Source organism: Taudactylus pleione, unplaced genomic scaffold (assembly GCF_031769625.1).
Source record: "Taudactylus pleione unplaced genomic scaffold, aTauple2 ptg000200l, whole genome shotgun sequence".
Lineage (NCBI taxonomy): Eukaryota > Metazoa > Chordata > Amphibia > Anura > Myobatrachidae > Taudactylus > Taudactylus pleione.
Window position 1 is genome coordinate 3,928 of NW_028284602.1, and position 72,089 is coordinate 76,016.

General features: G+C 45.7%; 2 protein-coding genes across 2 annotated transcripts in view; one reads left to right on the forward strand and one right to left on the reverse strand.

The window, feature by feature from the left end:
- The first annotated feature begins 9,648 nt into the window (after positions 1-9,648).
- On the forward strand, positions 9,649-41,379 carry LOC148518678 (kinesin-like protein KIF9). Its single transcript, XM_088477196.1, has 6 exons — positions 9,649-9,839; positions 11,314-11,522; positions 17,972-18,151; positions 36,394-36,509; positions 38,350-38,454; positions 41,197-41,379. The coding sequence occupies exons 1-6, from the start codon at positions 9,670-9,672 to the stop codon at positions 41,302-41,304; spliced, it is 888 nt and encodes a 295-aa protein (XP_088333322.1). The 5' UTR covers positions 9,649-9,669; the 3' UTR covers positions 41,305-41,379.
- A 9,653-nt stretch (positions 41,380-51,032) lies between these two features.
- LOC148518679 (tubulin delta chain-like) overlaps positions 51,033-72,089 on the reverse strand; it is a 56,697-nt gene continuing 35,640 nt past the window's right edge. Inside the window, exons 4-11 of the mRNA XM_088477195.1 lie at positions 69,264-69,325; positions 67,534-67,671; positions 67,227-67,368; positions 59,423-59,608; positions 58,735-58,830; positions 57,742-57,817; positions 51,919-52,060; positions 51,033-51,711 (exon numbers count right to left, since the gene is read on the reverse strand). Of these exons, the coding sequence (XP_088333321.1) occupies positions 51,476-51,711; positions 51,919-52,060; positions 57,742-57,817; positions 58,735-58,830; positions 59,423-59,608; positions 67,227-67,368; positions 67,534-67,671; positions 69,264-69,325 (1,078 nt within the window). The 3' untranslated portion in view covers positions 51,033-51,475. The remainder of the gene's footprint in view (positions 51,712-51,918; positions 52,061-57,741; positions 57,818-58,734; positions 58,831-59,422; positions 59,609-67,226; positions 67,369-67,533; positions 67,672-69,263; positions 69,326-72,089) is intronic.

Consider the following 72,089-nt stretch of genomic DNA (forward strand, 5'->3'; position numbering starts at 1 on the left):
AGAGATTAGTATACTGCCCCCATACATTAGGCAGGATGTAATACTCAGCTACAGATACTATTATGTTACTTACTAAGGTGCCAGTGTTATACTCTAATCCCCACTAGTAGGAGAGATTAGTATACTGCCCCCATACATTAGGCAGGATGTAATACTCATCTACAGATACTATTATGTTACTTACTAAGGTGCCAGTGTTATACTCTAATCCGCACTAGTAGGAGAGATTAGTATACTGCCCCCATACATTAGGCAGGATGTAATACTCAGCTACAGATACTATTATGTTACTTACTAAGATGCCAGTGTTATACTCTAATCCCCACTAGTAGGAGAGATTAGTATACTGCCCCCATACATTAGGCAGGATGTAATACTCAGCTACAGATACTATTATGTTACTTACTAAGGTGCCAGTGTTATACTCTAATCCCCACTAGTAGGAGAGATTAGTATACTGCCCCCATACATTAGGCAGGATGTAATACTCAGCTACAGATACTATTATGTTACTTACTAAGGTACCAGTGTTATACTCTAATCCCCACTAGTAGGAGAGATTAGTATACTGCCCCCATACATTAGGCAGGATGTAATACTCAGCTACAGATACTATTATGTTACTTACTAAGGTGCCAGTGTTATACTCTAATCCCCACTAGTAGGAGATATTAGTATACTGCCCCCCATACATTAGGCAGGATGTAATACTCAGCTACAGATACTATTATGTTACTTACTAAGGTGCCAGTGTTATACTCTAATCCCCACTAGTAGGAGAGATTAGTATACTGCCCCCATACATTAGGCAGGATGTAATACTCAGCTACAGATACTATTATGTTACTTACTAAGGTGCCAGTGTTATACTCTAATCCCCACTAGTAGGAGAGATTAGTATACTGCCCCCATACATTAGGCAGGATGTAATACTCAGCTACAGATACTATTATGTTACTTACTAAGGTGCCAGTGTTATACTCTAATCCCCACTAGTAGGAGAGATTAGTATACTGCCCCCATACATTAGGCAGGATGTAATACTCATCTACAGATACTATTATGTTACTTACTAAGGTGCCAGTGTTATACTCTAATCCCCACTACTAGGAGAGATTAGTATACTGCCCCCATACATTAGGCAGGATATAATACTCAGCTACAGCTACTATTATGTTACTTACTAAGGTGCCAGTGTTATACTCTAATCCCCACTAGTAGGAGATATTAGTATACTGCCCCCCATACATTAGGCAGGATGTAATACTCAGCTACAGATACTATTATGTTACTTACTAAGGTGCCAGTGTTATACTCTAATCCCCACTACTAGGAGAGATTAGTATACTGCCCCCATACATTAGGCAGGATGTAATACTCATCTACAGTTACTATTATGTTACTTACTAAGGTGCCAGTGTTATACTCTAATCCCCACTACTAGGAGAGATTAGTATACTGCCCCCATACATTAGGCAGGATGTAATACTCAGCTACAGATACTATTATGTTACTTACTAAGGTGCCAGTGTTATACTCTAATCCCCACTAGTAGGAGAGATTAGTATACTGCCCCCATACATTAGGCAGGATGTAATACTCAGCTACAGATACTATTATGTTACTTACTAAGGTGCCAGTGTTATACTCTGATCCCCACTAGTAGGAGATATTAGTATACTGCCCCCATACATTAGCAGGATGTAATACTCAGCTACAGATACTATTATGTTACTTACTAAGGTGCCAGTGTTATACTCTAATCCCCACTACTAGGAGAGATTAGTATACTGCCCCCATACATTAGGCAGGATGTAATACTCAGCTACAGATACTATTAATGTTACTTACTAAGGTGCCAGTGTTATACTCTAATCCCCACTAGTAGGAGAGATTAGTATACTGCCCCCATACATTAGGCAGGATGTAATACTCAGCTACAGATACTATTATGTTACTTACTAAGGTGCCAGTGTTATACTCTTATCCCCACTAGTAGGAGAGATTAGTATACTGCCCCCATACATTAGACAGGATGTAATACTCAGCTACAGATACTATTATGTTACTTACTAAGGTGCCAGTGTTATACTCTAATCCCCACTAGTAGGAGAGATTAGTATACTGCCCCCCATACATTAGGCAGGATGTAATACTCATCTACAGATACTATTATGTTACTTACTAAGGTGCCAGTGTTATACTCTAATCCCCACTAGTAGGAGATATTAGTATACTGCCCCCATACATTAGACAGGATGTAATACTCATCTACAGATACTATTATGTTACTTACTAAGGTGCCAGTGTTATACTCTAATCCCCACTAGTAGGAGATATTAGTATACTGCCCCCATACATTAGGCAGGATGTAATACTCAGCTACAGATACTATTATGTTACTTACTAAGGTGCCAGTGTTATACTCTAATCCCCACTAGTAGGAGAGATTAGTGTACTGTCCCCATACATTAGGCAGGATGTAATACTCATCTACAGATACTAGTATGTTACTTACTAAGGTGCCAGTGTTATACTCTAATCCCCACTAGTAGGAGATATTAGTATACTGCCCCCATACATTAGGCAGGATGTAATACTCAGCTACAGATACTATTATGTTACTTACTAAGGTGCCAGTGTTATACTCTAATCCCCACTAGTAGGAGATATTAGTATACTGCCCCCCTATACATTAGGCAGGATGTAATACTCAGCTACAGATACTATTATGTTACTTACTAAGGTGCCAGTGTTATACTCTAATCCCCACTAGTAGGAGAGATTAGTGTACTGTCCCCATACATTAGGCAGGATGTAATACTCAGCTACAGATACTACTATGTTACTTACTAAGGTGCCAGTGTTATACTCTAATCCCCACTAGTAGGAGAGATTAGTATACTGCCCCCCATACATTAGGCAGGATGTAATACTCAGCTACAGATACTATTATGTTACTTACTAAGGTGCCAGTGTTATACTCTAATCCCCACTAGTAGGAGAGATTAGTATACTGTCCCCCATACATTAGGCAGGATGTAATACTCAGCTACAGATACTATTATGTTACTTACTAAGGTGCCAGTGTTATACTCTAATCCCCACTAGTAGGAGAGATTAGTATACTGCCCCCATACATTAGGCAGGATGTAATACTCAGCTACAGATACTATTATGTTACTTACTAAGGTGCCGGTGTTATACTCTAATCCCCACTAGTAGGAGAGATTAGTATACTGCCCCCATACATTAGGCAGGATGTAATACTCAGCTACAGATACTATTATGTTACTTACTAAGGTGCCAGTGTTATACTCTAATCCCCACTAGTAGGAGAGATTAGTATACTGCCCCCTTACATTAGGCAGGATGTAATACTCAGCTACAGCTACTATTATGTTACTTACTAAGGTGCCAGTGTTATACTCTAATCCCCACTAGTAGGAGAGATTAGTATACTGCCCCCATACATTAGGCAGGATGTAATACTCAGCTACAGATACTATTATGTTACTTACTAAGGTGCCAGTGTTATACTCTAATCCCCACTAGTAGGAGAGATTAGTATACTGCCCCCATACATTAGGCAGGATGTAATACTCAGCTACAGATACTATTATGTTACTTACTAAGGTGCCAGTGTTATACTCTAATCCCCACTAGTAGGAAAGATTAGTATACTGCCCCCATACATTAGGCTGGATGTAATACTCAGCTACAGATACTATTATGTTACTTACTAAGGTGCCAGTGTTATACTCTAATCCCCACTACTAGGAGAGATTAGTATACTGCCCCCATACATTAGGCAGGATGTAATACTCAGCTACAGATACTATTATGTTACTTACTAAGGTGCCAGTGTTATACTCTAATCCCCACTAGTAGGAGAGATTAGTATACTGCCCCCATACATTAGGCAGGATGTAATACTCAGCTACAGATACTATTATGTTACTTACTAAGGTGCCAGTGTTATACTCTAATCCCCACTAGTAGGAGAGATTAGTATACTGCCCCCATACATTAGGCAGGATGTAATACTCAGCTACAGATACTATTATGTTACTTACTAAGGTGCCAGTGTTATACTCTAATCCCCACTAGTAGGAGAGATTAGTATACTGCCCCCATACATTAGGCAGGATGTAATACTCAGCTACAGATACTATTATGTTACTTACTAAGGTGCCAGTGTTATACTCTAATCCCCACTAGTAGGAGAGATTAGTATACTGCCCCCATACATTAGGCAGGATGTAATACTCAGCTACAGATACTATTATGTTACTTACTAAGGTGCCAGTGTTATACTCTAATCCCCACTAGTAGGAGAGATTAGTATACTGCCCCCATACATTAGGCAGGATGTAATACTCAGCTACAGATACTATTATGTTACTTACTAAGGTGCCAGTGTTATACTCTAATCCCCACTAGTAGGAGAGATTAGTATACTGCCCCCATACATTAGGCAGGATGTAATACTCAGATACAGCTACTATTATGTTACTTACTAAGGTGCCAGTGTTATACTCTAATCCCCACTACTAGGAGAGATTAGTATACTGCCCCCTTACATTAGGCAGGATGTAATACTCAGCTACAGATACTATTATGTTACTTACTAAGGTGCCAGTGTTATACTCTAATCCCCACTAGTAGGAGAGATTAGTATACTGCCCCCATACATTAGGCAGGATGTAATACTCAGCTACAGATACTATTATGTTACTTACTAAGGTACCAGTGTTATACTCTAATCCCCACTAGTAGGAGAGATTAGTATACTGCCCCCACACATTAGGCAGGATGTAATACTCAGCTACAGATACTATTATGTTACTTACTAAGGTGCCAGTGTTATACTCTAATCCCCACTAGTAGGAGAGATTAGTATACTGCCCCCATACATTAGGCAGGATGTAATACTCAGCTACAGATACTATTATGTTACTTACTAAGGTACCAGTGTTATACTCTAATCCCCACTAGTAGGAGAGATTAGTATACTGCCCCCCCATACATTAGGCAGGATGTAATACTCAGCTACAGCTACTATTATGTTACTTACTAAGGTGCCAGTGTTATACTCTAATCCCCACTAGTAGGAGAGATTAGTATACTGCCCCCATACATTAGGCAGGATGTAATACTCAGCTACAGAAACTATTATGTTACTTACTAAGGTGCCAGTGTTATACTCTAATCCCCACTAGTAGGAGAGATTAGTATACTGCCCCCATACATTAGGCAGGATGTAATACTCAGCTACAGATACTATTATGTTACTTACTAAGGTGCCAGTGTTATACTCTAATCCCCACTAGTAGGAGATATTAGTATACTGCCCCCATACATTAGGCAGGATGTAATACTCAGCTACAGCTACTATTATGTTACTTACTAAGGTGCCAGTGTTATACTCTGATCCCCACTAGTAGGAGAGATTAGTATACTGCCCCCATACATTAGGCAGGATGTAATACTCAGCTACAGATACTACTATGTTACTTACTAAGGTGCCAGTGTTATACTCTAATCCCCACTAGTAGGAGAGATTAGTATACTGCCCCCATACATTAGGCAGGATGTAATACTCAGCTACAGATACTATTATGTTACTTACTAAGGTGCCAGTGTTATACTCTAATCCCCACTAGTAGGAGAGATTAGTATACTGCCCCCATACATTAGGCAGGATGTAATACTCAGCTACAGATACTATTATGTTACTTACTAAGGTGCCAGTGTTATACTCTAATCCCCACTACTAGGAGAGATTAGTATACTGCCCCCATACATTAGGCAGGATGTAATACTCAGCTACAGATACTACTATGTTACTTACTAAGGTGCCAGTGTTATACTCTAATCCCCACTAGTAGGAGAGATTAGTATACTGCCCCCCCATACATTAGGCAGGATGTAATACTCAGCTACAGATACTATTATGTTACTTACTAAGGTGCCAGTGTTATACTCTAATCCCCACTAGTAGGAGAGATTAGTATACTGCCCCCATACATTAGGCAGGATGTAATACTCAGCTACAGATACTATTATGTTACTTACTAAGGTGCCAGTGTTATACTCTAATCCCCACTAGTAGGAGAGATTAGTATACTGCCCCCATACATTAGGCAGGATGTAATACTCATCTACAGATACTATTATGTTACTTACTAAGGTGCCAGTGTTATACTCTAATCCCCACTAGTAGGAGAGATTAGTATACTGCCCCCATACATTAGGCAGGATGTAATACTCAGCTACAGATACTATTATGTTACTTACTAAGGTGCCAGTGTTATACTCTAATCCCCACTAGTAGGAGAGATTAGTATACTGCCCCCCCATACATTAGGCAGGATGTAATACTCAGCTACAGATACTATTATGTTACTTACTAAGGTGCCAGTGTTATACTCTAATCCCCACTAGTAGGAGATATTAGTATACTGCCCCCATACATTAGGCAGGATGTAATACTCAGCTACAGATACTATTATGTTACTTACTAAGGTGCCAGTGTTATACTCTAATCCCCACTACTAGGAGAGATTAGTATACTGCCCCCATACATTTGGCAGGATGTAATACTCAGCTACAGATACTATTATGTTACTTACTAAGGTGCCAGTGTTATACTCTAATCCCCACTAGTAGGAGAGATTAGTATACTGCCCCCATACATTAGGCAGGATGTAATACTCAGCTACAGATACTATTTTGTTACTTACTAAGATGCCAGTGTTATACTCTAATCCCCACTAGTAGGAGAGATTAGTATACTGCCCCCATACATTAGGCAGGATGTAATACTCAGCTACAGATACTATTATGTTACTTACTAAGGTGCCAGTGTTATACTCTAATCCCCACTAGTAGGAGAGATTAGTATACTGCCCCCATACATTAGGCAGGATGTAATACTCAGCTACAGATACTATTATGTTACTTACTAAGGTGCCAGTGTTATACTCTGATCCCCACTAGTAGGAGAGATTAGTATACTGCCCCCATACATTAGGCAGGATGTAATACTCAGCTACAGATACTATTATGTTACTTACTAAGGTGCCAGTGTTATACTCTAATCCCCACTAGTAGGAGAGATTAGTATACTGCCCCCATACATTAGGCAGGATGTAATACTCAGCTACAGATACTATTATGTTACTTACTAAGGTGCCAGTGTTATACTCTAATCCCCACTAGTAGGAGAGATTAGTATACTGCCCCCCCATACATTAGGCAGGATGTAATACTCAGCTACAGCTACTATTATGTTACTTACTAAGGTGCCAGTGTTATACTCTAATCCCCACTAGTAGGAGAGATTAGTATACTGCCCCCCCATACATTAGGCAGGATGTAATACTCAGCTACAGATACTATTATGTTACTTACTAAGGTGCCAGTGTTATACTCTAATCCCCACTAGTAGGAGAGATTAGTATACTGCCCCCATACATTAGGCAGGATGTCATACTCATCTACAGATACTATTAAGTTACTTACTAAGGTGCCAGTGTTATACTCTAATCCCCACTAGTAGGAGAGATTAGTATACTGCCCCCATACATTAGGCAGGATGTAATACTCAGCTACAGATACTATTATGTTACTTACTAAGGTGCCAGTGTTATACTCTAATCCCCACTACTAGGAGAGATTAGTATACTGCCCCCATACATTAGGCAGGATGTAATACTCAGCTACAGATACTATTATGTTACTTACTAAGGTGCCAGTGTTATACTCTAATCCCCACTAGTAGGAGAGATTAGTATACTGCCCCCATACATTAGGCAGGATGTAATACTCAGCTACAGATACTATTATGTTACTTACTAAGATGCCAGTGTTATACTCTAATCCCCACTAGTAGGAGAGATTAGTATACTGCCCCCATACATTAGGCAGGATGTAATACTCAGCTACAGATACTATTATGTTACTTACTAAGGTGCCAGTGTTATACTCTAATCCCCACTAGTAGGAGAGATTAGTATACTGCCCCCATACATTAGGCAGGATGTAATACTCAGCTACAGATACTATTATGTTACTTACTAAGGTGCCAGTGTTATACTCTAATCCCCACTAGTAGGAGATATTAGTATACTGCCCCCATACATTAGGCAGGATGTAATACTCAGCTACAGCTACTATTATGTTACTTACTAAGGTGCCAGTGTTATACTCTAATCCCCACTAGTAGGAGATATTAGTATACTGCCCCCATACATTAGGCAGGATGTAATACTCAGCTACAGATACTATTATGTTACTTACTAAGGTTATACTCTAATCCCCACTAGTAGGAGAGATTAGTATACTGCCCCCATACATTAGGCAGGATGTAATACTCAGCTACAGATACTATTAAGTTACTTACTAAGGTGCCAGTGTTATACTCTAATCCCCACTAGTAGGAGAGATTAGTATACTGCCCCCATACATTAGGCAGGATGTAATACTCAGCTACAGATACTATTATGTTACTTACTAAGATGCCAGTGTTATACTCTAATCCCCACTAGTAGGAGAGATTAGTATACTGCCCCCATACATTAGGCAGGATGTAATACTCAGCTACAGATACTATTATGTTACTTACTAAGGTGCCAGTGTTATACTCTAATCCCCACTACTAGGAGAGATTAGTATACTGCCCCCATACATTAGGCGGGATGTAATACTCAGCTACAGATACTATTATGTTACTTACTAAGGTGCCAGTGTTATACTCTAATCCCCACTAGTAGGAGAGATTAGTATACTGCCCCCATACATTAGGCAGGATGTAATACTCAGCTACAGATACTATTATGTTACTTACTAAGGTGCCAGTGTTATACTCTAATCCCCACTAGTAGGAGAGATTAGTATACTGCCCCCATACATTAGGCAGGATGTAATACTCAGCTACAGATACTATTATGTTACTTACTAAGGTGCCAGTGTTATACTCTAATCCCCACTACTAGGAGAGATTAGTATACTGCCCCCATACATTAGGCAGGATGTAATACTCAGCTACAGATACTATTATGTTACTTACTAAGGTGCCAGTGTTATACTCTAATCCCCACTAGTAGGAGAGATTAGTATACTGCCCCATACATTAGGCAGGATGTAATACTCAGCTACAGATACTATTATGTTACTTACTAAGGTGCCAGTGTTATACTCTAATCCCCACTAGTAGGAGAGATTAGTATACTGCCCCCATACATTAGGCAGGATGTAATACTCAGCTACAGATACTATTATGTTACTTACTAAGGTGCCAGTGTTATACTCTAATCCCCACTAGTAGGAGAGATTAGTATACTGCCCCCATACATTAGGCAGGATGTAATACTCAGCTACAGATACTATTATGTTACTTACTAAGGTGCCAGTGTTATACTCTAATCCCCACTAGTAGGAGAGATTAGTATACTGCCCCCATACATTAGGCAGGATGTAATACTCAGCTACAGCTACTATTATGTTACTTACTAAGGTGCCAGTGTTATACTCTAATCCCCACTAGTAGGAGATATTAGTATACTGCCCCCATACATTAGGCAGGATGTAATACTCAGCTACAGATACTATTATGTTACTTACTAAGGTTATACTCTAAGCCCCACTAGTAGGAGAGAAGTCACCATGAGTCCGGCCCCGGAACTGGAATCCTCTTCCCAAACAAAACCAGCGATGTCCGTGTCGTCCCGGGAGCTGGATGTGAAGGAGACGGCAGGGAAAGACCATCAGGAATCTCCAGTTACTGACACCCAGCATTCTGCGCGGTCGGGGAGAGAGGAGAGGAGCCGTCCCGGGTGAGAACTGTGTGTGTTTCAGGGGCTATTGCCTCTGTGCCATGGTCAGGTGAGATAGTAAAATAACATCGATGTGGTTTAATGATCCTTAAGCAGTGCCCTAAATAACCCCCTAGAGCTTCCCTCCCTCTCCTCCCAGTGTGTGGTGCTAGTAATTCATAACAGCTGGAGCCCACCATTGGCTGACTAACTTGGACAGCTCGTCCCTGCTCTGTTGTAGATTGCATCTAATGCCAGCTGCACACTTGGGCGATGCCACCAGATGAGACCTGCAATGTACAGGCCGAGGAGGACTCGGCTTCATTACCTGGCCAGCCCAATGTGCACAGATACGGGTTACCCTGCTGGACAACCAATGCTCCTCCAGCAGAGCGTCTCCCTGAAGCCCTGCACAACTATTAGAAAGGGGCACTATGGGTATAGTTGTTTAAACCCTAATTTAGTATATTACTGTAGTCTTTCAAAGCATTAGAATATTCACAGGGCTGTACCAACATCTGGCCAATCAGCATTAGAATATTCACAGGGCTGTACCAACATCTGGCCAATCAGCATTAGAATATTCACAGGGCTGTACCAACATCTGGCCAATCAGCATTAGAATATTCACAGGGCTGTACCAACATCTGGCCAATCAGTATTAGAATATTCACAGGGCTGTACCAACATCTGGCCAATCAGAATTATAGTAGTCACAGGGCCGTACCAACGTCTGGCCAATCAGCATTAGAATATTCACAGGGCTGTACCAACATCTGGCCAATCAGTATTAGAATATTCACAGGGCTGTACCAACATCTGGCCAATCAGTATTAGAATATTCACAGGGCTGTACCAACATCTGGCCAATCAGCATTAGAATATTCACAGGGCTGTACCAACGTCTGGCCAATCAGCATTATAGTAGTCACAGGGCTGTACCAACATCTGGCCAATCAGCATTATTGTAGTCACAGGGCTGTACCAACGTCTGGCCAATCAGCATTATAATAGTCACAGGATTGTACCATTATCTGGCCAATCAGCATTATAGTAGTCCCAGGGCTGTACCAACATCTGGCCAATCAGCATTAGAATATTCACACGGCTGTACCAACATCTGGCCAATCAGTATTAGAATATTCACAGGGCTGTACCAACATCTGGCCAATCAGCATTAGAATTTTCACAGGGCAGTACCAACATCTGGCCAATCAGAATTAGAATATTCACAGGACTGTACCATTATCTGGCCAATCAGCATTATAGTAGTCACAGGGCTGTACCAACATCTGGCCAATCAGCATTAGAATATTCACAGGACTGTACCATTATCTGGCCAATCAGCATTATAGTAGTCACAGGGCTGTACCAACATCTGGCCAATCAGCATTAGAATATTCACAGGGCTGTACTAACTAATAGCCAATCAAGCATTACAATATTCCCAGCAGCACCCACTAACTCTGTGAAATCTCCGCTGTTCCCCACTCAGAACTCCTCCCCCCAAAACATCAGCATTTGAAGAATTTAAAGTGGACAGGGGGAGCGAATTGAACAGAATATTTAAGGAGAACAAATCCATCCTGGCCGACAGGAGAAGGAAACTGAAGGAGGTCACTCAGCGAATAAATATCATCAAGAATGAAATAGATACAACAACCCGGAATCTGAACGTGACCAAGCTGGAGCGGGAGAAGCAAGGTATGAGTGTGAGGCTTCATCAGGAAGAGCTAAGATTCAGAACCAACAGCAGACCATGGCAATCTGTGTCTCGTCAGCTACATATCCCATTAACTATTGTTACTGTAAAAGTACTGCTGCGGAATTACTATATAATAAGGATAAAAGGTACAGTTTCCACCTATATTAATTCTAATATATTCAGAGGAAGGAGAAACAACATTCCCCCATGGGTCACATAGGGTGTTATTCTTCCGTCTCCTCAATGTCTCACATAGGGTGTTATTCTCCCGTCTCCCCCATGGGTCACATAGGGTGTTATTCTCCCGTCTCCTCCATGTATCACATAGGGTGTTATTCTCCCGTCTCCTCCATGTATCACATAGGGTGTTATTCTCCCGTCTCCCCCATGTATCACATATGTTGTTATTCTCCCGTCTCCCCCAGGTCTCACATAGGGTGTTATTCTCCCGTCTCCCCCATGTCTCACATAGGGTGTTATTCTCCCGTCTCCTCCATGTCTCACAGAGGGTGTTATTCTCCCGTCTCCTCCAGGTCTCACATAGGGTGTTATTCTCCCGTCTCCCCCATGGGTCACATAGGGTGTTATTCTCCCGTCTCCCCCATGTATCACATATGTTGTTATTCTCCCGTCTCCCCCAGGTCTCACATAGGGTGTTATTCTCCCGTCTCCTCCATGTCTCACATAGGGTGTTATTCTCCCGTCTCCTCCAGGTCTCACATAGGGTGTTATTCTCCCGTCTCCTCCAGGTCTCACATAGGGTGTTATTCTCCCGTCTCTCCCAGGTCTCACATAGGGTGCTATTCTCCCGTCACCTCCAGGTCTCACATAGGGTGTTATTCTCCCGTCTCCCCCATGTCTCACATAGGGTGTTATTATCCCGTCTCCCCCATGTCTCACATAGGGTGTTATTCTCCCGTCTCCTCCATGTATCACATAGGGTGTTATTCTCCCGTCTCCCTCATGTCTCACATAGGGTGTTATTCTCCCGTCTCCCCCATGTCTCACATACAGTGTTATTCTCCCGTCTCCCCCATGTATCACATAGGGTGTTATTCTCCCGTCTCCCCCAGGTCTCACATAGGGTGTTATTCTCCCGTCTCCTCCATGTCTCACATAGGGTGTTATTCTCCCGTCTCCTCCATGTCTCACATAGGGTGTTATTCTCCCGTCTCCCCCATGTATCACATAGGGTGTTATTCTCCCGTCTCCCCCATGTCTCACATAGGGTGTTATTCTCCCCTCTCCTCCAGGTCTCACATAGGGTGTTATTCTCCCGTCTTATTCTCCCGTCTCCTCCAGGTCACACATAGGGTGTTATTCTCCCGTCTCCTCCATGTCACACATAGGGTGTTATTCTCCCGTCTCCCCCAGGTCTCACATAGGGTGTTATTCTCCCGTCTCCTCCATGTATCACATAGGGTGTTATTCTTCCGTCTCCTCCATGTATCACATAGGGTGTTATTCTCCCGTCTCCTCCATGTCTCACATAGGGTGTTATTCTCCCGTCTCCTCCATATCTCACATAGGGTGTTATTCTCCCGTCTCCTCCATGTATCACATATGGTGTTATTCTCCCGTCTCCTCCAGGTCTCACATAGGGTGTTATTCTCCCGTCTCCTCCAGGTCTCACATAGGGTGTTATTCTCCCGTCTCCCCCAGGGGGACGTTACTCCCCATAGGGTGTTAGTCTCCCGTCTCCCCCAGGGGGACGTTACTCCCCATAGGGTGTTAGTCTCCCGTCTCCCCCATGTCTCACATAGGGTGTTATTCTCCCGTCTCCCCCATGTATCACATAGGGTGTTATTCTCCCGTCTCCTCCATGTCTCACATAGGGTGTTATTCTCCCGTCTCCCCCATGTATCACATAGGGTGTTATTCTCCCGTCTCCCCCATGTATCACATATGTTGTTATTCTCCCGTCCCCCCCAGGTCTCACATAGGGTATTATTCTCCCGTCTCCCCCATGTATCTCATAGGGTGTTATTCTCCCGTCTCCTCCATGTCTCACATAGGGTGTTATTCTCCCGTCTCCTCCAGGTCTCACATAGGGTGTTATTCTCCCGTCTCCCCCATGTCTCACATAGGGTGTTATTCTCTCGTCTCCCCCATGTATCACATAGGGTGTTATTCTCCTGTCTCCCCCATGTCTCACATACGGTGTTATTCTCCCGTCTCCCCCATGTATCACATAGGGTGTTATTCTCCCGTCTCCCCCAGGTCTCACATAGGGTGTTATTCTCCCGTCTCCTCCAGGTCTCACATAGGGTGTTATTCTCCCGTCTCCCCCAGGTCTCACATAGGGTGTTATTCTCCCGTCTCCCCCAGGTCTCACATAGGGTGTTATTCTCCCGTCTCCTCCATGTGTCACATAGGGTGTTATTCTCCCGTCTCCTCCATGTCTCACATAGGGTGTTATTCTCCCGTCTCCCCCAGGTCTCACATAGGGTGTTATTCTCCCGTCTCCCCCAGGTCTCACATAGGGTGTTATTCTCCCGTCTCCTCCATGTCTCACATAGGGTGTTATTCTCCCGTCTCCTCCATGTCTCACATAGGGTGTTATTCTCCCGTCTCCCCCATGTATCACATATGGTGTTATTCTCCCGTCTCCCCCATGTATCACATAGGGTGTTATTCTCCCCTCTCCTCCAGGTTTCACATAGGGTGTTATTCTCCCGTCTCCTCCAGGTCACACATAGGGTGTTATTCTCCCGTCTCCCCCAGGTCTCACATAGGGTGTTATTCTCCCGTCTCCTCCATGTATCACATAGGGTGTTATTCTCCCGTCTCCTCCATGTATCACATAGGGTGTTATTCTCCCGTCTCCTCCATGTCTCACATAGGGTGTTATTCTCCCGTCTCCTCCATGTCTCACATAGGGTGTTATTCTCCCGTCTCCTCCATGTATCACATATGGTGTTATTCTCCCGTCTCCTCCAGGTCTCACATAGGGTGTTATTCTCCCATCTCCTCCAGGTCTCACATAGGGTGTTATTCTCCCGTCTCCCCCAGGGGGACGTTACTCCCCATAGGGTGTTAGTCTCCCGTCTCCCCCAGGGGGACGTTACTCCCCATAGGGTGTTAGTCTCCCGTCTCCCCCATGTCTCACATAGGGTGTTATTCTCCTGTCTCCCCCATGGGTCACATAGGGTGATATTCTCCCGTCTCCTCCATGTATCACATAGGGTGTTATTCTCCCGTCTCCCCCATGTATCACATAGGGTGTTATTCTCCCGTCTCCCCCATGTATCACATAGGGTGTTATTCTCCCGTCTCCTTCATGTATCACATAGGGTGTTATTCTCCCGTCTCCCCCAGGTCTCACATAGGGTGTTATTCTCCCGTCTCCCCCAGGTCTCACATAGGGTGTTATTCTCCCGTCTCCCCCAGGTCTCACATAGGGTGTTATTCTCCCGTCTCCTCCATGTCTCACATAGGGTGTTATTCTCCCGTCTCCTCCATGTCTCACATAGGGTGTTATTCTCCCGTCTCCCCCATGTATCACATAGGGTGTTATTCTCCCGTCTCCCCCATGTATCACATAGGGTGTTATTCTCCCCTCTCCTCCATGTCTCACATAGGGTGTTATTCTCCCGTCTCCTCCATGTATCACATAGGGTGTTATTCTCCCGTCTCCTCCAGGTCTCACATAGGGTGTTATTCTCCCGTCTCCTCCATGTCTCACATAGGGTGTTATTCTCCCGTCTCCCCCATGGGTCACATAGGGTGTTATTCTCCCGTCTCCTCCATGTCTCACATTTGGTGTTATTCTCCCGTCTCCTCCATGTATCACATAGGGTGTTATTCTGCCATCTCCCCCATGTGTCACATAGGTGTTATTCTCCCGTCTCCTCCATGTCTCACATAGGGTGTTATTCTCCCGTCTCCCCCATGGGTCACATAGGGTGTTATTCTCCCGTCTCCTCCATGTCTCACATTTGGTGTTATTCTCCCGTCTCCTCCATGTATCACATAGGGTGTTATTCTGCCATCTCCCCCATGTGTCACATAGGTGTTATTCTCCCGTCTCCTCCATGTCTCACATAGGGTGTTATTCTCCCGTCTCCCCCATGGGTCACATAGGGTGATATTCTCCCGTCTCCTCCATGTATCACATAGGGTGTTATTCTCCCGTCTACTCCATGTCTCACATAGGGTGTTATTCTCCCGTCTCCTCCATGTATCACATAGGGTGTTATTCTCCCGTCTCCCCCATGTATCACATAGGGTGTTATTCTCCCGTCTCCCCCATGTATCACATAGGGTGTTATTCTCCCGTCTCCTTCATGTATCACATAGGGTGTTATTCTCCCGTCTCCCCCAGGTCTCACATAGGGTGTTATTCTCCCGTCTCCCCCAGGTCTCACATAGGGTGTTATTCTCCCGTCTCCCCCAGGTCTCACATAGGGTGTTATTCTCCCGTCTCCTCCATGTCTCACATAGGGTGTTATTCTCCCGTCTCCTCCATGTCTCACATAGGGTGTTATTCTCCCGTCTCCCCCATGTATCACATAGGGTGTTATTCTCCCGTCTCCCCCATGTATCACATAGGGTGTTATTCTCCCCTCTCCTCCATGTCTCACATAGGGTGTTATTCTCCCGTCTCCTCCATGTATCACATAGGGTGTTATTCTCCCGTCTCCTCCAGGTCTCACATAGGGTGTTATTCTCCCGTCTCCTCCAGGTCTCACATAGGGTGTTATTCTCCCGTCTCCTCCAGGTCTCACATAGGGTGTTATTCTCCCGTCTCCCCCATGGGTCACATAGGGTGTTATTCTCCCGTCTCCTCCATGTCTCACATTTGGTGTTATTCTCCCGTCTCCTCCATGTATCACATAGGGTGTTATTCTGCCATCTCCCCCATGTGTCACATAGGTGTTATTCTCCCGTCTCCTCCATGTCTCACATAGGGTGTTATTCTCCCGTCTCCCCCATGGGTCACATAGGGTGTTATTCTCCCATCTCCTCCATGTCTCACATTTGGTGTTATTCTCCCGTCTCCTCCATGTATCACATAGGGTGTTATTCTGCCATCTCCCCCATGTGTCACATAGGTGTTATTCTCCCGTCTCCTCCATGTCTCACATAGGGTGTTATTCTCCCGTCTCCCCCATGGGTCACATAGGGTGATATTCTCCCGTCTCCTCCATGTATCACATAGGGTGTTATTCTCCCGTCTACTCCATGTCTCACATAGGGTGTTATTCTCCCGTCTCCTCCATGTATCACATAGGGTGTTATTCTCCCGTCTCCCCCAGGTCTCACATAGGGTGTTATTCTCCCGTCTCCTCCATGTATCAAATAGGGTGTTATTCTCCCGTCTCCTCCATGTATCACATAGGGTGTTATTCTCCCGTCTCCTCCATGTCTCACATAGGGTGTTATTCTACCGTCTCCTCCATGTCTCACATAGGGTGTTATTCTCCCGTCTCCCCCAGGTCTCACATAGGGTGTTATTCTCCTGCTCCTCCATGTCTCACATAGGGTGTTATTCTCCCGTCTCCTCCATGTCTCACATAGGATATTGCCTACAGCATTGCTACATGTTAATGCTCAGGAAAATTTAACAGAGTTATATGGGAATCCCCATATACACAGCAGCATGACACATTGTTAATTGTTTTAATGTATAGTTTTCCACACTTTGGGGCTGACTGTAAGTCGTGCGCAAAGTGGCTTTATTTACGATGGTTAGCGCACATCTCCGATGGTGGGCAGGAGGTGTAGTTCGCTCGCAGTGTCTCCCAGCCGCAGCCTGAAAGACAGGCTGCGGTGTTTGGGAGGCGGAGTGGGGACATTCCCTGGCAGCATTCCTAGAAACAAAGGCGCATTGCCCCTGTTTTTCGGGATGGGTGAGGCCAGGGTCTGCGTGGGTGCATGTAGAATTCCTGGCCTCGTAAGATGCCAGGACCCGGCCAGGCTGCGGGAAGCTTTAGCTCCTGGCAGCCTGGCCGAAGGGACAACAATTGCGACCGATGGTTGAGATCGTTCCGATGGTAACTCCAGTCCGCGACCTTGTTCTCAGCACTGGGATCACGCAGATGCAGCAAGGAGGTGTCTGATTTGCATTTTAAATGGACGGAATTGTTCAGCCGCTTGTGTGCGGCTGCAGAATTCCGTCCATCGCTGAATCAGGCCCGTAGTGTGCTATACAGAGGGGGTTGGGGGCGCATAAGTGGATTCCAATGATCTATTCCATATACAACCGTGCGTCTAAATTTGATCTGCGACTCTGAATGAAAGTTATCGGGGGGGACATGCACGGAGTGACTCAGACACATACGCAGAAGATAAACATTGTCCATTTCTGTGACTATCGGCTTCGCGCGCCACTCTGATTCAGGGCCTTTATGTTAGTGTGTGCCTTTCCCTGTAGCAGAGCGTTTACCCTGTTTGCTCTGCGTGAATGGCTGTAATGAGGACACAGGTGATCATGTCTCCCAAACAGGGGAATACATCGATGGCCAAGGGCAGGTGATCATTGACGAGCAGGAGTTCATGCTCATCGTCCGGCTGAAGGACCTGAAGAAGCAATACCGGGGAGACTACGATGAGCTGCAGGACCTCAAGGCCGAGGTGCAATACTGCCAGAAGCTGGTGGACCAGTGCCGCCAACGACTACTCACAGGTACGGCCCTCTATGCAGCTAATGAGCTATAACCACATATCTCTTAGGGGCCCATTTATCAAAGTGAATTTGAGGTGAATTCCCCGAAAACACCTGTTTTCGGGGGTTTACCTCAAATACTAAGTATCCCCCGGATGTATGAAGGAGGGACCGCAGCATGTACTGTATCTCTGATACCTGCTGCGATCCCTCCATTGCCGCCGGCAGCCGCCTCCCCCATAGGTTTCTATGGGGGATGCGATGCTGCCAAATGTATCGCATTCCCGATATTGGCCCCAGCAGCTAACGCCATCTGAAGATAGCGTTAGCCGCTGTAGTCTATGGGGACTTACCGCATATCAGCCGGCGGAGGGATCTCCCAGATTCCTCCGTCGGCAATGGGCGCCGCTCATGTGCAGTCCGTGGGAGCGATGGGCATTACCAACGGAGAGTCTGCTTTGGTTCTGGTCTTCAAAAAGTTCTTCCAGTATGCTCTGCAGTACCGTCTCATCTGGATACTCCTCCTCCTCCTTATCAAGAATTCACTGATGTCTTCAGTAAAGCTGGTGCTGATGTACTTCCTCCTCACTGTGAATGGGATTGTCCAATTGATATAATCCCTGGGAAATTTCCTCCCACAGGGCTAACTAATCTGTCAGGATTTGGCCTAGGATCGGCCATTGCTCACCTTTGCACCGACTTCCCCTGATGTTCCGTGGGGCCAGACGTCAGCTAGGGCGGAGGGTAACGCGCTATAAGTATTATACTTAGTGCCAAGTGAACTGCCTTGGACTGCTCCGTACCTGGTTTCTGCGGTTGCAGTCATGGATGCGGCCATGACAGTTTGCATCACCTGACTACGCCATACCCAATGGTAACATGATAGTGGTCAGCTGACGCTGTCCACCAATGATCTGCTACTGCAGGGGATAAAGCCAGACTACAGACCACAGGAAGTTGCCTGAGCAATGTTGTCGTTTTCCAGTGTCTGCTGATGCTATTTGGTTCCAGGTCTGTCCTTGTGTTACTCCTGTGATTATCAGTACCGACTCTTGTGCTCCAGTGTGTTCAGAATCTCTCTCCAGTGCTTGCAGCGATTACCTAATCATTGTGCTCCAGTGTGTTCAGAATCTCTCTCCAGTGCTTGCAGCGATTACCTAATCATTGTGCTACAGTATGCTCAGAATATCTCTCCAGTGCTTGCAGCGATTACCTAATCATTGTGCCCCAGTGTGTTCAGAATATCTCTCCTGTGCTTGCAGCGATTACCTAATCATTGTGCTCCAGTGTGTTCAGAATATCTCTCTAGTGCTTGCAGCGATTACCTAATCATTGTGCTCCAGTGTTCTCAGAATCTCTCTCCAGTGCTTGCAGCGATTACCTAAGCATTGTGTTACAGTGTGTTCAGAATCTCTCTCCAGTGCTTGCAGCGATTACCTAATTATTGTGCTACAGTGTGTTCAGAATCTCTCTCTAGTGCTTGCAGCGATTACCTAAGCATTGTGTTACAGTGTGTTCAGAATCTCTCTCCAGTGCTTGCAGCGATCACCTAATTATTGTGCTACAGTGTGTTCAGAATCTCTCTCCAGTGCTTGCAGCGATTACCTAATCATTGTGCTCCAGTGTGTTCAGAATCTCTCTCCTGTGCTTGCAGCGATTACCTAATCATTGTGTTACAGTGTGTTCAGAATATCTCTCCAGTGCTTGCAGCGATTACCTAATCATTGTGTTACAGTGTGTTCAGAATATCTCTCCTGTGCTAGCAGCGATTACCTAATCATTGTGTTACAGTGTGTTCAGAATCTCTCTCCAGTGCTTGCAGCGATTACCTAATCATTGTGCTCCAGTGTGTTCAGAATCTCTCTCCAGTGCTTGCAGCGATTACCTAAGCATTGTGTTACAGTGTGTTCAGAATATCTCTCCTGTGCTAGCAGCGATTACCTAATTATTGTGCTACAGTGTGTTCAGAATCTCTCTCCATAGCTTGCAGCGATTACCTAATCATTGTGTTACAGTGTGTTCAGAATATCTCTCCTGTGCTAGCAGCGATCACCTAATCATTGTGCTCCAGTGTGTTCAGAATCTCTCTCCTGTGCTTGCAGCGATTACCTAATCATTGTGCTCCAGTGTGTTCAGAATCTTTCTCCAGTGCTTGCAGCGATTACCTAATCATTGTGTTACAGTGTGTTCAGAATATCTCTCCAGTGCTTGCAGCGATTACCTAATCATTGTGCTCCAGTGTGTTCAGAATCTCTCTCCTGTGCTTGCAGCGATTACCTAATCATTGTGCTCCAGTGTGTTCAGAATCTTTCTCCAGTGCTTGCAGCGATTACCTAATCATTGTGTTACAGTGTGTTCAGAATATCTCTCCAGTGCTTGCAGCGATTATCTAATCATTGTGCTCCAGTGTGTTCAGAATATCTCTCCAGTGCTTGCAGCGATTACCTAATCATTGTGCTACAGTGTGTTCAGAATGTCTCTCCAGTGCTTGCAGCAATTACCTAATCATTGTGCCCCAGTGTGTTCAGAATATCTCTCCAGTGCTTGCAGCAATTACCTAATCATTGTGCTACAGTGTGTTCAGAATATCTCTCCAGTGCTTGCAGCAATTACCTAATCATTGTGCCCCAGTGTGCTCAGAATCTCTCTCCAGTGCTTGCAGCAATTACCTAATCATTGTGCCCCAGTGTGTTCAGAATCTCTCTCCAGTGCTTGCAGCGATTACCTAATCATTGTGCTCCAGTGTTCTCAGAATCTCTCTCCAGTGCTTGCAGCAATTACCTAATCATTGTGCTCCAGTGTTCTCAGAATCTTTCTCCAGTGCTTGCAGCGATTACCTAATCATTGTGCTACAGTGTGCTCAGAATATATCTCTCCAGTGCTTGCAGCGATTACCTAATCATTGTGTTACAGTGTGTTCAGAATATCTCTCCTGTGCTAGCAGCGATTACCTAATTATTGTGCTACAGTGTGTTCAGAATCTCTCTCCAGTGCTTGCAGCGATTACCTAATCATTGTGTTACAGTGTGTTCAGAATCTCTCTCCAGTGCTTGCAGCAATTACCTAATCATTGTGTTACAGTGTGTTCAGAATATCTCTCCTGTGCTAGCAGCGATTACCTAATTATTGTGCTACAGTGTGTTCAGAATCTCTCTCCATAGCTTGCAGCGATTACCTAATCATTGTGTTACAGTGTGTTCAGAATATCTCTCCTGTGCTAGCAGCGATCACCTAATCATTGTGCTCCAGTGTGTTCAGAATCTCTCTCCTGTGCTTGCAGCGATTACCTAATCATTGTGCTCCAGTGTGTTCAGAATCTTTCTCCAGTGCTTGCAGCGATTACCTAATCATTGTGTTACAGTGTGTTCAGAATATCTCTCCAGTGCTTGCAGCGATTACCTAATCATTGTGCTCCAGTGTGTTCAGAATATCTCTCCAGTGCTTGCAGCGATTATCTAATCATTGTGCTCCAGTGTGTTCAGAATATCTCTCCAGTGCTTGCAGCGATTACCTAATCATTGTGCTACAGTGTGTTCAGAATGTCTCTCCAGTGCTTGCAGCGATTACCTAATCATTGTGCCCCAGTGTGTTCAGAATATCTCTCCAGTGCTTGCAGCAATTACCTAATCATTGTGCCCCAGTGTGCTCAGAATCTCTCTCCAGTGCTTGCAGCAATTACCTAATCATTGTGCCCCAGTGTGTTCAGAATCTCTCTCCAGTGCTTGCAGCGATTACCTAATCATTGTGCTCCAGTGTTCTCAGAATCTCTCTCCAGTGCTTGCAGCAATTACCTAATCATTGTGCTCCAGTGTTCTCAGAATCTTTCTCCAGTGCTTGCAGCGATTACCTAATCATTGTGCTACAGTGTGCTCAGAATATATCTCTCCAGTGCTTGCAGCGATTACCTAATCATTGTGCCCCAGTGTGTTCAGAATATCTCTCCAGTGCTTGCAGCCATTACCAAATCATTGTGCCCCAGTGTGTTCAGAATATCTCTCCAGTGCTTGCAGCGATTACCTAATCATTGTGTTACAGTGTGTTTTCAGAATATCTCTCCTGTGCTTGCAGCGATTACCTAATCATTGTGCTCAAGTGTGTTCAGAATCTCTCTCCAGTGCTTGCAGCGATTACCTAATCATTGTGCCCCAGTGTGTTCAGAATCACTCTCCAGTGCTTGCCTCAATTACCTAATCATTGTGCCCCAGTGTGTTCAGAATCTCTCTCCAGTGCTTGCAGCAATAACCTAATCATTGTGCCCCAGTGTGTTCAGAATCACTCTCCAGTGCTTGCCTCAATTACCTAATCATTGTGCCCCAGTGTGTTCAGAATCTCTCTCCAGTGCTTGCAGCGATTACCTAATCATTGTGTTACAGTGTGTTCAGAATCTCTCTCCAGTGCTTGCAGCGATTACCTAATCATTGTGTTACAGTGTGTTCAGAATATTTCTCCAGTGCTTGCAGCGATTACCTAATCATTGTGCTACAGTGTGTTCAGAATCTCTCTCCTGTGCTTGCAGCGATTACCTAATCATTGTGTTACAGTGTGCTCAGAATATATCTCTCCAGTGCTTGCAGCGATTACCTAATCATTGTGTTACAGTGTGCTCAGAATACATCTCTCCAGTGCTTGCAGCGATTACCTAATCATTGTGCTACAGTGTGCTCAGAATCTCTCTCCAGTGCTTGCAGCGATTACCTAATCATTGTGTTACAGTGTGTTCAGAATCTTTCTCCAGTGCTTGCAGCGATTACCTAATCATTGTGCTCCAGTGTGCTCAGAATATATCTCTCCAGTGCTTGCAGCGATTACCTAATCATTGTGCTACAGTGTGCTCAGAATCTCTCTCCAGTGCTTGCAGCGATTACCTAATCATTGTGTTACAGTGTGTTCAGAATCTCTCTCCAGTGCTTGCAGCGATTACCTAATCATTGTGCCCCAGTGTGCTCAGAATATCTCTCCAGTGCTTGCAGCGATTACCTAATCATTGTGCCCCAGTGTGTTCAGAATCTCTCTCCAGTGCTTGCAGCGATTACCTAATCATTGTGCTCCAGTGTGCTCAGAATATATCTCTCCAGTGCTTGCAGCGATTACCTAATCATTGTGCTACAGTGTGTTCAGAATCTCTCTCCAGTGCTTGCAGCGATTACCTAATCATTGTACTCCAGTGTGCTCAGAATATCTCTCCTGTGCTTGCAGCGATTACCTAATTATTGTGCTCCAGTGTGTTCAGAATATCTCTCCAGTGCTTGCAGCAATTACCTAATCATTGGGCTACAGTGTGTTCAGAATCTTTCTCCAGTGCTTGCAGCGATTACCTAATCATTGTGCCCCAGTGTGCTCAGAATATATCTCTCCAGTGCTTGCAGCGATTACCTAATCATTGTGCTCCAGTGTGTTCAGAATATCTCTCCTGTGCTTGCAGCGATTACCTAATCATTGTGCCCCAGTGTGTTCAGAATATCTCTCCAGTGCTTGCAGCGATTACCTAATTATTGTGCTACAGTGTGTTCAGAATCTCTCTCCAGTGCTTGCAGCGATTACCTAATCATTGTGCCCCAGTGTGTTCAGAATCTCTCTCCAGTGCTTGCAGCGATTACCTAATCATTGTGCCCCAGTGTGTTCAGAATCTCTCTCCAGTGCTTGCAGCGATTACCTAATCATTGTGCTCCAGTGTGTTCAGAATATCTCTCCAGTGCTTGCAGCGATTACCTAAGCATTGTGTTACAGTGTGTTCAGAATATCTCTCCAGTGCTTGCAGCGATTACCTAATCATTGTGCTCCAGTGTGTTCAGAATATCTCTCCAGTGCTTGCAGCAATTACCAAATCATTGTGTTACAGTGTGTTCAGAATATCTCTCCAGTGCTTGCAGCGATTACCTAATTATTGTGCTACAGTGTGTTCAGAATCTCTCTCCAGTGCTTGCAGCGATTACCTAATCATTGTGCTACAGTGTTCTCAGAATCTCTCTCCAGTGCTTGCAGCGATTACCTAATCATTGTGCTACAGTGTTCTCAGAATCTCTCTCCAGTGCTTGCAGCAATTACCTAATCATTGTGTTACAGTGTGCTCAGAATATATCTCTCCAGTGCTAGCAGCAATTACCAGCCATAGTACCGCTGTCACTACAGCATCCAGCCATAGTACCGCTGTCACCACAGCATCCAGCCATAGTACTACTGTCACTACAGCATCCAGCCTCAGTACCGCTGTTACTACAGCACCAATCCTCAGTGCCTTGTTGCTTCCTGGGTTCTCTGGTGTATATATTAGTAGCTACACTAGGGTTTAGGTTAATCCTTGTGTGTAGTATCCTCTAGGGCCACTGTAGCAAGCCTCTCTATTCCTGTGAGTACCAGTTACCTGACAAGAGGCCCACGACTTGCCAGCTGGGTGCAGCTAAACCCATATCCTGCTAGGAGGGGTCACTGGAGAACACCAACCGTCTGGTTAGCCTCCGGACCTTTGGTCAGGTCTTGCCAACGACTGGTACTCGTGGATGAGGAGACCTTGTGTACAGGCCCCACGTCTCATACTTCCTCTAGCCCTGAATCTCAGCTTGCACCCCTCAGCAGGGGACTCCATACAGCCGGTCGTGATACTATCGCTCCCAAAAACAAAGGCCATGACTGACAATATCCAAGAGAATTTGGAAAAAGGGTTCATCTGCACTTCCACCTCTTCTGCTGGTGCAGGCTTCTTTTTAGTAAAAAAATTTAAAAAAGGAGGTTTGCGCTCCTGCATCGATTACACTGGACTGAATGATATTACCATTAAAAAACGCTATCCCCTCCCTCTGATCATAGAGCTTATTGATCGAGTCAGCGAAGCCACCTTCTTCTTCAAATTGGACTTGCGAGGAGCATATAATCTCTTACGAATTTTGGGAAGGAGACGAGCAGAAGACCACTTTAACTCCCATGACATTCACTACGAATACCTCATTATGCCCTTCGGTCTCAGCAATGCTCCCGCAGTTTTCCAGCACTATGTCAATGAGATCTTCTGTGATCTGTTGTACAACATGTTGTCTATCTTGACAATAATCTCATATTCGCCATTGATCTGGCGGAAAATCACCGGCAAGTAAAAGGAGGTTCTGACATGTTTCCATTCCAATCATCTTTACTGCAAATTGGAGAAGTTTGTCTTCAAAGTCAAGTCTATTCCCTTCCTGGGATATAGAATTTCATGTTCTGGTCTCAAAATTGACACAGAAAAGCTCCAAGCAATTCAGGAATGGCCGCTTCCTAATACTCTCCAGTCTGTTCAGCACTTCCTTTGGTTTGCGAACTACAGTAATATCACAAATTCATAAAGAACTTTTTCACCATCATTGCACCTATTATCGCTCTTACCCGGAAATATGCCAAACCGTCCCGATGGTTAGAGGAAGCAAAGGAAGCCTTCCAAAAAATCAAACAGAAGTTAATTTCAGCTCCTGTTCTTCGTCAACTTGATGTCACACAGCCATTCGTCTTGGAAGTAGAGGCTTTGTCTTTTTGTCCAGGGGTCCAGAGCCAAAAGGCTGATGCCCTCTCTCACTCCATGGAGCAAGAAAATGAGCCTTTCTCTGCAGTCGGAGTAGAATCCTCACCACCTGTTGGGAAAACTCTTATCAAGCCCATATTATGCAAGCAACTGCTACATTGAGCTCATGCCTCCTGCTTCACAGGTCATGCAGGCATACAAAAGACTTGAGTCCATTTCCAGGTCTTACTGTAGGCCTTCTATTAAAAAAGACTTCCAAGATTTCATTGCCTCTTGTAACAAGAGTGCCCAGCATAAAGTGCCTTGACAGTCTCCAGATGAGCAGTTGAAGTAACTCTCTGTTGCACATCAACCATGGACACATCTGTCGATGGACTTAATTAACGAGCTCCCAGTTTCAAACAAATGCAACACCATCTAGGTGGTAGTTGATTGGTTCACCAAGATGGCTCACTTCATACCCCTCACTGGTCTTCCGTCGGCTCCCAAGTTGGCTCAATTATTCATACAAGAAATCTTCAGACTTGCTAGCTCTGGAAATTATCTCTGACCAGGGAATGCAGTTTGTCACCAAGTTTCGGCGTTCCTTGTGCTCTTCAATTTAAGTCAAGCTCAATTTCTCTACTGCCTACCACCCCCAGTCCAATGGCCAGACAGAGTCATACAAGGTCTGGAGTCATTTCTTCATCTATACGTATCCTCCTATCAGGACAACTGGGCTGAACTGCTTAATTGGGTGGAACTCTGTCACAACAATCAGTACCATTCCTCATCTGGTTCCATGCCCTTTTATTCCACCTATGGCCTTCTCCCTCGAGTTCCTAAGTTTTAGCCTCTTCCTGCCTCATGGGTTCCAGCAGCTGACCGTACCTTGCAGCACTTTTACAAGATTTGGAAAGAGATCTGCTCCTCCCTTGAGAAGGCTTCTGAGCGGTACAAGAAGTCCGAAAAAATTGTAAAATATGATATTAGCCAATAGTTGCGCTGTCTAAGCTGCTAGAAAAGTAGTCTATATCTCCCTGATGTTACCCTCACCAGACAATACACAAAAGAAGAAATAATTGGAGAATACCACTTTGCGCTTTTAGATGTAATAGTATAATATAACTTATCTTATGCGATAACTGGAGAACCTCTTCACAATAAATCCTCAATGTGATAAATGGGAGATGTGTGCTCCAGTGATAATGAACATGTAAAAATGAAAAACAAAAGAATTCTAGTGCAGACACCTTAAAACATATAGAATATAAATGTCCACAATAGTAAAAATGTCACAATTGGGCTCAAGATAATTTCCAAAGAAGGAATATTTTAATGAGTATTTTCCAAATGGTAAGATCCTCAATGTCAGATACATATAGCAATTTCCATAGCTGGTACATCCAGAAATAACTTTTAAAAATGATGAAGGTGGCCTCCTACCAGAATCCAGTGATTATTGTGCATGTAGAGATTTTATGGATGGTCTCACTGCCCGCAGTAGTCCTCCAACCTCACAGATCTGCTATGGAAATTGCTATATGTATCTGACATTGAGGATCTTACCATTTGGAAAATACTCATTAAAATATTCCTTCTTTGGAAATTATTTTGAGCCCAATTGTGACATTTTTACTATTGTGGACATTTATATTCTATAAGTTTTAAGGTGTCTGCACTAGAATTCTTTTGTTTTTCATTTTTACATGTTCATTATCACTGGAGCACACATCTCCCATTTATCACATTGAGGATTTATTGTGAAGAGGTTCTCCAGTTATCGCATAAGATAAGTTATATTATACTATTACATCTAAAAGCGCAAAGTGGTACAAGAAGTCCGCTGACAGGAAGAGGAGAACAGTTCCCAGTCTAAAGCAAAGAGATAGAGTTTGGCTCTCTACACGAAATCTGCGGTTAAGAGTTCCATCCATGAAATTTGCACCCGCTACATTGAGCAATTCGCCATTGAGTGTGTTTTCAACCCGGTTTCGTTCAAACAAGCTATCCTCCCTTCATGTGGATACACAATTCTTTCCATATTGCTTTATTGAAACCAGTCATACTCATCCAGTTTCATTCAGCACTTCCAAAGGCACCCAAAGTCCAGACTCATCGTGGAGTCGAATACAAAGTGGCAAATTCTAGAATCCGCTATGTATGTCCCCAATACTTGACCGACTGGAAGGGCTACAGCCCAGAAGAACGTTCCTGGACTCTTGCCTCTGATGTCCACACTCCTCAGTTGATCCGAGCGTTCCATGCCAAGTTTCCACGTGAGCCTAAGAGGTTTCCTGGGGCAACCAAGGAGAGAAGTGCGGTCACTCTCCGGACCCTATAAACCAGCTTCTTACAACTCTGGTGTCTGGTGACTCATCGGTTAATCTGCTTACCATCGGCTGGCTGCGGTGACTCATGGGGTCTCGCAACCGGCAGCCACAGTTTAGGGGAAGAGGCCAGGAAATCTCAGTCAGCCGACAGAGATCCTGGCTTCTTCCCTCCTTCGCAATGGTGGTGACACGCCTCTGTTTCGGGAAACGGATGGCATCGCCGCCCGGTCCCCTCCCACAAATGGCAGCAGAATGTCAATCACTGACAGTCTGCTGCCCGTTTGCGTGCGGCCTCACAGACCCATTCTGCACATGCGCAGAATGGGTCTGGCTCCTGTGCAGATTCCCAAACTGCTGAATCAGGCCCTGAGAATTGTAAAGGAACCAGTCGATGATTTGCACTGAGAACACAGGGAAATGTAACACAGGAATGCACTGAGATCTGTAAAGGATCCAGCTGAGAGCTAACTAGTAATTAGCATGAAAGCTGACACCAGTAACACAGGGAGGCAGCTGGGGAACTGATGCAAATAGCACTGGAGAACAGCGAGAGGGCTGAAGCAACACACTGAGGAATTAACATGGAGAAACACTGGTGAGTATCACATTCACGGGAACAGCGAAGCTGAACAGCAATATCCTGTTCCTGGAATCAGTCTAAATACCCGTGGGTAGCTGGTCATTGGATCAGAAAATCAGCTGAGTGACCGCAGGACTACCATTGGGGAGAGTTTAGTCAGGTGATAAGGACAAACATGGCCAGTACCCCAGGATGTATGCACGGAAGCCCTTGCAGACCCCAGGGAGAATACTCAGCCAATACTCTCCTCCACTCCCAGCGACTGAACATCTAAGCCCAAGGGGGCCAGCGCGGAGGAGAGTAGCGGCCGGTCCCAGGCCACATCCTGAAAGTACCCCCCCCCTTTCAGGGTGTACTCCGGAAACCTAGGAAGTGTACTAGAAAACCTTCAAGAACTCGAAACTTGAGACACCAAAAAAATAATTCAGATTTGGTATGAAGAACTTGTAGATTTACCAATCTTCAAAAAATCTTCAAGAACTCGAAACTTGAGACACAAGGAAAACAAAAACAAACAAAAAATGAAAAAATTTCAGCCTCGGTATGAGGAACTTGTAGATCTACCAATCATCAGTTGATATCTAGTACGAAAAATATGTTTTTTTTTCTTCCGAACAGTTGTAGTTCTCATTAGGTAACTCCCGAGGGAATATATGACTCGGAAGAATAGGCTCTGCCAACAGAGGATCCTCAGGAAACGGGACATTGCCTTGTATAGGATTGAATTCTGACTCCAAGTCCGTATCTAATGGAAGAATTAATTTGTCTTGAAAACTTAGAGGACTCATGGGACAAGCCAAGCAAAGCATAACCAACTCTGATGGTGTTGATTCCTCGAGACTTCTTCCGGACCGATTGATTTTGCACAGGATTGTCTTGAGAAGGAAGCAAAGAAGTGTATCTGAGTTTGATGTTAGAAGATGGTAAAGTTGGACCAAGAACTTTATCAGCGAAGGTGTCTGTAAGCAAACTTGTAGGAGCAAATTTTTTAAGTACAGCTGTAATGAAAGCATCTAGATCCTGGAGCATTGGATCTTTTGACTCTTTCAGTGCATGCACTCTGAAACTTGAGAGAAGAAATTCAAGCTTATTTTTAGAAGTGATTCCATATGCTGGAACAGTTCTCATAATGGCTTCAACTTGACCAAACAGGGCGACATACTGTGTCACATCAAATGTAATGAATGTTGAAGCACCAGATGAGCTCAGAGTGGATGAATCATCATTAGGAGTAGAAAAGGAACTACCTTGAAATTCCTCAGGCCGACAAACAGAAGACATAACTGAAACTAGTTGATGTTCCTTACTGGAATCAACCGATGGAATCAAATGAAAACCAGAGGAGCTGGAGTTGGCTAAACTCGAAGAGACCCTTGAATGGCCAGGTGGAACCGAATTGAAACTAGGAACTCTAGAAGCTGCTGGAAGCAGCTTCCTGAGAGGATTTGCTCAGAAAATAATTCTCTGCTGAACAAGGTGTCACTCAATTCAAACAAGCCATTCACATCAATAATCTCGGCCCTGAAACTCTTTGCTTTCACTCGCTTGGATTTTCCACCTTTGCGGCCCATGATAAGGTATCTATATCTTTCTATCAATATTCTCTGCAATTTTGCCTCCATAGTTTCTTTATTAACAACTTGACTTTTACTTATAGACTCCAAGATTCCCGTGAATGTTAAGCCTTTCCAGCAGTTATCTTTTCCCAAGGAAATTTGCTTAGAATTAGAAGTTTTAGCTGCAAGACCTATTATGAGAAGAAGGTGAAGGGTGAACATGGAGTTTTCTTAGTCTTTAACTTAGAACCTTTCCCTTCCTGAAATGTGGATACCTCAGACAAAATAGTCATACCAACTAGGATGGACAAATCACTTGAAACTTCCTTTTGTGGTGCGAGACTTGAAACTCCTTCCTGGGGTATGAGACTTGAAACCCCATCGGGGTGTGAAATTTGAAACAGAGACCCCATCCTGTGGTGTGGAACTTGAAAACCCCTCTTAGGGTACGAGATTTGAAACCCCCTCTTGGGGTGCAAAGCTTGAAACCCCCTCTTGGAGTACAAGACATGAAACCCCCTCTTGGGGTGCAAGACATGAGACCCCCTCCTGGGGCATGAAACTTGAAATGAAGACCCCCCTCCTGGGGTGTGAAACTTGTAACGAAAACCCCCTCTTGGGGCATGAAACTCGAAACAGAGACTCCCTCCTGGGGCGAGAAACTTGTAACCCCCCCCCTGGGGTGTGAGGCCTGGAACTCCCTCCTGGGGTACGAGACTTGAAACTCCCTCCTGGGATGAGAAAGCAGAAGAAACTTTATCCGGATTGCAATATCCAGGCTGTGACTGGTAGAAACTGAATCCGGGCTGTGACTGGTAGAAACAGAATGTGATGTGTCTCGGACTTTAGGAGGTTGAAACATTCTCCCAAAATTCCCTCGATGAGGGTAGAAGCATCTTGTAACAGGGCCCCAATCGAAAACTTGAACTTTCTTTTGTTTGATGGACATCACCTCTTGTCTGTAACTGAAGAAACCGGAACCACCGATGGCTGATGGGAAGAACCAAAAGCGCAGACGTAGGGATTCTCACACTTGCCTTCTCGGTGGGTGCAGAGCACAGTCTTTAAGAAGGTGATCGTCATAACCACAATATAAACACAAATGTAGTTCCCGGCGCCGCTGACGTTCAACCTCAGTAAGTTTAGGGCGCAGGAAACTTTGATGCCTTACTTTAGTTTGCTTGGAAAAGATGTTAGTTAAGTCAGAAGTAGCACTAGAAAGATTGGGAATAACTTGAAAATATTTCGAGAGAAGATTTTGTAATTGTTCTAGAAGCCCGTAGAAATGTTCTAGGTCACAAATATCAGACAACTGGGAGGCCAGAGGACACTTGAGAGGTCGACTAGTAGATAACAGAAAAAATGTATTCCGTAGGAGTAGTTGGAACTTGATAACAAAACTCCAGAGAAGAAGACACAGGAGAATTCACAGGTGAGACTTGTGATGTGACTGGAGTCAAAGCAGCAAGAACAAAATGAATAACCTTCAATTGACTAGAAGTTCCTCAGATGAGGACAAAAAGCCAGGGGCTTAGGGTGGCTAGGGAACAACTAGGCGAGTGACTAGGTCTTTTTATTGTGGTCCTCTGGAAGGAATTGTGTATATTGGCCAATTCCATCTTAAGTATTCAGGTCCCTTTTAGCCCTAAATATTTTCTACTTCCTATAGGCATTCCTGGGGCATCTCCTCTTCAAAATAAATTATTTACTCAGATGGTTTTGGTGGTCAGATGCATTATTGCTTCAGCATGGAAGAAGTCTGAAACGCCTATGGGTCTGATTATGGCTAAAATATGGCATGTCCACTCCATGGAATACATCACTAACATAATGAAGGGCTCCTCCACAAATTTCATTAAGGTCTGGGAACCCTGGACCAGTTTCTAGTTTATTGAGCTGTTCTGCTATAGCCACGTCCAGTCGGGTCTCTCCCCTTCCCTCCTTCCCCAATCTCCTGCTTTCTCTCTTTTCTGCTGCTCTTTTTCTTTCCCTTTTTCTTCTCGTTATTATTTCTCCTTTTTTCCGATCTCTCTTTCTCTCTCTTTTCTCAATATAGAGAAAAATAGATGAGAATGTTTCGCTGCACATCTGTTTATCATACGTTTAGACCTCTGCGTAGGTCGCTTTTGTACTGTCTCTTATCTCACTAATAAACTATGTAAGAAAAAAAAAAAAAGCAACGTTGAACAGTAATTTCCTGTTCCTGGAGTCAGACTAAATGCCCCTGGGTAGTCGGTACTTGGATCAGAGGATCAGCTGAGTGACCGCAGGACTACCATTGGGGAGAGACTAGTCAGGTGATATGGACTAACATGGCTGCGCCCATGCCCGGCACCCCGGGAACCAGGACGCACGCACGGAAGCCCTAGCAGACCCCAGGGAGAATACTCAGCCACCACTCACCTCCACTCCCAGCAGCTGAACACCTAAACCCAAGGACGCCGGCGCAGAGGTGAGTAGCGGCTGATCCCAGGCCACATCCTGACATGGCACACAGGCTGCACGCCAGAGTTCTCTCCTAAACCCCAGTATGGGCACAGCCATGTTGATCGCAGCATCCAATCCCTGGGGATCCACCCCTATAAATTCCATTTCCTGATTGGCTCCTGTTGCCAGTACAATGTCGCTTCTGCTGAAGTTACAGCTCTGTGCTGAGCTCTCAGGTACTCTGTATCTGAATGGTTCCAGTCCGTAACATACCAGTTGCAGGTCTGGTAATCAAGTCTCCAATTCCATCTAGTACTCCAGTCTGGTTTTACCACAGAGACTTGTTCATATCTACCTCCATCAGTGCCAGTTGATATGTCCAAACATTGGTCCCGTCCGATATCTCCAAACATCGGTCTCATCCGATATATTCAAACATTGGTCTCAAACCAGTACAGTTCTTCGATTCATCAACATCGGTCTTAAACCAACCAAGTTCTTCAATTCAGCATCACAGGTCTCATACCGGCTCTACTCCACCCAGCTTCATCCACGCCTCCCAAGTCTAATCTGCAGGCTCTCACGCCTCTTCTGACCAACTCCAAACCTCAGATCAGACGTGACAGTCCCAGAGAGACTCATGATATATGTAAATACCTATATATGTGTTACATATGTCCTGTGCCTATCCTACTGTTAGAGAAGCGTTTGTCTGTTAGTGACCTGTGTACTGTGTATAAGAGCTGGCTTATGTCCAGGTTATATTACGTGTGAATGTGATAACACACGCTAGTGGCTCCGGCATGATGGGTAATGTGTAGAATAGATGTGAAGTCTGCCCTCTGGTGTTTCATTTTAAAAAAAATATTTATCATGTAAATGTGTGACAGATGTCAAAGTACAGATGCGTTCTCATACACCGAGGCGCAATACGCCATGGGGACGCTGATATCTTGACAAGGGAGTTAAGATAGGCGTCTAAATACCGACGCCTATCTTAATCCCGACGCTGGAGCACAGACGGATGGATGCTCGAACGAGGTAAGTCCGGGGCGCCCGTCCTCTTAGCCGCAGGGAAGGTGGGTGAGGGCAGTCAGCGGGATTAGCGTTAGGTTTTGGGGGGAAGGTTAGGTTTAGGCACCACTGGGGGGGTGGTTAGGGTCAGGCACCACTGGGGGGGTGGTTAGGTCTAGGCACTAAGGGGGGAGGGTTAGGTTTAGGCATGAATGAGGGGGGGACTTAGGTTCAGGAACTAACAGGGAGGGTTAGGCTACCAGAAGGGAGGGTTAGGGGGAGAAGAGAAGAGGGTAAGTTTATTCACCCAACCCCTGTCGGGATACCAACCATTGGGATGCCGCTGTCTGTATTCTGACAGGAGGTATCCCGACAGCCGGCACATCATACCGATTCCCTTCATATACAGACTCAGACGCACACAGGTATACAAGTCACATGTCAAATGAATCAGTGCGGTCATGTGACAATAGATTGCCAATCAGAAGCATTTTCTGGTAAAAAAGAAAGCACGGCACAGGACCTGGCACGCAGGGAAGGGCTGTTTGGCGTGACTGCAGCAATAGTGAATGAGGACACATCTGTACCTCCGTACTCTTCTTTTCCTACCTGGGAGAGGGATCTATGAGGCACCACCTCCTCTCTGTGTGTCCCCAAATCTAGTTGTGCAAATAGGTCACCAATGAAAGCACTTGCTCCCTGTGGGGTGGAAAAATTTAATGGCTACAATTTTTGTGGGGTGCTGATGATGATATTTGTGGGGTGCTGATGATATTTGATGATGATATTTGTGGGGTACTAATGATATTTGTGGGGTGCTGATGATATTTGATGATATTTGTGTGGTTCTGATCTTTGTTAGATGATGATAATCTTTGTGGGGTGATGATATTTAATAGTGATTATCTTCCTATCCGACTCTCTCACCTGCTTCTTACTCCCCACTAGGGCACCTAACACTTGGTTGCTTATTTTCTGTTGCTTATCTGGGTGTTATGGTCGCTAATGTAGCAATATACAGTCAGGTGCATAAATATTGGGACATTGACAGAATTTTCATATTTTGGCCTCTATTCACCACCACAATGGCTTTGAAATGAAACAGACAATATGTGCTTTACCTGCAGACTTTCAGATATATTTGAGGGTAATTACATCCAAATCAGGTGAACGGTGTAGGAATTACAACGGTTTCTATATGTGCCTCCCACTTTTTAAGGGGCCAAAAGTAATGGGACAAACTAAACAATCCTAAATCTAACTTTCACTTTTTAATACTTTGTTGCAAATCCGTTGCAGGCAATTACAGCCTGAAGTCTGGAACGCATAGACATCACCAGACGCTGGGTTTCATCCCTGGAGATGCTCTGCCAGGCCTCTACTGCAAATGTCTTCAGTTCCTGCTTGTTCTTGGGGCATTTTCCCTTCAGTTTTGTCTTCATCAAGTGAAATGCATGCTCAGTCGGATTCAGGTCAGGGGATTGACTTGGTCATTGCATAACATTCCACTTTTTAGCCTTAAAAAACTCTTTGGTTGCTTTTGCAGTATGCTTCGGGTCATTGTCCATCTGCACTGTGAAGCGCCGTCCAATGAGTTCTGAAGCATTTGACTGAATATGAGCATATAGTATTGCCCGAAACACTTCAGAATTCATTCTGCTGCTTTTGTCAGCAGTCACATCATCAATAAATACAAGGGAACCAGTTCCATTGGCAGCCATACATGCCCACGCCATGACACTACCACCACCATGCTTCACTGATGACGTGGTATGTTTTGGGTCATGAACAGTTCCTTTCCTTCTCCATACTCTTCTCTTCCCATCACTCTGGTACAAGTTGATCTTTGTCTCATCTGTCCATAGGATGTTGTTCCAGAACTATAATGGCTTTGTTAGATGTTGTTTGGCAAACTCTAATCTGGTCTTCCTGTTTTTGAGGCTCACCAATGGATTACATTTTGTGGTGAACCCTCTATATTCACTCTTGTGAAGTCTTCTCTTGATTGTTGACTTTGACACATATACACCTACCTCCTGGAGAGTGTTCTTGATTTGGCCAACTGTTGTGAAGGGGTTTTTCTTCACCAGGGAAATAATTCTTCTGTCATCCACCACAGTTGTTTTCAGTGGTCGTCCGGGTCTTTTGGTGTTGCTGAGCTCTCCGGTGCGTTCTTTCTTTTTAAGAATGTTCCAAACAGTTGATTTGGCCACACCTAATTTATTTGCTATCTCTCTGATGGGTTTGTTTTGATTTTTCAGCCTAATGATGGCTTGTTTCACTGATAGTGACAGCTCTTTGGATCTCATATTGAGAGTCGACAGCAACTGATTCCAAATGCAAATGTCACACCTAGAATCAACTCCAGACCTTTTACCTGCTTAATTGATAATGAAATAACAAGGGAATAACCCACACCTGTCCATGAAATAGCTTTTGAGTTGATAGTCCCGTTACTTTTGGCCCCTTAAAAAGTGGGAGGCACATATAGAAACCATTGTAATTCCTACACCGTTCACCTGATTTGGATGTAATTACCCTCAAATTAAATCTGAAAGTCTGCAGGTAAAGCACATCTTGTTTGTTTTATGTCAAAGCCATTGTGGTGGTGAATAGAGTCCAAAATATGAAAATTCTGTCAATGTCCCAATATTTATGCACCTGACTGTATATTATCCATGTCCTTGTCCTGCATTGTATTGTTCTGTAAGTCACTGGTCACCTATTTGTTTATGTACTGTGTAAGGCGCTGCGGAACACTTGTGGTGCCATATAAATAAATGATAATAATAATGATGATAATCTTTGTAGGGGGGTGATGGTGATAATCTTTATAGTAGGGGGTGATGACATTTGATGATAATCTTTGGTTTTATTCCTAACAGAGTTTGAGGTTTGGTATAACGAGTCCTTTCTCATTCCGGAGGATGTGCAGAATTCTGTGAAAGTTGGAGGCTCTCTGAGACCTGGGATGATTCCAGTCAATAAGCTTTTGTCACTGGTAAGGGGAGAGAGAGGTGTGTGTGTGTGTCTGTGTGTGTGTGTGTGTGTGTCTGAGTGTGTGTGTGTGTGTGTGTGTGTGTGTGTGTGTGTGTGTGTGTGTGTGTCACCAGATTGTGATGGCTAGACGACTGGGTCAGAGCATCTCTGGGGCTGTTCCCGGGATGCAGTGGTTAACCTACCAAAAGTGGTCCAAAGAAGGACAAGTGTCGATAGTGACATGTACGCCTAAGACTCATTGATGCGCGTGGAGAGTGAACACTAGAACTTCTGCTCCGATAACACAGAAAGCTAATACTGGCTGTGATAGAAAGGTGTCAGAACACAGAGCATCGCAGCCGTCCAGCGTGCCACAGACCGTCCAGCGTGCTCATGCCGACCCCCTGTCCACTGCCGAAAGCACCTACAATGGGCCAGTTCGCAGAGAGGGGGGGGCGGACGGGTACAAATTACCCGGGCCCAGGTCCGGCACGGCTCCCTCCCTCCCTCTTAAGTCACAGCAGCCCAGCACACGCTGCTGTGTGCTGGGCTGCACTGGAAGACTGCTCGTGGCTGCTAAAGCAGCAGCCGGAGCAGTCTCCTATGCCTATAGGGGAAGCGATCCCGCTCATTGCGCTCCCATTGGCTGTGCCGGACACAGCGCCCACCTCCCCAGCGCACAGAAATATATATATATTTTTCTAAGGGGACGTGGCCACGCCTCCTGCGATTAGGCCACGCCCCGTCACCTGGGCCCAGTGCGGCTCTCGTCGGCCCTGACATTGGGCACGTGAGCATCAGAACAGGACCATGGAGCAGTGGAGGAAGGTGGTCTGGTCTGATGAATCACGTTTTCTTTTACATCATGTAGACGGTGGGTGCATGTACGTCGTCTACCTGGGGAAGAGATGGCACCAGGATGCACTATGGGAAGGAGGCAGTGTGATGCTCTGTGCAACGTTCTGCTGGGGAACCTCGGCTCCTGCCATTCATGTGGATGTTACTACGAACACGTATCACCTACCTAACCATTGTTGTAAACCAAGAACACCCTTTTATGGCAGCGGTATTCCCTGATGGCAGTGGTCTCTCTCAGCAGTATGATGCACCCGGCCATACTGCAAACACTGCTCAGGAATTGTTTGAGGAATATGACACAGTTCAAGGTGTTGACTTGGCCTCCAAACTCCCCCGATCTCAGTTTGACCGAGGCTCTGTGGGATGCGCTGGAAAAACAAGTCCGAGCCATGGAGGCCCCACCTCACACCTTACAGGACTCATAGGATCTGGATGTGCCAGATACCACAGGACACCTTCCGAGGTCTTGTGGAGCTCATGCCTCGATGGGTCAGAGCTGTTTTGGTGGCACGAGGGGGACCTGCATAATATTAGGCTGGTGTTAATGCTGCTGATCAGTGTGAATAATCTCCTCTATATATCCAGCATAGCCAACCTTGCGTAATAGGCAGTAAAACAAAGGTGTGAGTGACATTGTTACATACCCCAGTACAGAGAAGTGTTACTGCCCTGCACGCTGCAGAGGTTCCTGACAACTGTTCGACAACTTTTCACAATTTTTAAAAAGGAATTAATAATTTTGCATCCATTTCGCCCCTTTACACAGCTACATATGCGGGTTCACACGGCCTCTTTATGTAAGGAAATAATTAGGTCAGGAACTTGCGGTGGCATATAGAAAACGGTGCCATCCAGTACATGACAGCGAGGGCACCATGTTGCTAAACAGTCACCTTCCCGGGATTATTGTGTATATTACAGGTGCCCCCACCGGCTATTCAGCCTTTAGATACTGACGTTATAAGTATGAGAACCTGTCATATACACTGTGTGGTGTCCTGCAGGGTGAAGATGACCAGGAGAGGTACGATAAACTGCAACAGGAGCTGCTAACGGGGATTCCGGGGGCTCTGCCTTTCCACAGCGCTAGAATAACGTCCGATCAGAAGGTTTGTACCGCCCCTCTGCCCATTATAATAAGCACGTTGTGTCACCCTGCTGTTTATTTCGGCTGTTTTCACCAAAGCATTTCTTTCAGCCAGGGCCGGAATCAGGGCCACGTGGGCCTGGAGCTGAAAAATGTTCAAGGGCCTATAGTGATAAGGGGAGCAGCTGTAACCAGTGCTGTGTGGGTGTACACCCCATACACTATCAGCCCCTCTCTCTCCCTAAATACATAAAAATAGAAAAAAAAATGCATCATTTTGTGTGAAAACTAGAAAAACTATTTTAATACTTATAATTTATGGCCGACCCTGTGACCAGTTAGGCAGCTGGTTATCATCATGCTGATGATGGGCCTATTTTTATGTGGAGGCCTGGAGCTGGAGCTCCATCTGCTCCATTGTTAATCTGGCCCTGCTTTCAGCCCACTGAGGTTTAATTTCTGTTGACCTTGGATATGGCTAAGAACTGCTTTGTCTACAGATTTCTATCTATCTTACAAAAAGCCAAACTGAGAGATAAATATTACAGGAGGATGCGTACAAGCTCACAAATGTATTTAATGGTGGAAATAATGTATCTGCGTGTCTACAGGAACAATGTATCACACCTAGAAATTAGTCATAATCCTGTATTAGCGTCAGTTGTTTAACACATTCCCCATTCCTCTGCAATTCTGTCTTTCCAACAACTCCATGGACATCCCAATCATATTATATAATCCCTTATATATATATATATATATATATATATATATATATACACACACACACACACACACTATGCTGTGACAGAGGAGGAGTGATCGTGTGTGTGTGTAATTATATATATATATATACAGTCAGGTGCATAAATATTGGGACATTGACAGAATTTTCATATTTTGGCCTCTATTCACCACCACAATGGCTTTGAAATGAAACAAACAAGATGTGCTTTACCTGCAGACTTTCAGATTTAATTTGAGGGTAATTACATCCAAATCGGGTGAACGGTGTAGGAATTACAACGGTTTCTATATGTGCCTCCCACTTTTTAAGGGTCCAAAAGTAACGGGACTATCAACTCAAAAGCTGTTTCATGGACAGGTGTGGGCTATTCCCTCGTTATTTCATTATCAATTAAGCAGGTAAAAGGTCTGGAGTTGATTCTAGGTGTGACATTTGCATTTGGAACCAGTTGCTGTCGACTCTCAATATGAGATCCAAAGAGCTGTCACTATCAGTGAAGCAAGCCATCATTAGGCTGAAAAATCAAAACAAACCCATCAGAGAGATAGCAAAAACATTAGGTGTGGCCAAATCAACTGTTTGGAACATTCTTAAAAAGAAAGAACGCAGCAGAGAGCTCAGCAACACCAAAGGACCCGGAAGACCATGGAAAACAACTGTGGTGGATGACAGAAGAATTATTTCCCTGGTGAAGAAAAACCCCTTCACAACAGTTGGCCAAATCAAGAACACTCTCCAGGAGGTAGATGTATATGTGTCAAAGTCAACAATCAAGAGAAGACTTCACAAGAGTGAATATAGAGGGTTCACCACAAGATGTAAACCATTGGTGAGCCACAAAAACAGGAAGACCAGATTAGAGTTAGCCAAACAACATCTAAAAAAGCCATTAAAGTTCTGGAACAACATCCTATGGACAGATGAGACAAAGATCTACTTGTACCAGAGTGATGGGAAGAGAAGAGTATGGAGAAGGAAAGGAACTGCTCCTGATCCAAAACATACCACCTCATAAGTGAAGCATGGTGGTGGTAGTGTCATGGCGTGGGCATGTATGGCTGCCAATGGAACAGGTTCCCTTGTATTTATTGATGATGTGACTGCTGACAAAAGCAGCAGAATGAATTCTGAAGTGTTTTGGGCAATATTATATGCTCATATTCAGTCAAATGCTTCAGAACTCATTGGACGGCGCTTCACAGTGCAGATGGACAATGACCCGAAGCATACTGCAAAAGCAACCAAAGAGTTTTTTAAGGCTAAAAAGTGGACTGTTATGCAATGGCCAAGTCAATCCCCTGAATCCGATTGAGCATGCATTTCACTTGATGAAGACAAAACTGAAGGGAAAATTCCCCAAGAACAAGCAGGAACTGAAGACATTTGCAGTAGAGGCCTGGCAGAGCATCACCAGGGATGAAACCCAGCATCTGGTGATGTCTATGCGTTCCAGACTTCAGGCTGTAATTGCCTGCAAAGGATTTGCAACAAAGTATTAAAAAGTGAAAGTTAGATTTAGGATTGTTTAGTTTGTCCCATTACTTTTGGCCCCTTAAAAAGTGGGAGGCACATATAGAAACCGTTGTAATTCCTACACCGTTCACCTGATTTGGATGTAATTACCCTCAAATTAAATCTGAAAGTCTGCAGTTAAATCACATCTTGTCTGTTTCATTGCAAAGCCATTGTGGTGGTGAATAGAGGCCAAAATATGAAAATTCTGTCAATGTCCCAATATTTATGCACCTGACTGTATATATATATATATATATATATATATATATATATATATATATACACACACATGCATACCCACTTTGCTGTGATAGAGGGCTGTAGATCATTCCTGTATATACACATTATTTTGTATTCTGCTCACATCTGGCCCCAGCTTATACTGGTATTAGTATTTGGACCAGGGGGACCATGCACAGGGGTGTGAGTTACCATAGAGGGGGCTGATGTTCTGGCTGTCATTCTGTCACACAATAATAACGTATAATCTCATTACCACAGTACAATTACAGCCGCGCCATGGCTCATCTTACCCCGGGCAAGAAGAAAGCAGGGGCGATAACTAGCAATGTGAAGAACAAGCCGCCCTCCCTGCTCACAGCTGTGTAACTCCACAGACCCCTCCACTAGGGGGCGCTCCAGATGGACATCTTTCTGGTCATTACAATAAAGTCTTTCACAACAGCCTTAGTTATAAATTACTTTTGTATACGGTTATTGTTCTCTTTACACTTTAATAAAGACATATATACAATACGCAGAGTGACTGATGCTCTTATAGCGCTGTCTCCTGTGTACAGTACGCCTGATGTTATATCTCAGGTTATACATTGGGATCAGCTCTAGGCCATGGCTCCTGCCAGTGGTTAGACACAAACGGGTGATTTGCCGATGCATGGCCGCGCACATTTACCTATGGCAGTACCCTCTATATCGCCGATTTTACTGCTCACCTCTGTGCGGCGGGAGACAGGAGCTTGTTACAGCCTATCAGCAGGACAGGACAAATTAGCAGCATCCATGTAATTAGATGGCACTAAGGTCCTTTTACAATTACCACAGCTAATAAAGACCTTGGAAAGTAAGTCTTCTCCTCATGGTCAGCACTGTGCCTTTTGGATGATTCAGCAACAATCCTGGAAAACTGTATGATGTAACGCCCCTCTTGGTGCCTGCCTCCTAAATCATGGAGTCCAGGAGGCCGCTGGTAATGCTTTAGCTCAGTTACGCCCTTTGGTGCTGTCAGGTCTCTAGGGTTTTGTGAACACGGTCAGGAGCCGGAGGGTCGGTTCGGGTATTGGGAGTGTTGAAGAAGCTTGGGGGCTTGATGAGGCTTCTCCTCACGAGGAAGATAGCTGGGGACCAGTGGTGTTTAGGCTGAATAGCAGAGATACAGTCAGGAGACCACCCGGTCAGTAAGCTGGTACAGAACTGACTGTAGTAGGCATTATGCCAAGCCAGGGAGCACTGTGCTGAATGACGACAAGGGCTGTCGATAGCAGAGTCTGAAGGCAGCGGACCAGGTGTGCCATCAGGCCAGGATTGAAGTAGTACTACATAGCCCACACAGACCTAGAGAAATGCTGGAACTGGTTTAGGTGCAGAGTGGGTGTGTAGGCAATTGCTGGATAGAGTGCACCGAACAGTTCTAACAGAGGGCCTGATTCAGAGCCGGACGCTCTGACCCGAGCGCTCGCTCTGAATCAGGGCCCTCCTACATGAAAATGGAGCAGCCTCTTGGACGCTCGCATAGCTGTGGGTGACCACCCACAGCTATAGCGAGCATCCATGATGATGGTCGCGATGGTCAAGAACATCGCAACCATCGGGCTTGCGACGGAGACCCTGTGGTAGGGTCTCGCTGCTGCAAGCCCTGGAGTGATTTTGGCTCCATCAGAGCCAAAATCACTCCCACTGACATCACTAGTGATGTCAGTGGGGCCGGCTTCAGACGGTAGGCGTTCCCATGGGAACGCCTCCGTCTGGCAGCCACGCCCACCAAAGGGGGCGTGCTGTCAATCAACATCGACAGCACGCCCCCTTTGGTGTGAGACCCGTAGCGACGGCTATCCCGTCGCTAGCCGGGTCTAGCGCATGCGCACGACGGAGCTCCCTCCATTGTGCGCATGCGCAGTAGGGCACCATCGACCCGCTTGCGAGCGTCCTGCGCTCGCAAGCGGGTCTGAATGACCCCCAGAGTCTTGCTGAGTGAGTGCACCTCACTGGGTTTACTGTATGAAGTGCACTGTGTAGAATGAACACTGGAACTTTCTGGATGAAGTGCACAGCATAGAATGGATGCTGGTATTTGCAGACTGAGGTGCACTGCATACAATGAATGATTGTACTGACAGACTAAAGAGCACTGCACTGAATGAATGCTGGTATATGCAGACTGATTTGCACTGTGTAGGGTGCAAGAACAGATCTACTACTGGTCTCTGTAGACTGAAGTGCAGGAACAGATCAAAGTACCGGAACACACACACGTGGCAATAGGAGCCCAGAGCCAGTTGCAGGTCACCTGAGTTCTGACATTGGACTATTCACCAAGACTTACTTAAATAGGGCACCATCGGCCCTGATAGGCTCCTTGGGTCAGCTGATCGTAGAGCTGCTTCTGATTGGTGAGTAGTGAGTCAGCTGACAGGAATCAAGATGGCGGTGCCCATGCATTGCTGATGCCAGAGGTGATCTAGGACACAGGTTCTCAAACTCAGCCCTCAGGACCCCAAACAGTGCATGTTTTCCAGGTCTCACAAAATCACAAGTTAAATAATTAGCTCCACCTGTGGATCTTTTAAAATGTGTCAGTGAGTGATGAATACACCTGTGCACCTGCCAGGTGACCTGGAAATTGGGACCTTTGTGGGGTCCTGAAGACAGAGTTTGAGAAACACTGATCTAGGAGATATGCCAACCTGTCAGACTAGTATTTGTTTGTGAACCCGGTGTCTGATATGAGTCTGTGTTGGTGTCTGGAGGCGTGTACAGGAAGCTGGCAGGCCTAAGGAGACCTCCTGGCATGTAGTGAAGAACACTTCCCTGACCGGGAATCGTACCCGGGTCTAGGCAGAGAGATGCCGGATTGTACCCACTAGACCACCAGGGCATACTTGCCGACTTCTTCCATTTCCCTCCTGGGAGAAGCCCGATGAGGAGAAACAGGTGGGCGGAGTTGGGGGTGGGGGGGTCGGACGGGTAGCGTCATTAAGCCCTGCCCCCTCGCGGCAATTTGCTGCAAACGGCACATTTTTTAATTCTCATAGAATCGCATCATTAGAGCCGTCCCCTACCTCCGGATCCTCCGATCACCGGGAGTAGTCTGCCCATTCTGCCCATTTTACTAGGAAGTGGGCGGAATGTGGGGGGCGGGGTTACCCGAAAAATCGGGGGCCTCCCGCAAATTTCGGGAGGGTAGGCAACCCTGCACCAGGGACGTCGGTGTTGAAGACAAGTTGTTATGTGCAATCAGAGGAGAGTGGCAGTAGAGTGACCAGGCTGATACTGGATTACTACTGTAGATATATAATAAATCATTCTTGTTACTGTAACCGAAATGCTGGAGTGGTAGATCTTGGCAACGTATTCCCCAGGCTGACACTGGGTTGTGGCTGTAGTCCAGGATCCAGGAGAACTCAGACGGTAGCAGGACCGGATTCAGACCAAACACCGGAATTGGTAGTAGGTGATGATACCAGGAACGGCATCTAATGGAGCAGGAACCAGGAACAATCACCAAGTAGTGAGAATGGTATATTATTATTATTATTGTTTATTTATATGGCGCCACAAGTGTTCCGCAGCGCCTTACAAGGTACATAACCAAAAAGTGACTTACAGTAAAATACAATACAATGAAGGACAAGGACATGGATAATATACATTGATACATAGGTGGCCACAACACCCAATACAGCAAGAAAGCATAGGCACCAAGTGTTAGGTGTCCTAGTGGTGAGTAAGATGTAGATGAACATAAAATAAGGAGAAGCACAAGAGGGTAGAGGGCCCTGCTCGCAAGAGCTTACATTCTCAAGGGGAGGGGCAGACAGATGTGAATGATACAGATGGGGAAGACAGGGAGGAGGGAGCATGTAGTAGCAAGTCAGGATGAGAGCTGGAAAGTATACACAGGAGAGTTGTAGGTTAGGGTAACAGGATCAGGTAGGTATTCTCTGTGCAACTAGTGGGATAGCTTCCTCAGGCATAGACAGAACCGGATGCTGACCGGACACCGGAATGGATAGTGGATGATGATACCAGGGACAGCACCAGTGGTGCAGGAACCAGGGACGCTCACCATGCAATGAGAATGGCATACACAGGCGAGTTGCAGTTTCGGATATCAGGAACAGGCTGAGATTCTCCGTGCAGCCAGTGGAATAGCTGCACCAGGTGTAGGTCACTTGCAGGAGTCCATGTGGCAGAAGGAAGCAAAACTGCACAAACAGGATACAAGTAAGCAGCAGGTGCTCAGTATAGCTCACTCAGGAGGAACTGAGATTACACATTGTACTGACAACTACAGATGGGCCCAGCTAGTTTGTTGCTCCATACAGCCATTTAGCGCGCCATGCATCCCGCACCACACAGAAGCCTTGAGTCGCGCCACACAGAATGTTTCTTAACGAAACGTAGAGTAGCACTGGAAAAAAGTCATATCGTGTAATACAACTTTTTGTCCACCAGGTGTCACTTTTCCTAAACTACACAGCACATGCGTGAGAGTTCCAATGCATTTTCTGTATCACCGCCCGATGATTGATTGACAGAAACAATAATTGGTTATACTATAGTATAGCATTTTGGTCATGGAATCAGGGCTGTAGAAGAATGTGTAATAAAGTATTAAATAATAACAGTACAGTATGTGTGTGAGTCCTGTACTGTTAAAATATATATATATATATTTGTCTCATGGGCTCAGAAAGGGGTCACAGGCATGCACAGCTTTCACTAAGACATGATGACTCGGTAGTGCGAAGGATATGCAACTTTCTACCTTCAAATGCATTTGAATCATACAGCAAATCAAATTGATAGCACAAGCAGTTTCTGCTGATTAAAATGATATGCAGCATGTCTATATTCTGTGAGCCAGTTCGGGTGTAGATGCACGCGAAACGTTACGGCACACTAATAGCAACTATAACACTTTAACGTAGTGATTTGCTTGCAGATACTCCCGTACTGGCTCACAGAACATAGACATGCTGCATATCATTTTAATCAGCAGAAGCTGCTTGTGCTAATAAGACGCATTTTAGCGTAAAAAAGACGCATAAAAGACGCTCGGCGCTACCAAGTCACACAGCACTCCTGTGACCTTAGACTCAAAACATTTCTCTCGACGTCCCATCACTTGGCATTTCTGCTATACAGTAGACATTGTATTGTACACATAACAGGGGGTAAGTTTTTCATAAAGAGAGATCATGTCAGGTTCAATACTTTTAAAATACACTACTGTGCACTTCTGTGTATGGCCACCCAAGTTCCTTCACCACCTCCCCCCACCATCACACAATTACTGCAATTACTATTCAACTCCATTGAGCTCATTGTATGGCTCACCACCACCCCCACCATCATTCGCTTCTATTCAATGCTGCCGCATGCTGAGCCCGCTATTGACATTGTACACATTGCCTGCTATAATTAGCACACTTCACATCACATACACGACAGGTTCAGCTCTCAACATGGCTAGAGTGTGTAGGCTAGTGGGTAAGGGGGGTTAGGCTGAGCATAGAGATAGGATGAGGGGGAGGATAGGGTTAGGCTGAGGTTAGAGATAGGATGAGGGGGGGATAGGGTTAGGCTGAGGTTAGAGATAGGATGAGGTGGAGGTTAGGGTTAGGCTGAGGTTAGAGATAGGATGAGGGGGGAGGTTAGGGTTAGGCTGAGTTTAGAGATAAGATGAGGGGGGAGGATAGGGTTAGGATGAGGTTAGAGATAGGATGAGGGGGGAGGATAGGGTTAGGATGAGGTTAGAGATAGGATGAGGGGGGGGGATAGGGTTAGGATGAGGTTAGAGATAGGATTAGGCTGAGGTTAGAGATAGGATGAGGGGGAGGATAGGGTTAGGCTGAGGTTAGAGATAGGATGAGGGGGAGGATAGGGTTAGGCTGAGGTTAGAGATAGGATGAGGGGGAGGATAGGGTTAGGCTGAGGTTAGAGATAGGATAACCGGGGGTTGCTAGTAACAGCATTGCCATTTTCAGGATATTTCTATACAAAATACTGTTGGGTTTCCTAAAGCCATTGTACATTATACATTAGTACATTACAGGCCACAGATTAATTGCTTATTTAATACATCGCCTTTCAGCTACATTATTATTCACCTTGAAAAGTTTTTCACTTTGTTCTTTTCCTATTATTCTGCAAACCCACATGTCTCCGAGTTATAACTCCACACAAGACGCTGCAGAGCAATGTGCCGCAGAGCAATACGCCTTCTGTCCGCAGAGCAATACGCCTTCTGTCCGCGAGCAATACGCCTTCTGTCCGCAGAGCAATACGCCTTCTGTCTGCAGAGCAATACGCCTTCTGTTTGCAGAGCAATGTGCCGCAGAGCAATACGCCTTCTGTCTGCAGAGCAATACGCCTTCTGTTTGCAGAGCAAATATTGTTTGTGTGTCATGTATTACAACGTTCACTGCTCCTTTAAATGTCTCTGAGGATAAAGCTGTCAGACAAGCCCATTACTATACATGACAGGAGCATGAGAAGTGTCACCGGTTTCCGTATAAAGAGATGTGACAGCATGTGCACTGCGCGTCCATTAAGGCCTTAATAAGTGTACTTACCTGTATGTCAGAGGTGGGCGGGGATTGGCTGTGTGACATCACAGGCGGTGAGGCCTGCCCCTTAAGCTACGCTACAAGAGGGCGACTTATAACGCCTGTCATGTCCATCTCATAGAAACATCGCGCCTGAACCAGATTAGTACGTAAACCCGATGGTTTATGTACCAATCCGATTGTTTGGGGTCTGCGCGTATGCAGAACGAGTTATACAATCTCAAGCGCAGATCCCCCAAGCAGCAGCAAAATAGACATGTTGTGTCATATGGGGGGCAGAGCAGGGGCATGTCTGGGTTACGTTCCCGGAAACGGGCGTCGCCCTCGTTTGCCAGGGTCTGCGTCGATGGACGCAGATTTCCTGGCCTCGCAAGCCGCCAGCCTGAGTAAGCGGAAGCTTCCGCAGACTGGCCAGTGCTGCCGACCTTCGCATCTGATGGTCGCAATGGAGATCCGATGCAGCGTCTACAGACGCTGCACTCTGATCACAATTTCTGTTAGGAGGCGTCTGCTTCCTATAGACGCCTTCGGCAGCATTCGCTGGATGATACTGTGCATCCGCTTATTTGCGCCTGTACAATACCGTTCACATCTGAATGAGGCGCATTATTACACCTGCTGTAACAGTGCAGCGGCGGAGGTGGAGTTAGGGGACCTCCCGCTGGTTACGGAGCGGTACAGTACAACATGTCGTCTCTCCTGCAGCAATAAGTATCCAGCAGCTCTAGAGCACAGAAGAAGCATTTAAACCATTTAAATGCCCCAGAATTATGTAGCAAGACTGGCATCTGACTAAAGGGGCCCGTACATCAGCAATCATTGGGTCAATTCAGCGTTTTGGCGATGATTTTGTAAAAAGGCGCTCGCTGTGCTGTCTCCGAGCATGAAGGAAATAGGTAGCGAGCTGATCAAACCGCATCTGACCCCCCGCAGAGAAAATATGGACCGATGCATGCAGAGCCTAGGTCAGAGGTTCCCAAACGTCGCCCAGAAGGCTCCCCAACAGCTCAGGTTTTAGAGATATCCATGGCTGAGCAGAGGTGGTTAAATCAAATTGACTGATGTACTAATTAAGTCACCTGTGGTCAAGCATGGATATCCTTAAAACCTGGACTGTTAGGGTGCCTTGAGGACTGCGGGCCTGATTCATTACGGATCGCAACTGCGAATGAAATAGTGATTGCGCACAGTTCCACTGCGATAGTATGCTAATCCATTGCGATCGCTAGGCCGTCGCATCACTACATAAGGACGCCCCCTTTACCTTACACACATCCGTAATGTTTAGTAAGACTGAGAAACCATCGGTAACATGGAGTACCATCGCAGCCTCTCGCACACTTACACAAGCTCTAATCTTACTCAGGAATTGGTAACTTCAGCGCACGCTATGAGTAGTCGGGCTGCATAAGGCATCGCAGTGGATAATTTAGGCACGCCCATGCAATGGCGTTCAAATGCACTGGCACGCCTGCGTTTCGCTGACCACCACCCCGTCACCAACCAGAAACGGCACTCCCTGTCAATCAGTCTGCGATGGGTCTGTGTAGTGCTGGTTCACGGAATGCGATATGTGTGGCTGGGTCGCGCGATGTATACGCAGTATGCAACAATCACCCGATAGCGTATTAGCAGTTGCGATCCGTAATGAATCAAGCCCTGAGTTTGGGAACCTCTGGCCTAGATCAGTAACTATGCAGGAAGATTAAATCTGACATTTACGCAGAACTAGCTGCTGATTCCCCTGGTGTAAGTGTCACACTGGAGCACCAATAATCTGCCTGATTTCTGCCGATTCCTCTGGTGTAAGTGTCACACAGGAGCACCAATAATCTGCCTGATTTCTGCCGATTCCTCTGGTGTAAGTGTCACACAGGAGCACCAATAATCTGCCTGATTTCTGCTGATTCCTCTGGTGTAAGTGTAACACAGGAGCACCAATAATCTGCCTGACTTCTGCTGCTTCCTCTGGTGTAAGTGTAACACAGGAGCACCAATAATCTGCCTGACTTCTGCTGCTTCCTCTGGTGTAAGTGTAACACAGGAGCACCAATAATCTGCCTGATTTCTGCTGCTTCCTCTGGTGTAAGTGTAACACAGGAGCACCAATAATCTGCCTGACTTCTGCTGCTTCCTCTGGTGTAAGTGTAACACAGGAGCACCAATAATCTGCCTGATTTCTGCTGATTCCTCTGGTGTAAATGTAACACGGGAGCACCAATAATATGCCTGACTTCTGCTGCTTCCTCTGGTGTAAGTGTAACACAGGAGCACCAATAATCTGCCTGACTTCTGCTGCTTCCTCTGGTGTAAGTGTAACACAGGAGCACCAATAATCTGCCTGACTTCTGCTGCTTCCTCTGGTGTAAGTGTAACACAGGAGCACCAATAATCTGCCTGACTTCTGCGGATTCCTCTGGTGTAAGTGTAACACAGGAGCACCAATAATCTGCCTGATTTCTGCTGATTCCTCTGGTGTAAGTGTAACACAGGAGCACCAATAATCTGCCTGATTTCTGCTGATTCCTCTGGTATAAGTGTCACACAGGAGCACCAATAATCTGCCTAACTTCTGCTGATTCCTCTGGTATAAGTGTCACACAGGAGCACCAATAATCTGCCTGACTTCTGCCGATTCCTCTGGTGTAAGTGTAACACGGGAGCACCAATAATCTGCCTGATTTCTGCTGATTCCTCTGGTGTAAATGTAACACGGGAGCACCAATAATCTGCCTGACTTCTGCTGATTCCTCTGGTATAAGTGTCACACAGGAGCACCAATAATCTGCCTGACTTCTGCTGATTCCTCTGGTGTAAATGTAACACAGGAGCACCAATAATCTGCCTGACTTCTGCTGATTCCTCTGGTGTAAGTGTAACACAGGAGCACCAATAATCTGCCTGACTTCTGCTGATTCCTCTGGTGTAAGTGTAACACAGGAGCACCAATAATCTGCCTGATTTCTGCTGATTCCTCTGGTGTAAGTGTAACACAGGAGCACCAATAATCTGCCTGATTTCTGCTGATTCCTCTGGTGTAAGTGTAACACAGGGAGCACCAATAATCAGCCTGATTTCTGCCGATTCCTCTGGTATAAGTGTCACACAGGAGCACCAATAATCTGAATGACTTCTTCCAATGGTTCAGTCACTTCTGCACCTCCTCGCTATGTATTGCCACGTCTTCTAACTTTGTTGTTCACTATATGAATTGGGGGGGAGGGGGGATACATATTTGGGATAAGGGTCAGCAGTGAGACACCACCACTTCCCCTGTCCCTGCTAGAACAGGAGCCAACGCGTAACCAACTGCCAGCTGTCTAGTAAGAGACTTGCTCCAGACACTGCGCTCTATGGATGCCAGAAATCAGGACACCTCGATAATGGCAGGGACTGTCGGCTGGGGAGAGGCGAGGTGATCGTTGGTGATCGTTCCCCCTTCACACTGTGCCTCGGACTGTGAATTATATAGTATCAATGCAAAACCAACACACTTCATTAAATAAAAATATTTTAATCATCCTTTCAAAATGTAAAAGTATTGTACAAAAATGAATAAATATTTCCTGAATGGACAATAGAATATGAACGTGATAATAACACTAACTGCAGCAACACCCTGAGCAGTAACATAAATTAACATCAATTCTTAGTACAAGGAAATTTGCTTTGTCACATTTTTCTGGTGCTCTCGCGGCAATTTGTTAAAATATTCTCGCCAAGAAACAAACGCAAAATTAATTCTGGGCAATGACAATTACGTTTCTTTACCGAGTTATTACTGGAGACAAGAATTTCCTAACTTTTCAGAATAAGAAAAAAAAACAATAAATAAAAACATTCTGTGAGGTCACAGGCGTGAACGAAAGGCACATACGTGTAACGTCGTCATGGTAGAGACCTAAGGCCCTATGGAGTCAGTGCGTATGTGACCGCTGGGCCGTCCTGAATAATGGAGGTTCTAGACGTGGTCACTGCGCCACCAACCCGCTGTATTCATTCACCACTGAGTGCAGAGTATCGAAAGCCCCGTGGAAGTCGCCGTCCTCGCAGCCATATTTCCGGTACCAGTGCAGATAGGCCCCTGCGTCGTACATGGCGCGAGCTTTGTACAGCACACTGCTCATCAGGTCAGCTGCGCTGGAGTGATTGGCGCAGACAGTCAGGGAATGGCTGTGACACGAGGGGTCCAGGATGTTCTGGGGGTCTAGGGAACATTATAATACAAAATAATACTGTAAGCCAACCACATGCAGGGTTAGTAAAACATCCGACATTGCAAGTAACGCACAATTACACACAATGTCTGTACACAACAAGACGACGGGTTATCGGAAGACATGATGGGACTTGTAGTTCCACAGCAGTTGGAGAGTTACAGCTTTAAGCTGATGTAAGTCCTTCTGGCACTGACCTGTCCAGCAGTGGGTGGGGGACGGGTTCCAGGGGACACAGCGATAAGACTGTCTCAGTTTCAGCAGCACAGAGTCGCGGGATAGCATGAACGAGTAGTCCTGGGAATTGCGCACGACGGCCAGTACCGACAGACTGTGATGCTAAGGGATAGTCCGCTAAGGAACGTACACACAGACCCTGGGGTCTATCACAGACAGGGGTAATTACTGGTTACAATGACAGGGTTTACATTGGTTTAAGAAGTAATCTCCAATCAGTGACCCCTGAGGACGGGCGCTGGGCTCATTTATCTGCATTATTGCCAAATTCTCTCTCGTTTATTTGAGAGGAAAAATAATAATAATTTGTGGTGATCAGTGGTGAGAATCCAAATAACCCCGTTCTGAGTATTACTGTAAGAAAAAGTAAAAAATACTAAACACACACACACATACATATATATAATATACACATACATATAATACACACACACATATAATATACACACATACATATAATACACACACACACATATAATACACACACATACATATAATACACACACACACACACACATATATATATAATATACACATACATATAATATACACACACACACACAATATATACACACACACACACACACATAATATACACACATACATATAATACACACATATATATAATATACACACACATACATATAATACACACACATACACATAATACACACACATACATACACACACACACACATATATATAATATACACACACATACATATAATACACACACACATATAATACACACACACACATATAATATACACACACATACATATAATACACACACACATACATATAATACACACACACACACACACACACACATTAAATAGCCATACGTATATGAACATTGGACATCACACCCATGTGCTTTGGAGCCGGTTCCCCTATGCGGCAATACCAGCACCCACTCATCCCGGGAAGATTTCCCATTACACATGGCTGCCAGGATTCCTATCCACTCAGCGACAAGCATACAGCCGGCCACGGACTGCGGCATAGTGCAGCCAACACAAAACAGGGGCGCAGCGACGGCCTGATCATCGGAGAGCCCCCATAAACTGAGGAATTACCAGCGCACAACTCCAACATTACTCATTATATATAATACATTATGCAATAAATAGAGGTTTTGGCATAATCATGGCCATGGTTATGGGCCTACCCACCGCGCCCAGGTAACCTCTGAGGGTGGGTCCCTAACATACTGGGGTTGAAATCCAGAGCGCAGGACACCCCCAAACCAGCCCAGCTGAGCCACCCCAGGGCATCGCTCTAATGAGGAAAGGTGAAGTGTAACAAGGTGCAGCATAGATAAGAGCAGCTGCTGCATGTAGGGAGGTGTAAAATAGAGATGTGACAATAATACATATATATAAAACAAACAATAGAGGCGCTAACAGTGCTAGAAAGGAAAAATGTGTATATAATGCGATGCCCTGAAGCAGCCCAACCAAAGCAATCCAGGGGACCCACGCCCCAAAAATCAACCCTATTTGTAAGTGTAACCTTTAAATGTAACATTTTAAGTGCAGAAGGTACATTCATTGCAGTTTTCATCCTCTTTGATGGTCTCTACATGGAGGTAAATTACCATCAGAACAATGACTGAAAGGGAGAAGTTTATAGATCCTGAGATTTACTCTCTAATTACATGGAGCTAGTCCACCGACAGAGCCCACTAACTGTGTCCTCCGACAGAGCCCACTAGCTGTGTCCACCGACAGAGCCCACCGACAGAGCCCACTAGCTGTGTCCACCGACAGAGCCCACTAGCCGTGTCCACCAACAGAGCCAACCGACAGAGCCCACTAGCCGTGTCCACCAACAGAGCAAACCGACAGAGCCCACTAGCCGTGTCCACCAACAGAGCCAACCGACAGAGCCCACTAGCTGTGTACACCGACAGAGCCCACTAGCCGTGTCCACCAACAGAGCCAACCGACAGAGCCCACTAGCCGTGTCCACCAACAGAGCCAACCGACAGAGCCCACTAGCTGTGTCCACCAACAGAGCCAACCGACAGAGCCCACTAGCTGTGTCCACCGACAGAGCCAACCGACAGAGCCCACTAGCCGTGTCCACCAACAGAGCCAACCGACAGAGCCCACTAGCTGTGTCCACCGACAGAGCCCACTAGCTGTGTACACCGACAGAGCCCACTAGCCGTGTCCACCAACAGAGCCAACCGACAGAGCCCACTAGCCGTGTCCACCAACAGAGCCAACCGACAGAGCCCACTAGCCGTGTCCACCAACAGAGCCAACCGACAGAGCCCACTAGCTGTGTCCACCAACAGAGCCAACCGACAGAGCCCACTAGCTGTGTCCACCAACAGAGCCAACCGACAGAGCCCACTAGCTGTGTCCACCGACAGAGCCAACCGACAGAGCCCACTAGCTGTGTCCACCGACAGAGCCCACTAGCTGTGTCCACCGACAGAGCCCACTAGCTGTGGCCACCGACAGAGCCCACTAGCTGTGTCCACCAACAGAGCCAACCGACAGAGCCCACTAGCTGTGTCCACCGACAGAGCCCACTGTGTCCACCAACAGAGCCAACCGACAGAGCCCACTAGCCGTGTCCACCAACAGAGCCAACCGACAGAGCCCACTAGCTGTGTCCATCGACAGAGCCCACTAGCTGTGTCCACCAACAGAGCCAACCGACAGAGCCCACTAGCTGTGTCCACCGACAGAGCCCACTAGCTGTGTCCACCAACAGAGCCAACCGACAGAGCCCACTAGCCGGGTCCACCAACAGAGCCAACCGACAGAGCCCACTAGCTGTGTCCACCGACAGAGCCCACTAGCTGTGTCCACCGACAGAGCCCACTAGCTGTGTACACCGACAGAGCCCACTAGCCGTGTCCACCGACAGAGCCAACCGACAGAGCCCACTAGCCGTGTCCACCAACAGAGCCAACCGACAGAGCCCACTAGCCGTGTCCACCAACAGAGCCAACCGACAGAGCCCACTAGCTGTGTCCACCGACAGAGCCCACTAGCCGTGTCCACCAACAGAGCCAACCGACAGAGCCCACTAGCTGTGTCCACCGACAGAGCCAACCGACAGAGCCCACTAGCCGTGTCCACCGACAGAGCCCACTAGCCGTGTCCACCGACAGAGCCCACTAGCCGTGCCCACCGACAGAGCCCACTAGCCGTGCCCACCGACAGAGCCCACCAGCCGTGCCCACCGACAGAGCCAACCGACAGAAACCACGAGCTGTGTCCACCGACAGAGCCCACTAGCCGTGTCCACCGAGAGAGCCCACTAGCCGTGTCCACCGAGAGAGCCCACTAGCCGTGTCCACCGAGAGAGCCCACCAGCCGTGTCCACCGACAGAGCCCACCAGCCGTGTCCACCGACAGAGCCCACCAGCCGTGTCCACCGACAGAGCCCACCAGCCGTGTCCACCGACAGAGCCCACCAGCTGTGCCCACCGACAGAGCCCACTAGCAGAATACTGGTGGCGGCAGCATTTAATGACCACTTATATTGGACACTTGGGTGTTTTTAGTGTGTCAATATAACACAATTTTTTTCTTTTGTTTTCGGGATTATGGATGAGGAAATATCACAATGAGAAGAGAATTGGCACAGCACCCATAAAAAAAGTCATTTATATTATATTTTGGTTTATTTTGTCACTGTTTTATAATATTTTCTTTGGGAAGCGGTGATTAAGAGCGCTGAGAGTGATTTCACATCGTCATTCCGTGTAGCTGCCGACGGACAGTTCTTGTGCCGACGCTGCTTCCAGTGGATGTTTGGAACTGAGGGCCTGATTCAGACGCGCTCGCGAGCGGGTCGATGGTGACCCAGTGCGCATGCGCAAGACCCGGAAAGCGACGGCCAAGCCGTCACTCCGGGTCTCGTACCAAAGGGGGCGTGCTGGTGATGTTGAGTGACAGCACGCCCCCTTTGGTGGGCGGGCCGGGGGCGTGGCTGCCCAGACGGAGGCGTTCCCATGGGAACGCCTACCGTCTGGGGCCGGCCCCACTGACATCACAAGTGATGTCAGTGGGAGTGCTCTTGGCTCTGTTTGAGCCGAAAGCACTCTTGGGCTTGCGGTAAAGAGACCCTACCGCAAGGGTCTCGTCGCAAGCCCGATGGTCGCGATGGTCTTGACCATCGCGACCATCTTCCTGGCCGCTCGCTATGGCTGTGGGTGGTCACAGGAGGCCGCTCTAAAATAACAGAGGGCCGGCCCTGATTCAGAGCGAGCGTTCTGTCACAGCGTCCGGCTCTGAATCAGGCCCTGAGAACAGACAATGTGTACATGCTACACGCTTATGCGGTGCCCTTCTGTGGCCTACGGCTTCACCCTGCACAGTAACAGCACTAATAGGTGATCAGGGAAGACACCGTGACAGACTGCTGGAGAGGTGGCATTACATGGCAGTGCCAAGGTGACAGTCCCGGAGCTGCTCAGTACTATGGAGCATGCGTGGCTGTGTGCTGGATGTTATGTACCCGTTAGCAATGGGCCAAATACAATAACTAGATGGAGTGTCCACAGTTATGGCCATGTGGTGTATTATATACACATACATACATGTAATAAACACAGACATATGTATAATATACACACACACACACATTTACAATGGACAGACAGTCTATAAGTAAAGTAGGTAGAATGGGGAAATGTCTCGATATTCGATACAAAATAACCCACTTTTATGTAAATCATGAAAAGCTGGTTTATATTACAGCACGGACAGATCACTGTTATCCACTGGTGCAATAAAGGCCCAAAAGCCAACATAAACTAAATGTATCAGTGTTTATCGCTAGTACACGTCAGGTTACCGTGACTGACAGAGGGGTTTAAAAGATACTATTCAAATATTCTTAGAATTTATAAAAAACTATTTCTTTGTAGATGAAGAACCAATTTAATCACATTTTGGGGAAACACAAACAATCCTGCAGAACTGCGCTACACTATGGGCCGTATTCAATTCCGTGCAGATGACATGCGCCAAAACACAATGCAATGTAATAGGCAAAAAAGATTCACCAGCAAAATCGCTATTTTGGGGTGCAAAGGTGGGGAAACCACTCTGCACCCTTGGGACAGCCGCCTAAAGGTATAAATGCATCAAAAAAACCCGGGGAAAAAAAGAGGAACACCCCAAAAAATTACTTTGAAAAAGGGAGCGAAAAAGTGCAAAGTGGGGGTACAAACTTTAAAACTAGCTATATAGACTTTTGGGGGGTCTGCAAGTAGGGTGAGGTGTTTTTTTTGATTGCAGGTGCTTGCTTCAGGTGGGTTTTGCACGATTATTTAAACTTCACTTTGGTCGACTATAAAATATTTTAGCGCCCATTTTCAAGTACCCCAAATATGACAGGACTATTTATTTCTCCTTAAAAACTGCTTAATGCCATTCTTCACAACTTCTGCAAAGAAGCTAATTAGAAGCAATTAACAGCACTTAAGTACCCCAAATATCTTCAGTAGGGCTATTCGGGGGACTTCTATATTGGTCCCCAATGTTAGAGCATCTTTTGGGGGATGTCAGGCTGATTTCCCCATTTTTCCGCCTGTTTAAGTTTCGCTGGGTTGAGTTTTAACGGGTTTTGAAATTGAATACGCCGAATAGCGGGGGCGCACACGAAAAGTTTTCACGATCAAAACACGCGATGTAGGCGAAAAGTGCGGCAGGCGGCAAAGTATCGCGGGTGCGAAACTAATTGAATACGGCCCTATGTATTATATTAGTGACATACAGCATACTATTACCAGGAATACAGAGAAAGGATACAAGGCGTCCATGGGGATCAGCTCGCGGAACGTTCTGCACAACACAACCGGTCACTTTGTCCCAGGAAGCCGTGCCCCTGCGGACAACATACAGACGGTGAAGGGAAATAACTGCGTCGTGTGCCACCGATTCATCTGCGATTATAATCTGATTCATGATACATTACTAATACTGAATACAGAGGTTTCCCACGGCAACAGTCAGAAACTTCTGGTACCGGTAAGTACGAGTATACAGAGGCCAAGTGATTGCCATGTAGGGAACGGCCTCCCCTCTGCGTCTATACCGGTGAAAGGATAGGGCCTGGCACGGTTATTCCTATACGCCAATTCATTACTAAATGACAAAGTGAGAATCCTGCCGAATGTACCGGCTGCGCGGCTTACAGGCGAATTCTACATTGTGCGAGGAAAATGTTAGAAATTATCTCCCGTCCCCTCTAAGCATTACTACAGGCGTCTGCCGTCTGGATCCCCCGCCCTCTGCGCTGTACGGCCACCCCCCCCCTGTGCTGTATAGGTCAGGGTTACCATCTCTGTGCCACTTCCGGCTCCCGAATGCCATGGTCCCAGTGTGGTGATGGCTGGAGCTGGGCTTGTGGAAATCAGCGAGGGTGGGGGCATGAGACAGGGACAACATAGGGCTCTAAACTAACCTAAAAGGAGGCGTGTCCTAACATCGTCGTCCTGTAGCTCCATCTATCCTGGCGGAGAGTGAGGCGTATGCCGCGGCTGCAGCACCAATCGGCTCTCACCAGGGCGGAGTTATTTACATGCCAGTGATCCCCATTTGCTGCTGTTGCTGCAGCCTGATCGCGTGATTGAGACGGACACAGCATAAAATCCTCTCGTTCAATATATATATACTTATTAACTAAAAGAATTTAACAGTAAGTTCAATTGCGCTTCAAAGCTTTCTGTATATGATAAATATCTTTACGCCATAAACAAGGCGGTTACTGCATATTGGCCGTAGGGCCCTGCTCTCACCCACCTCCTGCAGACTTGAGACGTGTGGAGGAATTTCATGGTGGACATCGGACACAGAGCCCGGATTAGCTCCCAGGGTTCCAAACCAACGCTCACGGAGCTGACGCAGGACAGAAGAGACAGATTATACAAATCCATCTTGGATGTAAACGGATTTTACCTTAATTAACGTTTATACATGTCTGGAACACAGCGTTACATGGTCCCTGGTCGTTGCAAAGCAGAGACGGGAGGACGTATCGGAATTAGCAGAACATACATTACACAGACATAGGGCCTGATTCAGCAAGAAACGCAATTGCAAAGCTGCACGCAGGCTATAGATATATGATGTATACACGCAGGCTATAGATATATGATCTATGCACGCAGGCTATAGATATATGATGTATGCACGCAGGCTATAGATATATGATATATGCACGCAGGCTATACTGCGTTCCTGAACTGGGGCTTGCCACTCCCAGAAAACGTGGCGGATACACCCCCGTTTCCGGGAACAATGCCCGACCAATCAGGCAGAGGCATTCAAGGGCTAGTGTGCGTGTTAGCAGGACCCATTCTGCACATTTGCAGAATGGATCCTGAATGGGTCCCGATTCCCGATAATCGGGAATCTGCGTTCAGCAGTGCCCTTGTGTGTGTTGCTGAATTAGCCCCATAGGGATATTTTAGAGACCTGCTGCTGGTACCTTCTCGTCTTGAGGGAATGCACGGGATAGAGAAGCCCGGCCACACAGGAGGCGATGTGCGTGTTCATGGAGGTGAGGGACACGGACGGCTGCAGGCCAGACATGGGGAATGTCTTCTTCTCCCCTACAGAGGCCGCTCTCTTCATCACCTCGTCATTCTGGAAGAGGAGGATCCCATCGCAATACCTAATACAGGGGACACAGAGCTGCTGCTCATAGGAGGACGGATGTCCAGTCCCCACTCACAGTCCTAAAGCATTTACATTATCCCACTGACGGTAACATCACCTACAAAGCAACGTTTACCCAGAGCCTCATGGACGGCAGCCCCCACCCGTATAGCAGATAATCAGAGCTCAGTCTGGAGCCGTCAGTGACAGCAGAATCTTCAGAATGATTCCTCCAAAAAGGGTAAATTTCTGCAAATACATGAATGTACCAGCAGTGCGCCTCGTTCCATCACTTACCCTTATTACGAGTGTTCTAGGCTCTGTTGGGGTCACTATGCCAGTAGACATGGTCTCCCGGTTTACCGGTAGACTGGTATCGGGCACTATATCTTTGTCATATGACGATAATAACCTCCCAATTCTACTTCCATCAGTCCTTTTGTTCTCCTTCTTGCTTTTCCGCGACTGACACTGTACCAGAATTTAGGTCTCAGCCAGCTGTACATACACGTTCCTGTACACACGTGCCCCGGTCCAACGTTTACCACATACATTGTTTTATCTTCCAGGCTTCCTTCTACGTTGTTCAGCAAAACCTTTATATCATCACGGCAGAATTGTTGGGAAGTATGGTCACTGAGCAATTCTGTGTCATATTCAAGGACAGCAAAAATACCCAACTCTGCCTAGATGATATAAAAACGGCTGTGAAAAACACAGACCACAGCAAAAATAATGCACTGTATGTGGGTGGCCGAAACCTTTTGTTATCATAATGTCCCTTAGCTATAAGCACCATGAAACATATCACACAGGAACCGGTTAGTGGTGGGGACAATGCTGAGTACAGGCTCAAAGCACTGGACCATCTATAGGGGAGAATCTGCATAGACACAATAGGGTATATTTACTAAAGTGCGGGTTTTTAGAAGTGGAGATGTTGCCCATAGCAACCAATCAGATTGTAGCTATTATCTTCTAGAACATGCATGGCCAACCTGGGGCACTTGAGCCTCATGCGAGGCGCGCACTGTTCAGAGGAAACTCGTCCTTTGTTGCAGCAGTCTGCTTCGCTCCAGATGCATGTATGGGCGACTTGGTGACGTCACGCCGCAAACAGGAGGCGGAGCTCAGCTTGTAACTGAACCTGCAGCCATGAGGAGGACACGGCCACTGATCCCAGAGCCTACCTAAGTGACACAGACAGTCTGCAACAAAGAGCTGTGTGGATATTTTATTTTTTCATGTTATTTGTGACATGTGGGGGGGCTAGAGTGTGGGGCAAGATGGCTGGGCTGGAGTGGCCCGGGGAGAGAGGGGGGGCGGGGCTGGAGTGACACATGAGAGTCTACTGTAGTTACACGAGGGGCTGCTGAAGTGACACGTGGGGGTTTGCTGGCATGATGCAAGGGGCTGGAGTGACACACGGGGGCTGCTGAAGTGACAGATGAGGGGGACTGGAGTGACACATGGGGCTGGATCGTAATATGCAAAAATGTATTTCTTTTTTTTTTCCCCCAATATATTTTTGTGGATGTGGCTTTTTCAGTGTATTATTTGTGGATGTGGCTTTTTCAGTGTATTATTTGTGGATGTGGCTTTTTCCGTGCATTTTATGTAGATCTGGCTTGTTTCAGTGTATTTTATGTGGATCTGTTTTTTCTCAATGTTTTTTATATTGTTCTGGATTTTTCTTTCCCTTTAATAGTTACCTCCACAGAGATTATGTGCATACGCTTTTACATGCTCCTACAAATTTCTGGCACAAGGCCACACCTCTTTTTGCATGTGCACTTTCGGCGCGGGCATGATCTCGGCTCTTTGACATACCTACAGTTATTTTTGGGCTCTTTGCCTCTGACTGGTTGGCCACCCTTGTTCTAGAAGGTGCTAGATAAATGTTAAGTAGAATCTGATTGGTTGCTATGGGCAACATCTCCACTTCTAAAAAAAGAAGAGTTATGGTAAAACTTACCTTTGTAAACTCTCTTTCTTCAAAGTCCATAGGGTCCACAGGGAGACATTGGGGTGTAGGTGGTACTTGGAGGACCTGACACCAATAGCAAATCTTTTTTCTATCACAGTATGCTCCAGTCCTTCCACCTATACCCCGCCCACAGCCTGAGGGCAACTCAGTTTTGTTAACAAGCCCAAAGCAGGATAGGAGAGAAGGAAGACTGTTACACGGAGGAATCACGCTCTCACACAAAGAAGGAAACAAGTGACCAAGAGAAGAATCCCATAGAAGCCAGGTGATTTAGGGCGGGTGCCCTGTGGACCCTATGGACTTTGAAGAAAGAGAGTTAACAAGGGTAAGTGTTACCATAACTCTCCTTTTCTTCTTCAGGGTCCATAGGGCTCCAGAGGGGAGACGATGGGAATATCACAAAGCAGTTGTTCAATGGCGGGAACGCTCCTGAGCTGAGAGGAGAACCCGGCACCCGAAGGAAGCAGCCTGAGAAGTAAATTTATCAAATGCATAGAACGTAAGAAAGGTGTTGTAGACCACGTGGCCGCCTTGCATAGCTGTTCAGCAGAGGTGCCACGCCGGGCTGCCCACGAGAGACCCACAGTGCAATTAGAATGAGCAGATACTGTAGTCAGCACAGGAAGGCCTGTCTGTGTATAAGCCTGAGAGATAGTCATGCAAATCCATCTGGCCAGAGTCTGTTTGTTAGCTGGCCATCCCTTCATGTGGAGTCCATATAGGACAAAGAGGGAGTCCGATTTCCTGATGGAACTAGTACGGTCCACGTAGATCTTCAGAGCACGGACCACATCCAAAGAGGCCTCACCTGCAGAGAGGTCTTGTGTTTGAAAGGCTGGAACCACAATTTCTCATTGAGGTGGAAACGAGAGACCACCTTAGGAAGGAAGCCAGGGTGCGTTCGAAGAACAGCCCTGTCCGCATGAAGGATTAGAAATGGGGAGCAACAGGAAAGTGCCCCTAAATCCAATACCCTATGGCGGGCAGATGCTATAGCCAGAAGAAACAGAGTCATTGCAGTGAGCCATTTGATAATCCCTGAATCCAAGGGTTCGAATGGAGGTTCCTGAAGTGCTTGGAGAACCACTGACAAATCCCACGGAGCAACAGGAGAGACAAAGGGAGGTTGTATACGTAGAACACCTTGCAGGAAGGTGTGAACATCTGGTAGAGGAGAAATTCTGTGCTGGAACCAGATGGACAGAGCAGAGACGTGAACTTTCAGAGAGGCTAGGCAGAGTCCGAGATCCAGTCCAGCTTGAAGAAAGGCAAGGATTCTAGAAATCCTAAAAACCTGAGGGTCATAATTTCTAGTAATCCTGGCAGAGGCCGGTTTACGCGGTCTGAGCATGGTCTGGACCACAGAGCTAGATAACCCTTTAGACCTTAGGAGGGATGTCTCAAGAGCAAGCCATTAAAGACAGATGGGCCAGGTCCGGATGGAGACAGGGACCCTGAGACAACAGGCTTGCCGTAGAGGAAGCTGGAAAGGATTGTCTATGGAGAGATTTTGAAGGTCAGAGTACCAATGGCGTCTTGGCCAAGCAGGAGCTACCAACAAGACCATGCCCTTCTCTTGCTTGAACTTCCGAAGAACCCGAGGCAGAAGGGAGACTAGAGGAAATAGGTACGCCAAATCGAAGGTTCACTTCACAGATAATGCGTTAACAAAGACTTCGTCGGGGGCCCTCATCCGGGCCCCGTATACTGGAAGCTTGTGGTTGTGTCGTAAGGCCATGAGGAACACGTCCGGTAGACCCCATTTGTCGACCAGGAGCTGAAAGACTTCTGGATTGAGAGACCACTCCCCTGCATGCACGTTGTGATGGCTGAGAAAATCCACCTCCCAATTGAGAATCCCCGGGATGAACACTGCGGAGATGGCATTCGGCCCATGTGAGAATGCAGGACATTTCTGCCATTGCTGACAGACTTCGAGTGCCTCCTTAGTGATTGAGATATGCCACTGCTGTGGCATGGTCGGACTGTATTTGTTCTGACCTGCCCTGAAGAATAACCTGAGAAAGAGTGAGGGCTTTGTAAATGGCTCGGAGTTCCAGGACGTTGATTGGCAAGATCGCCTTGGCTGGAGTCCAACTTCCTTGGAAGGAGCGCTGGCCGGTCACTGCGCCCCACCCGTGGAGGCTTGTGTCCGTGGTGAGGAGTGCCCAGTCCGGGATCCAAAATGGGCGACCCTTCTTTAGGTGGGACGCCTGTAGCCACCAGGATAGGGACAGGCGAACCTCCGGAGAGAGTCCCATCGTCTGGGATCTGAGGAGTTCATTCCACCTGGAGAGGATCAGGTGTTGTAGAGGCCTGGAGTGAAACTGAGTGAACTCCACCATGTCGAAAGTGGACACTATGGATCCCAAGGTCTGCACTGCAGAGTCAATTGACACTCGGCGACTGTGGAATAAACTGCGCACTCGGTGCTGTATTACAGAGATTTTGTCTGCTGTCAGGAAGATTCTCGGAGCCCAGGAAGTCTCCTACATGTACCATTCTTTGAGAAGGGGTCAGAGAAGACTTTTTTCCAGTTGATCAGCCAACCGTGCGTTTGTAGAAAGGCAATGGTCACTTGTAGATAGCGGTGAAGAATTTCTGGGGAGCTTGCTAAGAGCAAAAGATTGCCCAAGTATGGGAGCAGTCTGATCCCCTGACGACGAAGATAGGCCGACATAACTGCCATGATCTTGGTAAAGACCCGAGGAGCTGTGGAAAGCCCAAAAGGCAGTGCTTGAAATTGGTAATGTTGCTTTAGGACAGCAAACCGGAGATACTGCTGATGAGAAGGCGCTATAGGTATATGTAGGTAAGCGTCCTGAATGTCCAGAGACACCATAAAGTCCCCAGGCTCCATAGCCAGGACAATAGAGCGTAGGGTTTCCATACGACACCTGGGCACCCTGACAAACTTGTTCAGAGTCTTGAGGTTGAGGATAGACCGATGAAACCGGTTGAGCTCCTGAACCAAGAAAAGGGTAGAATAATAGCCCTTCCCTCGCTGTGACGAGGGGACTGAAATTATTACCCCTGAGAGCAGTAAGGACTGAATGGTCTTCTGGAGGAGCAGGCCTTTGCTTGGGTCCTATGGAGGTCCTGTGCAAAATAACTGCTGGGGGGGGCGCCTCAGGAATGAGAGGGCATATACGTGGGAGACCACTTCTTTTACCCAGGCGTCTGAGGTGGTCTGATGCCAGAACTGGGCGAACTGAAGAATTTGGCCTCCCACCCTTGGAGTCCCCAGGGAGAGGCCCGCCCCCATCAGGCTTAAGGCTTGTTCTCAGATTTGGAAAGGACTGACCTTTAGCTTTTCCTTGGGGACGAAAGGACCGAAAGGATGACATCTGAGGCTTCGTAGTAGACGCAGAGGTCAAGAAAGCCATCTTGGAAGCTGCCAAGGTAGTCACAATCTTGTCTAATTCTGGGCCAAACAGGATCTCCCCAGAATAAGGCAGAGACTCCAAAGCCTTTTTAGAGTCCGAATCTGCCTTCCATGAGCAGGGCCAAACAATACGGCGGGCTACCATGGAAATAGCAGATGCCTTGGAAGCTAGGAGACAAGTATCCAAAGCTGCCTCTCCTAAATAGGAGGCTGCATCTCTAATGTGAGATATGTAAGACAGCATGTATCTTCTAGGGCCTCTGCCCAACTCTCAATGACTTTTGCCACCCAAGCCGTAGCCCTGGCAGGACGAGTAATAGCTCCTGTAAGAGAGTATATAGATTTCAGACAAGCTTCAATCCTTCTATCCATAGTCTCCTTTAAGGAGGTTGCAGTATGGATAGGTAAGGTAGCGTTCTTAACTAGGTGTGTCACGTGGGAATCCAGTGCAGGGGGAACTTCCCATTTAGTGCAATCAGTAGCTGGAAGAGCGTAAAAGGAAGTCATCCTTTTACTGGGCATATTCCATGCTTCACACATATGATCAGAGGCCCTGATTCAGAGCCGGACGCTCTGACCAGAGCGCTCGCTCTGAATCAGGGCCGTCCTATTTAAATTTGGAGCGGTCTTTTGGACGCTCGCATAGCTGTGGGTTACCACCCACAGCTTATGCGAGCGTCGATGATGATGGTCGCGATGGTTAAGACCATCGCGACCATCGGGCTTGCAACGAGACCCTGCGGTAGGGTCTCGCTGCCGCAAGCCCTGGAGTGATTTTGGCTCTATCAGAGCCAAAATCACTCCCACTGACATCACTAGTGATGTCAGTGGGGCCGGCCCCAGACGGTAGGCGTTCCCATGGGAACACCTCCGTCTGGCAGCCACGCCCCCGGCACGCCCACCAAAGGGGGCGTGCTGTCACTCACCATCGACAGCACGCCACCTTTGGTGAGAGACCCGGAGCGACAGCTTGGCTGTCGCTATGCGGGTCTCGCGCATGCGCGCGACGGAGCTCCCTCCGTCGTGCGCATGCGCATTTGGGTATCATCGATCCGCTTGCGAGCATCCTGCGCTCGCGAGCAGGTCTGAATGAGACCCACAGTGAGGAAACGCTGGCAATACTACCTTCTGTCGCTTAAATACTGTCTCTTTTGCCTTAGGAGTGGGTTCTGCCTCTTCTATTTGAAGAATAGATTTTACAGCTTTCACTAGTGCAGGTATATTCAATTTAGAGAGGGAGGTTCCTCCTCTCCCGAGGGGGAGTCAGAGTGAGAGAGTTCTGCGTCTTCTGCCTCCCCACATGATAATTCAGAATCTGATAGCTGGGTGGACTGGGAAGATAACACAGCACGCTTCGTAGGTTTACTGGGTAAGGGTTTATCTTTTTGCAGCATTTGATGAAAGGCTGTAGAGGCCAGACTCTGCACTGAGGTAGAAAGTACGTCTGCCCATTGGGCAGGCAAAGGATTTGCAGAGAGTACCTGCTGTGGCCATCCCATAGCGGGAGTTACCACAGGGACCACTAGGTGGTCCACAATTTTTGCCAACACCTGTGAAAAATAAGCCTGGAGGGGTCCGGAGGAGAGGATGTAGGGGCTGGGGGGCCTCCAGTCTGTCTCCTGAGACCAAAGGTAAGACTGCGCATAGACACGTGTCCCCTCCTTACCTGTCCCCTTCAGTCCCGGCTGCAGTCTGGGGTCCGAGGAACCCTGCTAGCTAGGTCCCTCCGGAGCCCTGCCGAGAGTACCTAGCCGAGGGCTGGAATCGCGCCGCCGTGGAGGGGTGATGGAGCAGCAGTGCAGACGTCCAGAGGACTGTCTAGCGCTGCTGCTCTGCATTAAAAATGAAAATAATAAGAAATCATAAAAATAAAACTAGGGCTTCTTAACAGCATCCCCCACGGTTCTAACGCTGATCCAGCTCCTGCTGGACACCAACAAGACTGGGCTGCTCTCAGGCTGTGGGCGGGGTATAAGGGGAAGGACCGAAGCATCCTGGGATAGAAAAAAAGCTTTGCTGTTGGTGTCCGGTCCTCCAAGTACCACCTACACTCCATTGTCTCCCTGTGGACCCTATGGACCCTGAAGAAGAAACACACAAATTAGTAAATATACACCCATGAGCGTACATTACTATGCACACGTCAGGCCTGGAAACCCCGACTGTATCACAAAATGACGCGCTTATCCTGGGGTGCCCTATGCCCTGTCCGGTAGGTGCACACGCTGATGAAGGATTAGTAAATAGCCATGCAAGCCTCACCTCTGCAACCACGCCAGACACAGCAGGGAGTTATAATGCTGAAGCGGGGAGTCTCCCGTCTCGTGGGGTGCCACCGTTACGGACAGGATGTAGCCTGCAGGGTACGTGTCTCTGATCTCCTCACACAGACGGGATCCCATTCCTGGGAACAATGTATACACAATCTATACACACAATGACTGGAGATGAACGTCACATGCTGTGACACCGCCTAAGTACTGTTCCTCCACACAGTGACACTAGACAGACGGCTTAGTACACCCCCCCCCTCCGTCACGCCAGTCACTGGAGACGGAGATATACATACCGGAGCCGGTACCCCCGCAGAGGCTGTGCAGGATCACTGTGCCGCTGTAACAGTCTCTCCGCTCTATCTCCTTGCGGAAACTCTCCATGGTCTTGTCCAGCAGGCTCTTATCCGAGCCGCCAGTGACGCCTCGGTATCCTGGGGACAAAATGGAGATACTGGACATGCTGTATATATACACCAATCAGTCATAACATTAAACCACACAAACATATTATATATATAATATCCAAATCTACTACTATATAAAAGCGAAAATCTGTCCTTCTGTCTTTCGATACAAATCCACAGTTTACAAGCGAAGATCGTGAAATTTTACATACGAGCGTATTAAAACACGGCGGAGGCAACTAAAAAAAATTTTAAGTCGAAATTAATTACTATTCATTTTTAATTAATGAAAAACCACAATTTTTGCATAGCATTCGCCCTCTACAGGTCAGGTACTGAATTACAAAAGGATTTAGCTTATCTACTATTTTTTTCTTTTCTATCTTCTCTACTATATAAAAGCGAAAATTTGTCCTTCCGTCTTTCGATACAAATCCACAGTTTACAAGCGAAGATCGTGAAATTTTACATACGAGTGTATTAAAACACAGCGGAGGCAACTAAAAAAAATTTTAAGTCGAAATTAATTACTGTTCATTTTTAATTAATTAAAAAACACAATTTTTGCTGGGCGCTCATTGTGGGGCCTCACGGCATATGGGCAGGGCCTCGGAGCAAGCGTTTTGTGTTGTCATGTTTATTATCGAAGAGAGATTTAAGAGGCTTTGCCAGCATTCTCAGCTCTCTGACTATACCAAATTACGCAACAACATTGACTCCTTTCTTCAAACTGTGTCAAAATGATGACTTTGCAAGGACCCTGCTGTACTGTCAGCTGCCAAAATATTACACATGGAATGCTTCTCGAAAAGTTTTTATGCGCAGAAAACAGGGAGTCGCTGTAGATGGTCATCCTGGTATCAGAGCAACAGAAGCTCTTGGCCGTGTATACAATGTACATCCTACACATTTTTGAATGCTTCCATCTCCGAAGTTTGCTTAACACCGTTACAGGTCCTACTTCCTTCGAAGACCTTAGGACTGTGGATGGGGAAGTTTCTCACACTTTTCGTGAGGCCTGCCTAAGGAGAGGTTGGTTGGAGGACGATGTGTAAACAAACATTCTTAAAATCCCGGGCAACGCCGGGTACTCCAGCTAGTAAGCCTATAAAATTGCATCTGTTCTCATGCAAGAACCAGCACAAACTTAATCAGACTATAAACAAAAAGGTGGAATATACTGAGAGGAGAACATTTCCATCACTGTTTCATTTCCCAGAAGAAAAGTACTTACAGGTGCCTGAAGTTTCAGAAAATATTATTCCACTTACACAGTTTAGTTGTATTGCTGACAGGTTATCATGGAGCGTCCTCTTGCATTGATGCTAACATGGCAATTTATAAATTAACACAAGTCAGTGACTTCCAGTGTGAGATGCATTTTCCAAGAAATATGACAGGATGTAACAACCAACATCTGAATGACTTTGATCTTCTGAATTTCAGGAAATTGACAACATATGTCTTTTGTTTCCTGTGTGTTTGGTTTCACCTTAACGACAATATATAAACGCCCAAATACTAACAAAGCTTTACAAAAGAAAGACGTTTAATGCCGACACACATTATAAAGCATCCGACTGTGATTGGGAATGAAGCAGGTCCGATTCTGCCCTTACCATACGCCCAGTTGTTCCCTCTTCCCTTCTGTCCCACAATGATATTGGCGTCTCTGAAATGCCTGCAGATAAACACAACCAGTCAGTGCATGGTGATATATAGTGATACAGTATATAGTGATACTGTATATAGTGATACAGTATATAGTTATATATAGAGATACAGTATATAGTGATACTGTATATAGTTATATATAGTGATACAGTATATAGTGATACTGTATATAGTGATACAGTATATAGTTATATATAGTGATACAGTATATAGTGATACTGTATATAGTGATACAGTATATAGTTATATATAGTGATACTGTATATAGTGATACAGTATATAGTGATATAGCGATACTGTATATAGTGATACAGTATATAGTTATATTTAGTGATACTGTATATAGTGATACAGTATATAGTGATATAGCGATACTGTATATAGTGATATATAGTGATACAGTATATAGTGATATATAGCGATACTGTATATAGTGATATATAGTGATACAGTATATAGTGATATATAGCGATACTGTATATAGTGATACAGTATATAGTGATTGATAGTGATACTGTATATAGTTATAGTGATACTGTATATAGATATATATAGTGATACTGTATAGTTATATAGTGATACTGTATATAGATATATATAGTGATACTGTATATAGTGATATATAGTGATACAGTATATAGATATATATAGTGATACTGTATATAGTGATTTATAGTGATACAGTATATAGATATATATAGTGATACTGTATATAGTGATATATAGTGTTATATAGAGATACAGTATATAGTTATAGTGATATTGTACATAGTGATATACAGTGATACAGTATATACACTGTAGTTATATATACTGATACAGTATATAGTTATATATAGTGATACTGTATATAGTGATACTGTACATAGTGATACAGTATACTTATATATAGTGATACTGTATATAGTGATACAGTATATAGTGATATTGTATATAGTGATACAGTATATAGTTATATATAGTGATACTGTATATAGTGATACTGTACATAGTGATACAGTATACTTATATATAGCGATACTGTATATAGTGATACAGTATATAGTGATATTGTATATAGTGATACAGTATATAGTTATACAGTATATAGTGATATAGTATATAGTGACATATAGTGATACTGTATATAGTGATATATATAGTGATACAGTATATAGTTATATATAGTGATATATATAGTGATACTGTATTTAGTGATACTGTATATAGTTATATATAGTGAAACTGTATATAGTGATACTGTATATAGTTATATACAGTGATACTGTATTTAGTGATACTGTATATAGTTATATACAGTGAAACTGTATATAGTGATACTGTATATAGTTATATACAGTGATACTGTATTTAGTGATACTGTATATAGTTATATACAGTGAAACTGTATATAGTGATACTGTATATAGTGATATACAGTGACGCTGTATATAGTGATATATATTGATATATATGCCACTTCTACTGCATGGCAGCCTTAGCAATAAGTATGTGGGTTACCACGGTATAAGGCAACATAACAATGGGCTGGCAGCGCAACTAGGGGGGGGGCTGGAGGTGCACGTGCACCGTGTACGCCGCTGCACACGGCGTCAAGACCTCCAGCCCGGCACTGCAAGGAGACTCTAAGGCGGGCGCCCGCTGAGATGTTATTACCAGAGGGCGCCCGGCTCTTCTCTGCAGCGCCGTGCTAGCCGGAGGCTGGAGTTCTCTCCTGAACTCCAGCTTCCGGCTCTCCCCACGGGCACTATGGGGGAGACGTAATGACAGACATAAAAATATTGGTTATATCGATAAAACCTTATGGTTTATAGTGAATAAATATGTTAAATAAAATAAAATAAAATTTCAACGTCTCCTATTACGATTGTTTGGATGAATAATATATAATGGAGTCAATATAATTATTCATCCAATCATTTATTAACAAAGCATTAGGTTTGTAGAAATATATGGATACAGTAAAAAACTAGAAAAGGCTGTGCTTATTGCCTGGTAAGAACACTTATTTATTCAAAGTAATAGGTATAAGGGTAAAAGTTTAACTTATAACAGAAATAGATATCGTCTTAATGGTTTATTATGTTTGCAAGTAGTAAAAATTGGTGCTGCCGAATACCAGCGCCATTGCAATAGTTACTTAAACGCTTTAAGTAGTCACCATCGGAAGTGGATATCCAACATTGCAGGGGGGCAGTTCAGTAGAATGAGAAGGAACTTGCTCCAGGAAGGAAGATTATATAGAACAATCCAAGATTTTGGAAACACAATTTTTGCAACAGAATTATCCTAAGGAAAAGTTAGAGGATGCACGAAAGAAAATAGAAACTTTGGACCGTAATGATCTTCTACTCTACAAAGATCGCCAAGAAAGTACACAAAATCAACCCCTACTCATTTCAACGTACTCAGCTCAAAGTAACCTGCTAGAAAGAAGTTTGCGGAAACATTGGCATATTCTTTTTAGCCGATGATGAATTGAAAGAAATCTTACCAAAAAATCCTAGGGTAGTTTACCGTAAAGCACCAACTCTAAAATCAACACTGGTTAAAAGTCACTACAAGAGCAAAAACAAGAACACAGATACAGGAATAGGTAGCACCTGGTTAAATCCAAATATGAAAGGATTCTTTAGGTGGGAGTCATGCAAAAAAAACTAAAAAAAGAAGAACGAAAAAAACGGTCAAAGAAGTAACGTCCTTTACAAATGAAAATAAATATAAAATAAAGGCGTTCATTACGTGTAGTACAAGGGGGGTTATTTATCTAA

What these genes read in the sequence shown, in the direction of transcription:
- LOC148518678 (XM_088477196.1), top strand. Translation starts at nt 9,670, where the DNA reads ATGAGTCCGGCCCCGGAACTGGAATCCTCTTCCCAAACAAAACCAGCG. An exon ending in TCAATAAGCTTTTGTCACTG is followed by an intron (nt 36,510 to 38,349) that starts GTAAGGGGAGAG and finishes GGTGTCCTGCAG; the next exon opens with GGTGAAGATGACCAGGAGAG. An exon ending in GAATAACGTCCGATCAGAAG is followed by an intron (nt 38,455 to 41,196) that starts GTTTGTACCGCC and finishes TCATTACCACAG; the next exon opens with TACAATTACAGCCGCGCCAT.